We start from the raw sequence: 72,089 nt of genomic DNA, 5'->3' as shown, positions 1-72,089 counted from the left end.
GTGACACGGCTCAAGAGCCGCAAGCAAAACTTAATTTTGGAGAGCTTGAGGAATTTATTTTGTTTATACATTAATTGATTTATTTTAAGATACTATTAATTGCACATGGGATTACGCTAGGGACGGCATATACAAAACTCTATGTGCAGTGAAGGGAAAAAATAATATGAACGCATGTTGGGAATATCATTCCTTTTACATGTGCTTGTTATACTTTTGGTTTTTTTAAAATATTGTTACGCTTTTAATTTGCGAAGTCAAGCCCATGGAAGCGAAGCCCATGGCGTCTAGAACGAATCGAATTGTGCCATTCTTGTTTTTTGCAAGCCTGTTGTCGTCTTGCTTGGGTCCTGGGACGCGCCAGAGGCGCGTCGCCACATTATCCCCTCTCCAGGTGATTTCAGGCATGCATCATTTCCTACGAGCATCCATACTGCTCCGCGACCAGCTGGCATTGTTTTAAGGTTCGGCAATTTCTCTTCGTGTTTTGCTACCCATGCTCACTTGCGCACAATTACTAAACTTGCATCAACATCACAGTTCATCCACAACACCAACTTCCAGCACATCAGCACATTAGCGCTTTCGGTAGATCGGTGCGCAGTTCTGTTACGTGACTGTCAAAACAGATCTTGCTTTCTTTAGCACTGATAACGTACCCCAAAAAAAATCGCATGCCGGCACACACTATATCGGAGCACAATTTCACTGCACACTTGCGCATTTTTGAACACTACTCTGAAAGATAAAATGCCCGGCAATAACGAAATCCGGTAGATACTGTTAACAGTTTGTGTAGATTGGCACTCATGATGCCAACAGTTGAATGGCCCAGATGGCGATCCGAAAAGCGTTCAAGTCCAACCCGCACCTAAGTGCCAAAAAAAAACAGAGCCGGCGTTAACGCGGCGCGAGAGGAGAGGGGAAAGGCAGTCAGAGGACATGCCAGTGGCATCCCCATAGAACCCCATGCGATGCGTCGGGAAACTCGGCAAGAAGAGGGCGAGAGCGAAAAGTGGGGGAAGATAGTGGCAACGAACAATCGACAAGCGTAAGTTCGGGGTGCACGTATTTTCTCAGTCGTTCCCAAAATATTTGTTGGCCCAGAGAGAACAGCTCTGCTTTTTCCGAAAAGCAGTCACCGGCCGTCACGTCTACGGGGTCTACGAGGCAGGCTGCTATGTTGCCGTGGTTTTTTTCGAGTCTGCATACAGTGGGAGTGCTGTGATTGGATTTCTCTATAATACTGTCCAGACTGAGTCGCTCAAGTCGCCCTTATGAAGAAGTCGGTAATCGCCAAAAACGCCGTCGTGTTCAGTCACGGCTCGCGGACCTTTTACAAGGCCATGACGCTTCACACGTTGAATCGTATTACTGTGCGGATCAAGGTGCCTGTGAGAATATGAATGACGCCTCCCAGAAAAGAAGGGGCAGTGTACATAATGGCGCGTCAAGTCCAGTCTCCAATCAAGGCCCTTCAGACGCCTCCGACGATCCCAGTCAAGAACGCCCAGCGGACGGGATCCCACTTCTGAAAACATTCCCGTCCACGCAGCGAGAGTACCAGCTATGTGCGATAGGGTGGGTAAAGCACGCGCGTCAGCGGATTAATCAGAAGCAGAACGAGGTAAGCGATAGAACATTCCGCGCAGCGTGACATCGTCGCTTGTTCATTTCTTCACGTGAATTTGTTTGTTTTATATACTTCTGGCTGCCACATCCAGGGACGTCTTTTGGCGGCGCTCCATAGTGCATCTCGAGTCTGAAAATGCTTAAAATAAACAGTTCTTATCAAACCTGTGTTTTAGTTTCTTCCTTTGTACTTGCACGAGAGCAACTTGCCTTCACAATAACAGTCAAAAAGTACATTTTTTTTAGTGTGTGTGTGTGTTGGGGGGGGGGGGAGGGGGGGGGGGAGGAGAGGGGTTAACACGAAGTGTTCCCCACGACGCCTAGGGAACGTAATTTGGAACGGTTTCTCGACGTTCAATGAACGTCGTCGGTAGTCCGGATGTCGTAAACACACGTATCATAAACGTCGAGGGAGGACGCAGCGACCCACTGGGACGTGCATGTGACGTGTGACAAACGTCATTGGGAACGTTTTCTCAACCTTCTGTGCACCTTTTCTCGCGGACATTTAAAGGTTTCATCGACGTCGAAGGAAGGTAACGTCCGGACCTTCGACGTTGTACGACGTCACGTTCGAGACGTCTTCGACGTTCTTTCGACGTTTTCTTCACGTTTATGTGCTGCCTGAGAAGTACCACGAAAAAACAGTAAAAATAACCCGACAAACCATTTTTAATCGATAATGTGTCCATTCATTGTGTCTGATTAGCAAGGACGATAAAATCATGCATTGGCAACTGATATCGAAAAGGATCACGCCGCTTTTGTATATATATGTATACTATATATATACATATATGTATATATATGTATATAATGGGAATGAGTGAAGATTGACAAATGCAGCCGTAGTAATATAGTGAACGAAGAGGGGAGAAGGTGATTATTGAGTTTATTGCATTAAAGTTAGGAAAAGGGAGAGAGAAAGAGAGCTGGCGAAAAATTCGGCCAGGAGCGGGGATTAACCCACAACCTTCGCCTGTCCGGGGCGACGCCTTAACCGATTAGACCATCCCGGCCACCTGGTTTCGGTGGACTCAATTTCTGACCAGCTCTCTGTGTACTGTTCAGTTTCGAATTCGCTTAACTTGGTAGACGACAACCGTTGCTGATTTAAGGCCCGCGCTATATCCGACATACGGCAGTGACGTGGCACGTCATCTCAGCTTGCAAATATCGGAAAGGGCCCGTCTTCCAAGATATCTAGGGAACCACTCCTCCCCATAGGGACAGGATGCACCGTATATATAATGGGAATGAGTGAAGATTGACAAGGACAGCCGTGGTAATATTGTGAATGAAGAGGGGAGAAGGTGATTATTGAATTTATTGCATTAAAGTTAGGGAAAGGGAAAGAGAGCTGGCGAAAAATTGGGCTGGGAGCGAAAAATTGAACTGGCGAAGGTTGCGGGCTCCGCAACCTTCGCCTGCCCGGGGCCACGCCTTCACCGATTAGACCATACCGGCCACTGGTTTCGCCAGCTCTCTTTTCCTTTCCCTAACATTAATGCAATAAATTCAATAATAACCTTCTCCCCTCTTCGTTCACAATATATATATATATATATATATATATATATATATATATATATATATATATATAACGAAGTGAAAAACTCACGGTGAAAAACAACAAACAGCGGAAGTTCCGCTGTTTGTTGTTTTTCACCATGAGTTTTTCACTTCGCTATATATACGCCTTCGGCCACTTGGCTCTTATGCCACCATGCCCACTATATATATATTGTGTCCCAACTAGCGGCCGGCTCTTATATACATATATATATATATATATATATATAGAGAGAGAGAGAGAGAGAGAGAGGAACGAAAACAGGGAGAGTCTATCATGGGGATTTTGAAGCAGCCAGGTGTTTTGAATTATAATAATTCATTCACGTCATGGGCCACGTGATGTAGCCAAGGTGTGTCAATAATTCGTGTCATATAACCAGTCTTTACGAACAATATGTTATAAAACTCCAAACAACCGTCTAGTACGTTTTCTGCCGTACAAATATCTATCACTCTCTCACTCTCTCTCTCTCTATATATATATATATATATATATATCTCAAAGAATCAGTTTTTCAGGAATATATATATATAGATATATTCCTGAAAAACTTTGACTCTTTGATATATTGGATTAAGTACAGTTTATTCATCTGCATATGTTCGTTTATATCCTCCTCGGAGACCACGTACGATGGTGTGAAGTGCCCGTGTTGTATATTATACAACTTGGCTCTTGATTCACGCAGATGATGATGATACCGTGTCTCTAAAAGCTCATAAACAAAGAATACTACATATACACGGGACGAGACAAAGTGGGAGGATTTCTGGAGCACAAACGAAGCACGTACCACGAGACACCTAGCGTCGTACCGCGTTCCACGCTGCGGAGTGTGTTTCCAGAACACCGCCGATTGGATACATTTCGTTTCTTGCGCATTAATAGGACAGGTAGAGAGCGCCAGAAAATCTAGGTGGAGTGTTGTAGAGGTTAGCACACCCGACCGGACATTGGGAGGCCCAGAGTCACCGTGCCCAGAGTTCAATTCCTGGCTCCGCCGTTTTTTTGGCTTTCGGCGGGCTCCTGAAGAACATTGATTCTTTGATTCGTTTTATTAAGTACGGCTCATTCATCTGCATGTGTTCGTTTATATATATATATATGGGAAGAAAAAAACCCTTGGTGAAAACAGCAATTACGGACGATTTATTCTTCGACGTTGCGGCTGGAGTCCGGGATATTTACGGGCACATTTTCGCTTGTTCCAAACTTATCGTTCTGGAGTAAACTCCATATGGAGTTTTGCGGAAAATCTTAAAACAACATGTGTGAACCATCTGCGTTACTTGCTTAAATTCCTGCCCACAATTGTCCGTAAAACACGCTAAGGGGACCCCAGTACATAAAAGAAGCTCCATAACTGGCCTTCCATCAAGCTTCAATTAAAAAAAAAAGCTAATGAGGGGCAGGAAAGGCCGTGTTAAATTTTGTTGTTCTGGCACGCTCTTGTACAACGAGCTCACAAACGCCAGCTGATCTAGAGACATGAACTTTATGGCATCCTTGTTTCCTTGTTGAGGAAAAGAGAACGAGAAAGTCATTGCGCCAGAGGCCCTTCGGAGTGATTATTCTGCTTTCTGCCTAAACTTTCATAAATAAAAAAGAAAAAAATTAACATTTTTAAATTTTCAAGGGCCAGCGTGGGGCCCCCTGACAGCCTGGGGCTCAGGGCTGCAGCCCTCTTAGCCCGTACCTTAATCCGGCCCTGCGTCTTGTGTTCAACGTCGACGTACATCGACACGATGTCGGCGACGGTCTTGTTTAGGCGTTCCGTCAGCCCATTAGTTTGAGGATGGTACGCTGTGGTTCGCCGGTGATTGGTGTGGCTGAGACGGAGAATCTCTTGCATCAGCTGTGCCATGAACGATGACCAGCGATCTGTAACCAGAACTTCGTGACCACCGTGGGGGAGGACGAATGACTCGATCAAAATCTTGGCGACTTCCACATCAATCTCTTAAGGAAGGGCTTTCGTTTCGGCGTACCGCGTGAGATAATCTGTGGCGACGATTATCCAGCGGTTTCCCGACTTTGATGGTGGAAAGAGGCTAAGTAAATCCATTCGGACCTGCTGAACGGGGGAGCAATGGGATGCAGAAGTTCTGACGGCTTGATCGGTGGTTTCTTGCGTCGCTGACACTCATGGCATGATCGAGTGTAGAGGTGAGCGGTCTTCGGTAGGCTCAGCCAGTAGTACTTCCGAATCCTGGCAAGCGTTCTGCTGTAGCCAGGGTGCCCAGCCGTCGGGTCGTCATGGCAGGCTTGGAAGATTTCTGCCCGAAGACTGGTAGGTATTACTAGTCAGGGGCGGATCCAGACCTCCATTTTAGGGGGGGCGGTTCCTCGGTGTAAAACGGCGGGGGGGGGGGGGGGGAGTGTTTATATTTTTTGTGGAGTTATCGTTTTTACTAAACTCTGATAACATAATGTAGATCTTGAGAGCTTTTGTATCGGTTTACCTGTCGGGGATGAACTCTTTGAATTAAAACCTTTCGGGTGACCACGCTAGAGGTAAGTATCTCGAAAATTGTGGTGACACTATCCTTTCTGAAACTTGGGTTTCAAACCGACACTACGTGAGCAGTCGATTTAGGGCAGCTTAAAGACATTGCCTTGGTAGACATTCTGGTTGGAGCTAGTGCTCAACTGCTGCGGCAACGGGAAGAGCGGCTTAAATCAGCGGAGCGAGTACGTTGCTAACAAGCGACAAAAATGGCCCGGTGGCTTCGACGCTGCTCGCGGCGTCAAAACACTGTTGACGCAGCGAGCGAAACGAACGCTGCCATGCAAGTTCGTCGGTTGTTCGCCGTATATTTGGAATGTCCAGAGCGCAGCACATGCGGCATTGCCAACCCAAACTCGAGTTTTCACGTGTTCTGGATGCAACTCGAGAGAACGAAAGCGAATAATTGTTGAATATTTTTGAAAGCAGGTTGCAGTTCGGCAACTATAACTTTCGAACTTAGACAAGACCTTAAACCAGCAATGGATCCTTTCAAATTATATTCCATTGCATTTCGTCTGGATATTTTCTGTATCAAGGGAACACTTACTTGTTTCTGGGTAGTTAGCTTATTCGTCAGGGTCGAGAGGACAGGTGCAAAGATATGATAGGGCAGAGCGGTTGTAAGGTCGGCGAATCTCAACTGGGCTAAAGGCCGATCACGACTGCAGCATGGATGTTTGGGAGTCGGTGTTCACTCGAACGGGCACAGGCACTGTCTATTTAATTTATGTATAGCCGCATCTTTGAAAGGGCTCGTTTTCCCCAAGTCCGTTCGACACACACATATTCGCTCCTGCAAAGCCGCGCGAAAGCTCTGCCGTCAATCCACAGAAGCCGCGTTAAACTGGAAAAGACGGCGCCAAGGGGAGACAATGGGTAGCGGGCGCCTTTCCTAATATATGTCCCGCCACCCTAAGTTGAAACGGCATTGTACACAAATAAATGCCTACGGCGTCGGCTTGAGGACCCCATGTAAGCAGCCTCCAGCCTTTAGAGTGCTCGTACCGTTTATCTTTCTTTTATTAGCTTCCCGCCACGAGAAGTCGTACCGCAGGCAGTATGAAGCCCATTAGAGGAAACATCTCCCCCTTCTAACGCTCGTCGGCTTCTTCTTTCTGTATTCCGCGCTGCGGCGCTGATCCTCAGTGAGAGATGGAGGCGAGGACGAAAGCGGGATTATGTTTAAGCTAAGGTCGTGGGGAAGTCCGGGGCGTCTTCAGGAGAAGCTCAGACCCAGACTACATTGTACCCAGAGCATTTGCTTCCTCTCTCAGTTGAGAAGAAAAGCAATTGGTCATCTGGTTGTACAAGCTGCACCCCCCCCCCCCTGGAACGTCTCCTCCCGGTACGTCCCCTCCGCACTTGCCTTGGCAATGAGCACACCGTGCCAATAGATACCTTTAGTGAGCCCGTGGGCGACAGCATCTCAAAGCAAGCCAAAAAAGACATGCCAAAAGACAAGCCCAGAACCACGAAGAAACCATCAAACGAAAAGTGATGAAAAGGGGGCCGCTAGAGAGGAAGGATAATACGCTACCTTTGAGGAAGGCTGCTTGAAGTCTGCGTTTGGGAGCTTTCAGGGCACAAATTTTTCGCAGACAATTCCCAGAGAGAGAGAGAGGGAGACAGAAAGAGAGAGAGAGAAAGGGGACTAGATATGTTGAAGGTATTTTCCCCCCGTGCTCGACGTGCCGGCCATGTTTGGAAGCGTGCCTGCAGTCGAGGACCCCGATATTTGGTGCGCCTCCCCACTGCCTCTCCACTTCAAAACTCCTGGCGCAGTCCTTCTCGGGAAGACGTACCGTGACCTTGACGGAGATAAACCCCACTTTGGAAGCGCCCAGCAGACGCGTCCACCCACCGCTGTTTTAATCATTTGTTTCTCGCGTCGATTGCTAACGTTTTTTCTTCGAGCTGACGAAGAACCGGGGGGGGGGGGGCGATCGCCCCCACCGCCCCCCCCCCCCCCCCCTTGGATCCGCCACTGTTACTAGTAGCCATTCTGGGTTGCTGTTCCCGAAGTTCTTTTTGAAGAGAGCACCCCGTTGAATGGCCAAGCTTGACAAGCCTCGGGAGAAAATGCGGGGGACAGCACATCGTTGGCCTTTCCGGTGCTCAATCACAGCACGGAGTTCCCAGCCGTCACGTTGAAGTCCTGCCATTCAACTACCTTGACTGCCCCGAAAAAACCTTCGTCCTCCTCGTCGTCGGTTCTGGCAGGTGGAGACTCGACGGGGACTTTTGACAGACAGTCGGCGTCACTGTGCTTGCGACCAGATTAGTATGTAATGGTTATGTCGAATTCTCGCAGTTGGAGACTCCAACGGGCGAGGAGTTCAGAGGGATATTTTAGGTTCGCGAGCCAGCACAGCGAGTGGTGCTCTATGACCCCGCGGAATGGACAATCATACAAGCACGGGTGAAACTTCGTTATCGCCCAGACCACAGCAAGGCATTCTTTTTCTGTCGTTCAGTAGTTGCACTCCGCTTTAGGCAGCGTAAACAATCACTCGTTCTGTGTCATCCTGCCGTCAGACCAGTACCGCGCCAAGTCCGGTATTACTTACGTCGGTGTGGATTTCCGTTTATGCGAACTGGTCGAAAGGGCTGAGGATCGGTGGTGTCTGGAGTCTTTGCTTGAGCTCCTCGAATGTCCGCTGTTGTTCTTCTCTTCATTAGAACTTCACTGCGTCCTTTGTGAGACGCGTGAGCGGTGCAGACAGCTTGGCGAAATCTTGAACGAAGCGCCGATAGTAGGCACAGAGTCCCAGAAAACTTCTAAAGGCCTTCTTGTTCGATGGCGGTGAAAATGCGGCTACGGCGCGCGTCTTCTCGGGTTCACAGCGAACACCTTCGTTGTTCATGACGTAGCCTAAGAACTTCAGTTCGTCATAGGCAAAACGGCGTTTCGTCGGCTTGAGGGCGACTCCAGCGGTCTTGATCGCTTGTACTATGGTGGCTGGAAGGTGAAGTGTGACGGGCGCCGTATGCGCGCCGTGTGAGAGAGGGGCGCGAGTTGCGATGAAAATCTTCGCCACCGCGAGGGACGCTGCAGTCTGCAGGCGAGTCAGCGGTCTCGGGTGATCTGTTGGTTCGCGGGCGCCGGCGCTCTTCTGAGGCTGCTACAAGTTCTCCTGTTTTGGTTGTTGTGCTGTTTTGGCTGTGAGTAATCACAATATACATTAGGCTAATAATAAATAAGTGCATTAAGATAAGCTCAAAGTAATCAAGAGTCGTCCTAATCTCATTTGGGTCCAATTCAGGTCCACTGGTTTAAAAGTAACTCAAAGGAATAAAAAGAGTAATAATAATGTCAACTGAGTTTATTATAGATCATTTGGAGGTATAATAACAGGAAATAATCAAACGAGTAGCCAAAATGTATATTAGGCGGAATTAAAGTCCATTTGGTCAATAGTAACTCAAAGTAATAAAACAAGTAACTACAATGTCACGAGCGAATAATAAATAATTTTATTAAATCTTAGCCCCAAAAATTATAAAAGTAACTCGAGGTAATCAAAAGACTAATAATAATGTCTGACTGAGCTACAACCGATAAATTAGCGCTATAATTATACAAAGTAAACAAGAGTCACCAAATGTCATTCAGGCCGAATTAAAGTCAATCGAATTAAGAGTAACTCAAAGTAATCAAGAGTAATCATAATGTCAATAACCATCACATAAAAATTCAATTTGCTGAATATTAGCTGAAAGTAATAAAGTTTAATTTGAATTTATGGCCAATGGGTCAAAAGTAACTCGAAGTAATCAAAAGAGGAATAACAATGTCAACAGAGCTTATTATAGATCAATTGCAGCAATAATAGCACGAAGTAATCAAAAGAGTAATCATAAATTGCAAGCTAAAATAAATTCGAGTGCGCCATAGTAACTCCAGGTTTGCAAAAAGAGTAATAAACATATAAATTTTGCCTCGTCAAAAGTGGGACAGTAACTCCAGGTAGTCACAATAGTGATCAAATGATCAGTTGTCCCCCACAAAATCTAAGAGTATAAACAATTATTCTAAGTTACCAAATATGTAAGCAAAACACGACCATACTGAATGCAATTAGTGCCTATACTATATATCGTGGATTACAATGACTGACCCCGGGATTAAAGTGGGTAGCGCAAGGATTAAATTGTGTGGCGCTTGGGTTAAATTGGGTGGTACTGGGATTAAATTGGACGTCGTTTGAATTAGGATGAGCGGGAAAACCTGCAGTTCAGTGTGTGGCATCTCCAGATCAAGCGGCAATCAAACGTTTGTCTGCATGCGCACTTTTCCTGGACATTTTTCGCTAACTTATTGAAATAAAATACTCGGCGCGCTTACTAACTCCTCTTCATGCACTCTTCAGAGAAAGAAAAAGGTCAAAACAAAGGCTGCTTAGAAGCAAGTAGTTTCTTCCTTTGGCTTGTATTCTTGACGCAATATCTGAAACAGTAAATAAAAGTGAGTTCTACATTCTATGCCTTGTTCGTCACATTTTTCTTCTGCTGCACTTTGAAGCATGTGAAGTGTTCACGATTCATAATGTTATCAAGTAAGAAAAAGTCCAATTTCCCCAGTGGAATTTCCCCAGCGCATTTGTTCTAAATGTTAATGAAAAAAAAGTTTTTTCTTTCCTTTCTATTGCGTAACAAGGCGTCAGTAGATTCAGCTCTCAAAGAAAACGTCTGATTGTCTTTTTTTTTTTGCGTATCAACTATTTTACAGTATTCGCAGCAAGGGGAAAATATCGCGCAGTGCTCTATTCCTATGCCCCGCACGCCAGCGCTAACTCGCCTGCTGCGCGCAGCGCCCTCTATTATTTTCATCGCAACTCTGTGCAGCCCTCCGCTCCCGGCCGCCATACTTCCCCTTCCAGCCACCATACTTCTACACTCTAAGAAAAAAGGGAGGAAAAAGGTAGCAACGGCCTGTCTTCCTCCGTTCTACTGACGCGCCCTAAGCGGAAAGGAGAAAAAGGGAGGAACGAAACGTTTTTTTCCTTCTCCAGGCAGACGGGAGAAAGCTTTCGCCCTCCCGACTCATCTTCTTTCAGTTTCGTTTTTCGAGCACGTCGCGCACGTTGTTTAATAAATGTTGTTGAATTGATTGAGCTTCAGCGGCAGCGAAGGTCGCCAGTGATTCCGTCTTCTAGTCCAAACGTGCAGAACATTTCGGTTGCATTGACTTTTATGATCACTAAATTTATCGAACGAGCAGACGAAGCCGCTAGAAACAGCCAAGTTCCGCAGCAGTGCCAGCAGCGCTAAGTACACTGGGTAAGGTGGCCGTCTCCGGATTGCGGGACCCACGTGCAACTACAATAGCGCAACCACGCAGAACTGTGTCGACGTTTTCGACGTTATGGAAATCGCAGGAACTGCATTCAAGACAGGCCCGTTTCGCTGCCAGCCAGCTGCCTGGGTGCCTTCCGTGCTGAGTTCGGTTCTATTTTCCGATGCCGAGTGCCAACCGGCGTTCAACGTGGTTCTGTATTTATGCGTGTCAGTAACATAGGAGCAACATCGTGATGGCAGTGTTGTGGGTTGTCAGCAGAAGACTGGATTTATCGCCGATGTGACCGTGTGTTCGCGTGTCAGTGGTGTAACAACAAGATGAGATGACATAAACTGTCGAGCATTGATGCCGCTGGTCTGGCCGTGATCGGAGGGGGCAGGGTGTCGCAGGTTAACATTCCGCTTTACATTAAAAAGTTTAAGACCACTTGAATTATTAGGTACAATCGATCGACGTGCGGATAGTCATGCTGGAACGCTAGTCTGAACAATAAGTTCTTATCAGTGGCCAATGCGACTGCCGGTTGTCTCCTCCCCGAGAGCGATTGCGCTCTGGGGAAAAGACTGAAGAGCACGAATAATGACGGAAGGTACGGATATTTAAAGTGTGGAATTTTAGCTTTAAAAAAGAATAGTAGGTAAAATCGAAAAAAAGTGAAAGCCGTCTAGAGCTCCCTGTAACGCCGAATTAGATTGCAGCTCTTGAGGAGGAGTAGAGAAGGGTACTGAAGAGGAGTAGGGAAGGAGAGGGAAGGGGGGGGTCATGTGACCTGAGGGGGTCACGTGACCTCGGGGCCATCACGTGACCTTGGGGGGTGTGACGTTACCCCCCCCCCCCCTCCTCCTCGAGGTCGCCGAAGGTACCCGAGGTCCTCCCGAAGGGACCCGAGGTACTCCCGAGGTCCTCGGGGGGGGGGGGGAGGGGGGAAGGGGAGGGGGTCGCGATGACGCCGACGGCGACGGCGATAGCGACGCCGACGCCGCTCAGGCCGGAAATGGGCGCCTAAGAGCTGCGCTCTAAAAAAAGCTACCCTTTATTTTGCTGTTTAAATACATTACGGTTCCTAGAGAAACTGCCCTCCAAGTGGCACGCCGGGATGAACGCTAGAAGTTTTCGAACTCGCTACGGCGTAGCTCCGTATACTTAACGCCTGTCGCAAGTCGCGGCTTTAACTGCATTCAAGTAGGTCGATAAGCGGTTTCTCAGCCCGTGAAGCATCACTTCCAGCGGAGTGAATATCCGCTCTACAGAGATTACTTCAAGACGGCAAATGCAGCCGTGCGTGAACAGCACAAATTGAAAAACGAACACTACAACAGAAATATAAACTACGACGTGCCGTGCGGGGAAGCAAACTCATGGCTTCGAACCGCATTGGAGCGGCGTGATATATTGGCTTTCAAATAATTATACGGCATGATGGAGCGTTTATTTTTAAATAAGAGATTCATTCCCAGAGCCATTCGAGATACTCTTAGGGGTATGCCATTGCAGGAAAAAAATCAACATGCTGGGAATATTTTTTTATTACATAGGTGGTCACCAAGAAAATCATACGCTCAAAACAACCAGTATAAAATTCGGAAGCGCAGAGCTAGGAAGTAGTGATCGGGTTAGTGTGATGTTGTATTAATGTTGGTATGTGCCCTGTATGTGTATGCGCTCAGTGTATGTTCAACTGATGCTCGCAGGATCCGTAATGTATCTACATGTGTGTATGATAAAGGTTCCCGAAGATCCCGAACCGCAATGGTGGCGTGAGAAAATGAAAATATTTTTTGTAGAACAGGAATTGAACGTAACTAGCGTCACCTGGATGGATGGATGGATGAATGAATGCGGCTGAGCCCTTTGGATCGGGCGGTAGCTTATGCCACCTAGCCATTTTGTTTTACCATTTAAGCTTAAAATATTTAAATGTGAAATCTATATTCACTCCGCACTGCAAAGAAAGTGGGGCTATAAAACCCCCTTGCCATCAGTTAATAAGAAAATACCTAGTTTTCCCTCGCTTTCTGCCACCATTCACTTAATCTTTGCTTGGTAACCTCTACAGTCTGGAAATCCCCTCTCCCTTCGCTGCCTCTAAAACCCCATGACTTTATAAAATCCATGTTGTCTTCGGTAGGCATAGGCTGAAGCCCTTTACAGTAGATTATGAAGTGGTCAGCCATCTTGTCCTCCTCTCCACAAGCAGTGCACACTGTATCCATTTCCTGGTACCTCGCTCTGTATGTTCTGGTTCGCAGAACACCCGTCCTCGCCTCAAAAAAACAATGAGCTTCCCTAGAATTGTCATAAATGCTTTCTTTGGCAATAACTGTTTTGTTTAATCCATAGCTTTCCAGAGCCGTCTTTGTCTGCATTCCGTCTAGCCACCGATCTCTTTCTGTGGCCTTAACTTTCTTCTTAGCTGAGACCTGCTCTTCCGTATCTCCACAATAGCCTAAAAACTTTTCTCTTAATTTCCTAGTGCGCTGTCTCCACTTTGTGTCCATGCTCCTCATGTATAAATAGCTGAATACCTTTCGTGCCCATTGGTCCCCATCCATTTGCCTCAACCGATCCTCAAATTCTATCTTGCTCACCGCTTCCCTGCTCTCAAAAGACGCCCATCCCATGTCTCCTTGTACTCCCTGGTTTGGCGTTTTGCAATGTGCCCCCAAAGCCAGCCGACCTACTCCGCGCTGTTTTATTTCTAGTCTTGCATGCACTTCGGATTTCATGCATAGTACTGCGTTTCCAAGTTAAGCCAGGGACCATGACCCCTTTCCAAATATCTCTCACCACCTCATACCTGTTGTAATTCCAAAGTGCTTTATTTTTCATTACAGCTGCATTTCCGTTGCCCTTACCTATTATATACTTTTCATGCTCACTGAGATATTCTGCACCGTCACATATCCATACTCCTAGATACTTGTATTTACTAGCTCTCTCAACTGTAATATTCTGTATTTTCAGCCTCTCAACTTCATCATTGTTAAAAATCATGACTGCTGATTTTTCACTACTGAATTCTAAACCTAATTCCTCTCCTTCCTTACCACAGATGCTCATTAATTCCTGCAACTCTGTCCTGTTGTTAGCCTTTAGTACAATATCATCCGCATACATCAATAACGGTAAGGATTGCTGAATTTTTTGGCCTAGCTTACTGTACGAAAGGTCGAATCCAAGCCCACTCTTCTCTAGTCTATCCTCCAATCCTCTCAGATACAACATAAACAGCAAAGGCGATAACGGGCACCCCTGCCTAAGGCCTCGTCTTATCTCTATTTTCCCAGTCGCCTTTCCTTCCCATGTTATAATCACCTTTTTATCTTTGTAAATGTTCCTTAATATGGCTGTTATTCCTTCATCTAGGTTTAAGCTCTCCCCTATGTACCACAGGTTCCTTTGGTTCACATTGTCATAGGCACCCTTGATATCCAGAAATGCCAGCCAGAGCTCTTTGTTTTGTTTCTGTGCGATTTCTATACACTGTGCTAGAGAAAATATATTGTCCTCCAACCTTTTTTGTTTCCGAAACCCGTTCTGTAACTCGCCCAGTATGCCCTCGCAATCTACCCAATCCTCCAGTCTGTTCTTTATAATCTGCATTACCAACCTGTAAATAACTGGTGTCACGGTTATGGGACGATAATTCCTAATATCAGACTTATCTCCCTTTCCCTTATATATCATACTCATCCTACTAAGCCTCCATTCATCTGGAATATTTCCTTTTGTTATCGTAGTGCTCACTACCTCCCTTAGTTTTGCCTTAGATTTAGGACCTAAATTCTTCACCAGCTTGATTGGGATCCCATCTGTGCCTGTCGATGTGCCACTAGGTCCTCTTCGTTCCGCCTTTTCCCATTCTCTTTGTCCAAAATCCGCGATGTCACAAGCTGGACTGCTACTTCCTTCGGTTCTCCTATCATCCACATGTACCCGTTCCCGAAATTTCTCCTCCATCACTGCTCCTATATATCGTATCGCATCATCTCCCTCTAATTGATCTCCCTGATGCGAGAGTATGAACCTCTGTCTGGCTTGCGTCGTTTCACCGACTGAGTTCAAGTGCTCCCAAAACTTTTTAGCTGCGTTTTTATCTTTCTTGCTTACATTACTCATCCATTCCCCACCCTTTCTCTGAATTTTCCCATTGATCAAACTGGATGCCTCTCGGCGACATGTTATAAAAGTGTCCCATTTTCTCTTTACTTCCGTTTCTGAATCCCCTGCGCTTGGAATACCTGTGTTCTCTAGAGGCTTCTTGACGTTTTTGTATCGCTTGCTTCACTTCTTTGTCCCACCAGCTTTTTGGCCTATGTCCTTGCTTCCCCTTTCGTTTGCTCTGAACTCTGTCTAGTTCCAGAGCAAAAAAGCCTGGTTAGGCTCTCATAGGTCCAATCTGTATACTGTTGCCCTGAAACTGCTTCCTCTATTCTCTTAGCAACTATTTCCAACTCTTTGTCACTGCAGATGATTTGCTTTGAATTATGTTGTCTAGTTTCAGCATTTACTTCTCTGGCAAAATTCAGCTTAATACGCTTGTGATCACTACCAAGACTTTTGGAACCTTCTTCATATATTTTCATTACTTGTAACTTACCATGTATGTTGTGTGACATGAGTACATAATCTATACTTGAATGTAGATTGCCAGTTTCCCACGTTATGTGCCCGTCGCACTTCTGACTGGTATTACATAAAACTAAGTCATGTTTTCTACCAGTTCTAGTAATATGCTTCCAGTTGAGTCCGTATACCCATCCAGACCCTCGATAGGGGCATTCATGTCTCCCATAATAATTATTTCAGAACCTTCCCCTAGCTCACTAATGTCTCTTGATATGCAATCAATCATTTTTCTGTTTTCCTCTTTAGCACCTGTCCCTGTCCATAAGTGAACAACTCCAAGGACTGTTGATTCCCCAGCGACTTTTCCTTTCAGCCACAAATGTTCAGCGCACTCCTTTCGAATCCTTTGAAAGTTCATATTCTTCCTAATAAATGCTCCAATTCCACCTCCCTTCCTCGTTCCCCCCATTCTGTTGCATTTTTCCCACACATAGCCAGGGTTGCAAGGTGGCTGCTCCATGTCTCTGAGATGTGTTTCCACAAACCCATACACCATTAAATCCTCCTTTCTTAGTTACTCCTCTACCTCTTCCCATTTTAACCTATTTCTACCACCCTGCATGTTAATATACCCAATGTCTGATTGTGCTGTTTGTTTATACCTGTTCTTACGTTTTCTCCTCTTTTTAACCCTGGGTGCCTCTCCTGACTTTGTTGGGTTTTCAGTTACTTCAGTACCCCCAGGGCCCTCGGTCCCCCCCAAAAAGCAGTCACCGTGCGGCCCATCCTATCCCCCACCCTGTAACCCGTGGCCTCACTGCGGTCAATGCCATCTGCAAAAGGGCGGGAGCCAGCCTCGTACACTTCCCTGTTTACTTCCATTACGTCGTACCGAAGCTGTCGACTCATACCCTTAATTACTCTGTTGGCTTCGACAACCCACCTCTCCCTTGCCCCGGACTGCCCCCAAACTTCTGGAATGGTGCACACAACCACGTGCACATTCTCAGACACGTCCCTCAGCTTACGCATTCCCACGTTTAGCTGCTTTCCAAGGTTCTGGCTCCTACCCTTGAGCACATCATTAAGCCCCGCATGAACTATTACTAGGTTCCTTCCCTCCCGGTTATCCCACACCCCCTCACGTGCTGCGGTCATAGCATCCACCAATCACTTCCCTGGCTGGACCTCTACGGTTTCCCTCTGGTCCCCCTTCACCCTGTTATCCACACCCCTCTTAACCCGTGCTACGTTAGAGCTCCCCACTACCAGTACCCTAGATCCCCCTGATACCTGCGCGCCTTTGTCCTGCGACTTATCTCCTGTCACCGGACTGCCCGACGCCTGCTGCTCGAAGGCGCCATTGAGCTGAGTGTCACTCAGCTCTCCAGCGTCGTCGAGCCCGCCTGCCAACAGGCTGGACTCCCGACCACCAGTGACCCCAGCCTGCAGACTGGCGGTTCGTCCCGCTAGAACTGACACTTCCTCCTTTCTTCCCTCGCTACTCTCACTCGCTCGAATTACCCCTTCCAGGCGCTCTACCCTACTGTCACACTCCCTCTTACGCTCCTCTAAACCCGCCTTCCATACTTCCCCCAGCTCTTCCGCCTGCTTCTCGAGGCCAACCCGCTGCTCCCTCTCATGAGTAAGCTGCCTAGTCAAATCGTCAACCTGGGCCTCGAGACCCACCCGCTTCTCTCCTTCTACCTTAAGCTGGGCCTCAATCTCCCGAACTCTACCCTCCCATTCCCCAGTTACCTGCTGAAACTTCACACAAAGCCGACACTCGAAACTCATCCCCGCCGCCTCCTCCAGACTCCCGAAACCCGTCTCCTCGAGGTAACACCACCTCCCACACCCCTCGCACTGCACCAGCTCGTCCCCACCCTTGTCATGCCGACCGAAATCTAGACCCATGTCCAGACCGGGAACAAACCGTCCCTTCCCGCCAAAAATTCAAACAAAGCCTACTTTGCGAAACTAACTTCAACTGCTGCTGTTCAAACCGGTTCAAACCTAATACTGCTACCGCATAGTCACATCCAATCAACTCTCAAAAAAGAGAGAAAAAAGAACAAAAACTGGCACTTACCTTCGGATGCTCGAGGAGAACCAGAAAACACGTCCGCTCACCGCCCAGCCGCCGACCGAAGGCACTGCCTAGCTCTGCTGGCAGTGCCATCTGGTGGCAAGCGATTTAATTTTCTTTCACGCAACGCGATAATTTCCGTTTACCGTGGAACAGCGGCTTCAAGTTTGTTCAATTGAGAGCGGCACTTGGTTTCGCGGACTGGTTCACCATTCCTCCGTGATGTGCGGCTGACGAATGAGTTGTGGCTCGAGAAATAGCAGAGGTACGACGTAAAGTGCGCGGAGTCACCGGGTATCGGTTGTCTCCGTTTAACATCGCAGTGCTGTTGACGAGACGACTGAGGAAATGCGTTTGAAAAGCAGGTTTCTTTACCCGCGGGAGAAGCTGGCTTCGAAAATAAACACAGTTAGCGGACAGCTCGTTTTACAATTTTATTTGCTGCTCCTCTCGTCTCGTACAAGAGAGGTAGCCTTCTCGTTAAGCCTAATTGAGCTTGATTTGCTCAATTCGGGGCCGCCATATTGAGAAGCAGGCGACGGAGGAACTTTGCTCGCTTGTTTCAGGGACGAAAGTTTCTCCCTTTCTAGAGAAACATAGGTTACAAGACCGTTCCTCCCCCTTAGGGAGGACTACCGATACCCTTTTTTCTAAGAGTGAACGCCCGGATTTCTTATTTTGCGCATCCCATGCGTGTGCTGAAGTTCAAGGTATTACTGGTGCCTACTGTATTTAAAGGCGTGTATGAAGGATACGAATTTTTACGCGTTTTTATCACCCCAGAAAAGTGATTAGTGTTAGCATTCCTTGAACGATCGCAACGTCTATGTGATTATAAAATGATATATCCATATTGCTATATCTTTGCTAAGATTACATCGTCTTTTGCAATCGTAGAAAAGGCGTGTGGCGAGATTTGTACTATAAGTAAAGTCGTGTTTTAAAGTAGTGATCGTCTAAGACGGCGTACTGCATATTTTACAGCAGAACTGTAAGGGCTAGTTTCCCCAGGATCGTCTCCCCCGCAAAGAAATGAAGACACCGAACTCTGGACACCTACCGCCATCTATGAGCGACGGCGGCAAGCCACGTATCTGGTTGCCGCCGTCGCTAGTCGATGGTGGCAGCCTTTCCACTCTAGCTTGCCGACTTGCGGCCGGTCATTACTTTCCATTGTACAGCTCCGCTGGTGTTCCTTCTGAAAAGGCTGAAAGTTTTTTTGTTTCTTTTCGTTTTTCATCCACACTGCCCTGCCAGCCTATCCTGACAAAAAATGACCGCATCTCGACGTGGTGAATGATGTCGATTGAGGCGAAGCTCTGCTGGTGCTGATGATACTGATTTTGCTCATAGGTAGCGCTGATGGTGCTGATTTTTTTTTTATTGCTCATTGGTAGTGCTGATCTCCGGGTTGCGTTTCGACTTCATTATTACTGCTTTAGGGTCGGTGAAATGCAGAGCCAGTGGTTCTTCTTGCGGGTCAGCTTGGATCCGCTAGAAGCCGTGGGAACGCATCTCCACCACTTAAGTCAATGGTCCATGCAAGAGAATGTGTAGTATGGGAACGTGGTTATATACGCATTTCAGCTTTTGACCGCAGCGTCCTTTTGTCTATAAACGTTGAGCCAATGCATGCAAAGTTTAACGCGATTATATACGCATTTGACCGCAACGCCCTTTCCTGTTGAGCGGCTACATGCAACGTTTCATCCATGACATCCCCAGCTCTTGAATTACTTCCACATCTCAGAGCCACCAATTCGTCCCGCAGTCGTGGCCGAGTGGCTAAGGCGATGGACTAGAAATCCATTGGGGTCTCCCCGCACATTTTCGAATCCTCTCGACTACGCAAACATTATTTTTAGAGCGCAGCTCTTAGGGGCCCGTTCCCGGCTTGAGCGGCGTCGGCGTCGGCGTAGGTGTCGGCGTAACCAAGGTCACCCCAAGGTCACGCGGCCCCCAAGGTCATGTAACCCCCAGAGGTCACGTGACCCCTCCCCCAGGGTCATGTGACCCCCAAGGTCACGTGACACCCAAAGTCACGTGACCCCCGAGGTCACGTGACCCCCCCCCCCCCCCCCGAAGTCACGTGACACCCCCTCGAGGTCACGTGACCTCCCCGATGACGTCATCGTCGCTGATGACCTCACCGGCATCCGCATCGTCATCGTTATCATAACTGATGACGTCATCAGTGACGTCACTGATGACCTCACCGGCATCCGCATCGTCATCGTCATCATCACGGATGACATCATCAGTGATGTCACTGATGACGTCATCGAAATCCGCATCGTCATCGTCATCATCGCTGATGACGTGATCGGAGTCCGCATCGTCATCGTCACTGATGACGTCATCGGCATCTTCACGTGACCCCCCCAAGGTCACGTGACCCCCTAGGTCACTTCACCCCCCCCAGTACCCTTCCCTCCTCCTCCTCAAGAGCTGCGCTCTAATTCGGGGTTACAGGGAGTTGTAAACGGCTTTCACTTTTTGTTTTGTGAGCTGGGACGCCGGACAAGGCTATACCCTAAGGGGCTTGGGCCCCTAATAAAAGTTAATAAAGCTTGAGCCCATAGAAAACTTTGCCCATATTCTGGTACGCCAGTGAGTGACAGCGCGTCCGCTTCTTAAGAGATACCGTGGAAACGCCTGACGGCGGCGGAGAAGTGACTGCCGTGCACGCTGACGACCTGCGGCGCTTCTTACCGGCGTAGGGGACCAGTCCCATGCTGTCGCTGTAGCGCAACATATCTCATTCAATTTCGCTCGGCTGCGATGTGTCCATGGCTATCACGGTGATGAGAGGCACCGATTCAGAAAATATATCTGTGGCATCGGCGCCATCAGCGCAGTAAAACCCTGTGGTAAAACCTGTCGGCACACCGCCAGCTCGCTGCTAACCTGGATGATGCTCCCGTTCTCCTACTACCGAGAAAACTTCCGGTTCCGGTGCCAGGGTACGTCACGAACGTCAAAATTACGCCGCGGCTTGTTTTGCGGTGAGTTCGAAAGGACGAAAAAATCAATGCTTCAATCATTTTTCGTGTCGAAGCTAATAAACCGAAACGAAAACCGGTGCCTGCTCGGCGTTCAGTGAACGTTGAAGGTTTAATGTAAAAGGCATTTCGCAAAAGTAAAAAGGTCATTTCATGGTCCCTTTAAGCATCCTTCGTCCTGCTTTGCTTAGGGCCGGCCACGCCCGGCGTTCCAAGAGAAAGTTGTTGGAGCAGTCATTCCACTCTTCTCGCGCGCTGGAGCATTACGTCCACATTTTCAACAAAAACGGAGATGCGCTCGTCGGAAGCATCTGTTCGATCGTCGACCGATCCCCCAACGAACCCATCCGCCTCTTCAGGATTGTGCAGAAATGCGCGCTGGACATCATCGCAGGCAGGGCCGTACCCAGAAAAAAATTTCGGGGGGGGTTTTCGGGGACAACGGCGGCCATTTTGAAAGTGTCTATTGTCTTATTTTTGCCTATGAATCATGTGCATCGGTGGTATATAATGGAGAGTTGCAGCAAACCGGAGAACCGGTCCCGGTTTGGTATCCGGTAGCCGACCGCCGCCACTGCGCGTGCGCAGAGGTGGAGATTAAAATCGGCTGGCTGCAAGTGCACCGACCAGGGCCGTACCCAGAAAAAAATTTCGGGGGGGGGTCAGAACCCCCTATCCCCCCCCCTGGTTACGGCCCTGATCGCAGGTGAGTATTGATTTAATATTTCTACTATTTTTGAAACCAAAAGATTTCGTTACCCAATTATTCCAACACGTATAATCGATACCTCTGCGGTTTACCTTATAGGGGTTTTTACATTACATATTCATGTGACGTCATATTGTTTGTCGTTCTTCACAGCGCATGCTCAGAATTGAAGCTCTCATTTATATTTGCTAAGAAGAAATTAGCTCATTGGAAGGGGTACACGATTATACATATTCAACGTGCCTTCCGCCAAAAAAAAAAGTTGTTACTCTTGGCAGGCGGTAAATGTGCGGTAATTATGACCATGCGCTGTAAGAAAAAAAAAAAAAACGACTAACAAAAATCAATATTGCGTCCCGTGAATTCCGCGATTGAAGCCCGACTCCAGAAATATGAAGGCACCTCAGGGAAATCCGATGGTCTGGCCTACTTTGGGTGACGCCCATGAAACAGCCTATGCGACTTCCTGGCTCACAGAGGCACCGGCCCAAGCTTGACTGTATTGTCAAATATATGTCCGTAGATGAACTCAGTCTCCGCAGTGTTTAAGACATGAAATTATTGTTTAAATGGAAGCCCCTAGCCGCAGACATTTGTCCCTTCATCCGTCCTGCCTGAGTTCCCCCGTTAAATTTAGCGGGGAAATTCACGTCGCGTGACATCCAATCACGTGACATCAGAAGGTCATGGTGTAGAGTTCTGGTGTCGCAATATATCATGACGTCATGGGAAGTCATGTCACAAGATGCCGATTTCCCCGAAACATTTAGTGAGGAGAGGAATAAATATTATAGTCTTCACTCCAGGAAACGACGGCCTAATGTCACCTAAACAAATTTAAACAATCGCTCTTTAAATACTTCATTGGATGAGCTATAGGACTTTCAAGATAAAAGTCGCTAATATTTTGTCTCCAAAAACAAAGAAAGGCCGGCACGTAATTGAGGGACACTTAGAGCTTGACTGTATCGTCCAATAAATATTCGCGAGATGCGCTCAGTTCCCACAATGTTTGAAGCATTTTATCTGATTTGTGTTTAATTCCAGAATTTTTTTCGTTGGTCCATTTGCTTCTGAATTTCCCCGTTAAATATAGCGGGGAAATTGACGTCCTGTGACATCCGGTATGTGAGAGTCACAAAAATGTGTAAAGAAAAATAGGCAAATGGCAATACAAAAAAAAAAGCAGACTCTTTTGACTCTAAGTAACAAATTTACAATGGGACACTGACCAGGAAATTAACATTTGAAACTTTGTGATCAGCGTTTCACCGCGAATGCATCCCCTGGCGAAGAGGCGTTTTCGTCCTTTTCGTTCGCCAAACGTCCTTCACTCCCTACAACAATTTAACTGCAGTAAATATATATATATATATATATATATATATATATATATATATATATATATATATATATATATATATATATATATATATATATATATATATATATAATGAGAACGAAGAGGGGAGAAGGTGATTATTGAATTTATTGCATTAAAGTTAGGGAAAGGGAAAGGGAAAGAGAGCTGGCGAAAAATTGGGCCAGGAGCGGGGATTGAACCCGCAACCTTCGCCTGACCGGGGCGACGCCTTAACCGATTAGACCATCCTGGCCACTGGTTTCGGCGGACTCAATTTCTGACCAGCTCTCTGTGTACTGTTTAGTTTCGAATTCGCTTAACTGGGTAGACGACAACCGTTGCTGATTTAAGGCCCGCGCTATTTCCGACATGCGGCAGTGACGTGGCACGTCATCTCAGCTTGCAAATGTCGGAAAGGGCCCGTCTTCCAGGATATCTAGGGAACCACTCCTCCCCATAGGGACAGGCTGCACCGTATATATAATGGGATTGAGTGAAGATTGACAAGTGCAGCCGTAGTAATAATGAGAACGAAGAGGGGAGAAGGTGATTATTGAATTTATTGCATTAAAGTTAGGGAAAGGGAAAGGGAAAGAGAGCTGGCGAAAAATTGGGCCAGGAGCGGGGATTGAACCCGCAACCTTCGCCTGACCGGGGCGACGCCTTAACCGATTAGACCATCCTGGCCACTGGTTTCGGCGGACTCAATTTCTGACCAGCTCTCTGTGTACTGTTTAGTTTCGAATTCGCTTAACTGGGTAGACGACAACCGTTGCTGATTTAAGGCCCGCGCTATTTCCGACATGCGGCAGTGACGTGGCACGTCATCTCAGCTTGCAAATGTCGGAAAGGGCCCGTCTTCCAGGATATCTAGGGAACCACTCCTCCCCATAGGGACAGGCTGCACCGTATATATAATGGGATTGAGTGAAGATTGACAAGTGCAGCCGTAGTAATAATGAGAACGAAGAGGGGAGAAGGTGATTATTGAATTTATTGCATTAAAGTTAGGGAAAGGGAAAGGGAAAGAGAGCTGGCGAAAAATTGGGCCAGGAGCGGGGATTGAACCCGCAACCTTCGCCTGACCGGGGCGACGCCTTAACCGATTAGACCATCCTGGCCACTGGTTTCGGCGGACTCAATTTCTGACCAGCTCTCTGTGTACTGTTTAGTTTCGAATTCGCTTAACTGGGTAGACGACAACCGTTGCTGATTTAAGGCCCGCGCTATTTCCGACATGCGGCAGTGACGTGGCACGTCATCTCAGCTTGCAAATGTCGGAAAGGGCCCGTCTTCCAGGATATCTAGGGAACCACTCCTCCCCATAGGGACAGGCTGCACCGTATATATAATGGGATTGAGTGAAGATTGACAAGTGCAGCCGTAGTAATAATGAGAACGAAGAGGGGAGAAGGTGATTATTGAATTTATTGCATTAAAGTTAGGGAAAGGGAAAGGGAAAGAGAGCTGGCGAAAAATTGGGCCAGGAGCGGGGATTGAACCCGCAACCTTCGCCTGACCGGGGCGACGCCTTAACCGATTAGACCATCCTGGCCACTGGTTTCGGCGGACTCAATTTCTGACCAGCTCTCTGTGTACTGTTTAGTTTCGAATTCGCTTAACTGGGTAGACGACAACCGTTGCTGATTTAAGGCCCGCGCTATTTCCGACATGCGGCAGTGACGTGGCACGTCATCTCAGCTTGCAAATGTCGGAAAGGGCCCGTCTTCCAGGATATCTAGGGAACCACTCCTCCCCATAGGGACAGGCTGCACCGTATATATAATGGGATTGAGTGAAGATTGACAAGTGCAGCCGTAGTAATAATGAGAACGAAGAGGGGAGAAGGTGATTATTGAATTTATTGCATTAAAGTTAGGGAAAGGGAAAGGGAAAGAGAGCTGGCGAAAAATTGGGCCAGGAGCGGGGATTGAACCCGCAACCTTCGCCTGACCGGGGCGACGCCTTAACCGATTAGACCATCCTGGCCACTGGTTTCGGCGGACTCAATTTCTGACCAGCTCTCTGTGTACTGTTTAGTTTCGAATTCGCTTAACTGGGTAGACGACAACCGTTGCTGATTTAAGGCCCGCGCTATTTCCGACATGCGGCAGTGACGTGGCACGTCATCTCAGCTTGCAAATGTCGGAAAGGGCCCGTCTTCCAGGATATCTAGGGAACCACTCCTCCCCATAGGGACAGGCTGCACCGTATATATAATGGGATTGAGTGAAGATTGACAAGTGCAGCCGTAGTAATAATGAGAACGAAGAGGGGAGAAGGTGATTATTGAATTTATTGCATTAAAGTTAGGGAAAGGGAAAGGGAAAGAGAGCTGGCGAAAAATTGGGCCAGGAGCGGGGATTGAACCCGCAACCTTCGCCTGACCGGGGCGACGCCTTAACCGATTAGACCATCCTGGCCACTGGTTTCGGCGGACTCAATTTCTGACCAGCTCTCTGTGTACTGTTTAGTTTCGAATTCGCTTAACTGGGTAGACGACAACCGTTGCTGATTTAAGGCCCGCGCTATTTCCGACATGCGGCAGTGACGTGGCACGTCATCTCAGCTTGCAAATGTCGGAAAGGGCCCGTCTTCCAGGATATCTAGGGAACCACTCCTCCCCATAGGGACAGGCTGCACCGTATATATAATGGGATTGAGTGAAGATTGACAAGTGCAGCCGTAGTAATAATGAGAACGAAGAGGGGAGAAGGTGATTATTGAATTTATTGCATTAAAGTTAGGGAAAGGGAAAGGGAAAGAGAGCTGGCGAAAAATTGGGCCAGGAGCGGGGATTGAACCCGCAACCTTCGCCTGACCGGGGCGACGCCTTAACCGATTAGACCATCCTGGCCACTGGAATTCGAAAGCGAATTCGAAACTAAACAGTACACAGAGAGCTGGTCAGAAATTGAGTCCGCCGAAACCAGTGGCCAGGATGGTCTAATCGGTTAAGGCGTCGCCCCGGTCAGGCGAAGGTTGCGGGTTCAATCCCCGCTCCTGGCCCAATTTTTCGCCAGCTCTCTTTCCCTTTCCCTTTCCCTAACTTTAATGCAATAAATTCAATAATCACCTTCTCCCCTCTTCGTTCTCATTATTACTACGGCTGCACTTGTCAATCTTCACTCAATCCCATTATATATACGGTGCAGCCTGTCCCTATGGGGAGGAGTGGTTCCCTAGATATCCTGGAAGACGGGCCCTTTCCGACATTTGCAAGCTGAGATGACGTGCCACGTCACTGCCGCATGTCGGAAATAGCGCGGGCCTTAAATCAGCAACGGTTGTCGTCTACCCAGTTAAGCGAATTCGAAACTAAACAGTACACAGAGAGCTGGTCAGAAATTGAGTCCGCCGAAACCAGTGGCCAGGATGGTCTAATCGGTTAAGGCGTCGCCCCGGTCAGGCGAAGGTTGCGGGTTCAATCCCCGCTCCTGGCCCAATTTTTCGCCAGCTCTCTTTCCCTTTCCCTTTCCCTAACTTTAATGCAATAAATTCAATAATCACCTTCTCCCCTCTTCGTTCTCATTATTACTACGGCTGCACTTGTCAATCTTCACTCAATCCCATTATATATACGGTGCAGCCTGTCCCTATGGGGAGGAGTGGTTCCCTAGATATCCTGGAAGACGGGCCCTTTCCGACATTTGCAAGCTGAGATGACGTGCCACGTCACTGCCGCATGTCGGAAATAGCGCGGGCCTTAAATCAGCAACGGTTGTCGTCTACCCAGTTAAGCGAATTCGAAACTAAACAGTACACAGAGAGCTGGTCAGAAATTGAGTCCGCCGAAACCAGTGGCCAGGATGGTCTAATCGGTTAAGGCGTCGCCCCGGTCAGGCGAAGGTTGCGGGTTCAATCCCCGCTCCTGGCCCAATTTTTCGCCAGCTCTCTTTCCCTTTCCCTTTCCCTAACTTTAATGCAATAAATTCAATAATCACCTTCTCCCCTCTTCGTTCTCATTATTACTACGGCTGCACTTGTCAATCTTCACTCAATCCCATTATATATACGGTGCAGCCTGTCCCTATGGGGAGGAGTGGTTCCCTAGATATCCTGGAAGACGGGCCCTTTCCGACATTTGCAAGCTGAGATGACGTGCCACGTCACTGCCGCATGTCGGAAATAGCGCGGGCCTTAAATCAGCAACGGTTGTCGTCTACCCAGTTAAGCGAATTCGAAACTAAACAGTACACAGAGAGCTGGTCAGAAATTGAGTCCGCCGAAACCAGTGGCCAGGATGGTCTAATCGGTTAAGGCGTCGCCCCGGTCAGGCGAAGGTTGCGGGTTCAATCCCCGCTCCTGGCCCAATTTTTCGCCAGCTCTCTTTCCCTTTCCCTTTCCCTAACTTTAATGCAATAAATTCAATAATCACCTTCTCCCCTCTTCGTTCTCATTATTACTACGGCTGCACTTGTCAATCTTCACTCAATCCCATTATATATACGGTGCAGCCTGTCCCTATGGGGAGGAGTGGTTCCCTAGATATCCTGGAAGACGGGCCCTTTCCGACATTTGCAAGCTGAGATGACGTGCCACGTCACTGCCGCATGTCGGAAATAGCGCGGGCCTTAAATCAGCAACGGTTGTCGTCTACCCAGTTAAGCGAATTCGAAACTAAACAGTACACAGAGAGCTGGTCAGAAATTGAGTCCGCCGAAACCAGTGGCCAGGATGGTCTAATCGGTTAAGGCGTCGCCCCGGTCAGGCGAAGGTTGCGGGTTCAATCCCCGCTCCTGGCCCAATTTTTCGCCAGCTCTCTTTCCCTTTCCCTTTCCCTAACTTTAATGCAATAAATTCAATAATCACCTTCTCCCCTCTTCGTTCTCATTATTACTACGGCTGCACTTGTCAATCTTCACTCAATCCCATTATATATATATATATATATATATATATATATATATATATATATATATATATTCGACATTACATTTTCGTCGTCACAGTTCATATTTCTCATGCGTTCCGTAGTTACGTTGAACAGAAACCGTGTTTGCAGAAGTCACAATGGAAACAAATCTGCACCTCCAAAAAGACAAAGATCTGAAGTTGAGGACGTCATTCAATAGGTAAGAGCACAACCATGCTTAAAAAAAGGCCTGAAGCTTTAATGTTTGTTTTTATTAGCACTAGACTTTAAATTAATACAAAAACGAAGCTATGTGATATATATAGTTCATAATCGTTCTGTTTTAATTGTACTGGAAGGGGTATGTGTAAGAATCAAGCCAACATACTCATGCTCTGAAGTTAAAATAACCTTCCTAGACATATCTTTTTTTTTTTGTTGTGCTGTTCAAACCAAAAACAGGGATTACATGCGGGTAGATGTAAACTTCTTAAACATGACTAGAGAAAATATTTTCTGTTCGTCTATTTAATATTCTAATTAAATAAAAACGAAGTATTAGCCGGATCAATTATCAAGCACATCGCGCTCTGACTCATCCCCGACAGACGCTGTTAACAGATATTTCATTTTTACCGGTTAGGATGCAGGACAACGCTATTAAGATTTATTTCGAAATTCTTGCTTCACTGCATCTTTCAACCCACTAATTCAGCGAAGAAACAAATTACTTCTTTCACAATCCCGCCTTTAAGATAGATTTCTATTGCATTTTCTGAAGTCAATTGCCCAAACATTCTTGCCCGTTGAGGTTGGAAGTATGAAACTTCAAAAGATCTCGTGAGAAATCTATACTTAAGTCACCACGATATTTTGTTTAGTAAATGCTCGAAAACTAGAAAAAAAAACTCAAATATAAGAAACAGGTGTCTTAATTGTGGATACCTATAGTTGTCAAGTTTGCTCGGGTAGTTATTTGCTACATACTGTCATACCAAACGACAACCAATACAAAGAATACGCTTTAATCTCCTAAATAATAAAAAAAGCATACTTTTTGGAACATATCAGATACGTTTTTTAGGAATGCGGAGCGCACGTTCGTCGGCTCCTTTTGCAGGGGTTGTGGTGACGTCAGAAAGAAGCTGAGCTCTGATTGGCTCTGATTGAAGGATAGTGGGTAGACCTGAACGCGAGCTGCTTTGAGGTCTACCCACAATCCTTCAGACAGAGCAAATCGTAGCTCGGCGGTTTGACATCACCAGAACCCCTGCAAAAGTAGCAGACGAACTTTCGCTCCGCATTAAATAAAACGTCGCTTTCACCCATCACCCACCTTTTAGAATCATGAATTTGACGGCCGTGAGAAGCGTGTCGCCATGGGTTTGGATTCAGTCCATCTACGAGCCGTCAAGGATGACATTCGCCAAATGGAGCTGATCACTAAATATGTAAGAAAAATGTAAAAAAAAAGGGACTTATTATACTTTTTTTACCTTACGATGGAGGAGCGCAGTAGACGCAACGAGCCATCTCAGCTGTGAATGCGGAAGATTGGAGTGGCGTGTCGCTCCGATCTTCCGGAGGGTCACGTGAATCTCACACAACTTGGCTTACGCGGAAAGCAAGTCGTCTGCTTGTTGCGCAGGTGATGTAAGGGGGACGCTGAGCTCCGATCGGCTCTGATTGAAGGACAGTGAGTGGACCTCAAAGCAAGCTGCCTCGAGGTATACCCACTATCCTTCATTCAGAACCAATCGGAGCTCGGCGTTCTGACGTCACCAAAATTCTTGCAAAAGAAGCAGACCAACTTGTGTCCCGCATTGGCTCCGATGGCTCGTAGCGTCCGCTACGGCCTATCGTAAATAAACGGAGTGCAGAAAATTGAGCGATGACACTGTAGTAGATGATGAACTTCAAGTCATCGGCAGACTGTAGTTGTGTGCGGGTACGAACCGAGGACAGGAGGAGACCTGAACACACGGAGGCGACAGAACGTCAAGCTCTGGTTGGAATGATTAGTGGGTAGACGTAAAGCTGTCTCTACTGTCTCTACTCGCTCTTCGAACGCGTTCGAACGCCGAACGCCGGGGTTTGGCGCTCAAGAGCGTTTCGTAGAGTGGGTATCAAGAAAACGGCAGCTACCTTTGCTTCTACCTACTGATTTTTCCAACAAAAGCAGGGTGTTTAGAATTTCCTGCGCACTCTCACCTTCTCCTCTCGCTCCGTTTCTCCCAGTGCAACGAGACGTTTTTATTGCAAAAAAAAAAAAAAAAAAGAAAGCTAATTGCTTTAATTCTGTTTATAAGAGCCAGGAAAATGTCGAGGTCCTTGTTCGTTAGAGTTCGCACTAGTGTGACGTTCAATTTATGATAATATAAAATTCGTCTGACAGTTTTAATTAGGTCGTACCTTATCCAGAGTTTACCTAAATACACTATAAATAATCATTACATTTTGTTGAAAGTTAAAGAAGGTAAGCATTTATATATTTTATTATTTTTGGCAAGAAAACCGCATTACAGAACTCAAGGTATCGTTCAGTGTTTCTTCGCGGAAAAAGAATAACACCTACCTAGGACAAAAGAAAAGTACTGGATACATCGTACCGACGATTCGTGGTCTTTGTCAATCGAGCAGTTTTTCCGCCTGTTTTTACCTCCTTTCGTCATTATTTCACATCAAGGTCTTACAAGAGCAAAACTACAAACAAGAGGAAAGCCAGACTGTGCCGGTGTCAAACTCGAAAAAAGACAAAATCAATTCCGTCCAAAACAAGACCCTTCTTATGAAAGTACTGCTCAAGCAGCATTTTTTAAACAGCAGCTACACTTTGGACCGATGTAAGAAGAAACATCCAAACTATCGTGGCCGCAGTAAGTCACCGCCGGAGTTCTACCTACGAATTTTCGAACGAATGCTATTCAAACCTGCTAACCAAACCTTTGGGACAGGTGGGTTCTAGACTTCGTTTCCATTTGCGATTATAAGCAGCAAATCAAGCATAAAATACAACGTCATGGTGCTTGTTCTTTGTTTATAGGGTTGATATCACCGGCTATCCAATCACCCCCCCAAAAAAAATAGAGAACAGGATCGCGGCGCATATACTGTACGTGATTGGTATAGCAGGTGACATAGCAAAGGCAGAAAAACGACGAGGACCATGACGATGCAGTTTTGGCGCTGCTCGGTTGACTACCGTCGATTCGCATAGCGTCAGCTCCGGTTTGAGCTAGAGCGGATGCGTCTCACAAGGATTCTCCGACAACATGAAATAACTTATGGTCTTTCTAGGCAAACGACACCACCACGACGAGCATATGCTGGACGTTAAGTCTACGCGGGCGGCATCCCGAGGTACAGCGAAAAGTTAACGAGGAGCTGCACGAAATATTCTGAGGGACCAAAGACCACGAAATCACAACGTGCCATCTTCGACGAATGGAATGCCTGGACTGTTGCTCGAAGGTATTACACCCCTGCCGCTTTTTTCCTTTTCTTTTTGGGGGGGGGGGGGGGGGGGGGGGGCATTTGTGTTATGGTTTTATACTTCAGCGCCACATTGAAAGTGACGCTTTCGGAAAATCTCGTTTACAAGCATCTAAGTTTTATAGGAATCTCTTCGATTGTACCCTTCCTTCCCTTCGGTCGCCAGAGTGCTGGATCAAGAGCTAGTCTTGGGTAAGTAGTGTATCGGTATATGCAAATATCTGTAAAACTTGCATAATCTATAGGCCAAGGCTAACTGTACTTACATAATATCAGGGTCAGAAGAAAGAAAATTCCGCCGAAATTGCTGTTGTCGCTACGATGATTCCCGGAGAGGTTCTTTAGCATTTAGCACGAAGGTTCCAACTCAGCGAAGGATGGGAATGTTTGTGCCACGGCCGCTCAATACCCTTCTCTCCCGCTCCCACATCGCGTCCTTGGAAGCGTGCGAGAAGACTCTTTTCCTCTTACGTAAGAGGAAAAATGGACGTAACTAGGCTACGAACGGAGCGAAACATCACGGCGGGGACCGCGCAACGCTCAGTCCAGTACAAACCACGACCTTTCATAGGAAAGGTAGCTGCATGCACAGGGCTTGAACACTTAAAGAATGCCGGGTGCTCTTACAAAAATTGTTGCAGCAAAAAAAAAAAAAAAAAAAAAGATACGCACCCAAAGAAAAACAACAGGGTGTATTTTAGATAAATCACGATCAAGGGCTACCGCATTCAATTTTAGGTTTCATTTTCTGCTCAGTTTTAATGCCTATGCGATACTCGCACCTGGCTACATACTCCCCTTCTGTTTTTTTTTTGTTTTTTTTTCTAGATGGCCACCGGATGCCTAAAAGTGTCGGATGCCTAAAAGTGTCCTCCCCTTTTCTCGAAGCACTTACGTTGCTTCAGTCATATTTGAGTAATCGTAAGCAGTTTGTCTATTTAAATGGCTTTTCATCTAATACAAAGTCTGTTTTCTCCGGTGTATCTCAGGGGAGTATCGTGGGACCTTTGCTATTTAACATTTATATTAATGATATTGTTAACATAGATTCTCTTGCTAAATTTGTTATATATGCAGACGATACAACCCTTTTATTTTCGGCTAACACTAGTGATGAACTTATCAACTGCGCAAATGATACTTTAACAGGGTTGCAAAATTGGACATCCGACAACGGGCTTAAAATTAATAGTAGTAAAACCAAAGCAATTTTCTTTCGAACCAAAAATAAAAGCGTTCTTATAACGAAAAGTCTCGTAATAAATTTGAATGTTATAGAGATAGTGGAAAATTTCAAAAGTCTTGGCGTTATTTTTAACCAGTATTTGTCTTGGGACGACCATGTAAGCTATATACTTCCTCGATTGTCCAGGGTCATCGGATTAGTCTCACGAAACCGTTTTATTTTACCAAACAACGTTAAACTACTTATTTATCAAACTCTATTTGCATCCCACTTAAACTACTGCCACCTGGTATGGGGTACAACCACCAGTTCAAATCTTCAAAAAATACATCTATTACAAAAAAAATTGTTCGCCTCATTGCTAATGTTTCTTATATTTCAAGCTCCAAGGGCTTGTTTGAAAAATATAATTTGTTGCGTGTTTTCGATATGAATACATATAAACTTATGGTCCGTTTTAGGGTAGAAAAAAAAAAAGAAACGTGGATATTTTGGCCAAACTTTCTCAACTAAGGGAACATGTCGCCTCCTATCCAACTCGTTCGGCGGCACGTTGGGCTGTGCCTCTTTGCCATAACAACTATTCCATGCAGTATCTAAAGTATATGCTACCTACTTTACTAAATTTCCTCTTAAACAAAAACGTTGATATAATGTCTGTCACAATGCAAGATTTATTTTCTTATTTGAATTGAATATATTACTTTTCTGCGATAGGTTATAATCTATTTTTGTATACAATGTTGATATTTTTGCTGTTGCTTTTTATTTCTAATCTATCATGTGGAACTGTAAGAGAGCAGGGGGCTTCGTCAAGCTGTTAAAGAGCTTTTCCCCTCTGTTTCCTCCATTCCTGTATCGAATGGGAAATAAACTTCCTGTATCGAATGGGAAATAAACTTCGTTATTATTATTATAATACTGTAGACATCTTCAGCCTACATAGAAACCCAACGTTTATAATAATAATAATGTTTATTTTCCACCATAAGATGGTGGCGATCAGGGAAAAAAGCTGTCAGGTACAGCTTGACGGGTCCCTGACCGCCTACAGAAAGCAGCAACAGAGCCGGAAAAAACGATATTCAAGAGGAGAAAAGAAAAAAAAAAAATTGTACAATGATTGTCGCTATCACACATTTTAAAACAAATTTTAGATTTCTTTTCCCCTTTTTTACATTGAGGCAGGACAGACAGCAGAGATAAAAATTATGCAAAAACTAGTTACAAAGATCACAAAGAAAGAAAGGCAACTACCTTCAGCTGCTAGAGAAAAAAGATGATTTTACTTCTCTTAGGGATAACTTATCCCAATCTATACTTTTAGTCTTATACGAATTGAGTAAATTGGGGAGAGTGTATTTAAGCATTTGTTTGCCATAGTTTGTTCTTGGTGTAGCCACCTCCCAACATTCAGCACCTCGGGTAGGGTAATTATGAACATTTTTTGATAAATTTCCAAGATCTGTTAAAAAAGTTGAGTCTTTAAGTTGCTCTACTTTAAGGCTAGTGCTAAGCCTGTAATCATATAATGCATGCGCGTTTAATACGCGAAATTTTTGAAATAAGCCAGCTGTGTGAAAATCATACGAGACGGCAGCTATAGCCCTCAGTGCTTTTTTTTGCAATACATGTAACTTTTCTAGGTTTGTTAAAGTTGTTGTTCCCCAAACTAAATGGCAATAATTTAAGTGAGAATAAAATAGAGAATTATATATTAATAATTTAACGCTTGTTGGTAAAATATAACGATGTCGATTTAACATGCCCACAGTTTGGGATAGCTTTGGAATAAGAGAGTTTATATGACTTTCCCACGACATATTTTCAGAAAACGTGACACCTAAGAGTTTAAAACAATTCACAATCTCGATTTTGGTTGAATTCAAAACTATCTCCTTGGTAATGGTAACGAGTTTATTTTTAGGACGAAAAAGCACGGCTTTGGTTTTATTTACATTTATTTGTAATGCGTTGTATTCACTCCACGTTTGTAACCTAGACAGGGCCAGATTTGCCATATCGAATAATAGGTCAGGATCATCTGCAGAAAACAGTATGCTCGTGTCATCAGCATAGTTTACAAATTTTGCGCTTACATTAATATTGACTATATCATTCACGTACATGTTAAAGAGGAAGGGGCCCAATATACTACCCTGTGGTACACCAGAAGGAATAGGTTTTATAGTGGAAGAATTCCCATTGATATAAACATATTGTGCTCGATGCTTCAGATAAGATCTTATCAGCTGTAAAGCGTGCCCTCGAATTCCATAATTATCTAATTTAGATAGTAAAATTTTATGATTGAGGCAGTCAAACGCCTTGGTGAAATCTATAAAGACTCCAAGAACCATATTTTTGTTTTCAAAGCTTTGTAAAATAAATTCTTTTAAAACAAGTAAGGCAGATTCTGTCGACTTGTGTTTTATAAATCCATACTGTGATGGAGTTATCAAGTTATACTTATTTGAAAATTTAGTCAAACGTGTATGAATAACCTTTTCGAGCGCCTTGGAAAACACTGGTAATATTGAAATTGGCCTGTAGTTTCCCATTTCATTTACATTTCCTTTTTTATGCAATACTGAAACTTTGGCAATTTGCATTCGCTTAGGAAAAATTCCAGTAGATAAAGAGGTATTAAATATATGAGTTATTACAGGTGCTAACAGATGAATAACATGTTTTACCGGTCTTATCTGGATGCCATCGACGTCACAACTAGAACTATTTTTAAGCTGAAGAAACACGCTTATAATTTCTGGTTCGACGACGGGATCTAAAAATATCGAATCACTGTTCCGTTTATCATTTAAAACCAAAGGAGTTTCGGTTTCAGTAGTACCCAGAATATTTACAAAATGTTCGTTAAAAGCATTTGCCAGTGAACATCCAGTAAGTTCAGTACCATTGCACAGAATCTTTTCAATTGAACTGAAGGGGCGATTACGATAAAGAAGATAATTTAGTTGCTTCCACATGATGTCAGTGCGTCCTTGTGTGGCCTTGAACAAATCAAAATGATAACGCGTTCTGGCGCGCTTTAGTTCTTTTGTCAGGTTGTTGCGATAGTTTTTAAATACTTTAAGGTCCTTCTGGTCCTTGGATTTTATAAATCTACCATATAAAGCGTTTTTTATCTTAATTTTACAGAGTAAATCCCTCGTTATCCAAGGCTTCTTTATGCGCTTGTTTGTTTTAATAGAAGTGAAAGGAAAATATGTCTTATAAAGTCCAAGAAATAACTCTATAAAAGTGTTATAAGCCCCGTCAGCACTATCCTCACACAGTACCCGGCTCCAATTTGTATTTGAAACAGCGGTCTGAAAAGCGTTGAGTCGATCTAAAGTTATTTTTTGTACTAATGTCCGCTCTGTCCTACAATTGTTTTTCGGGAAACTTTTGAGAGAAATGAATATTGGGAGGTGGTCACTCAGATCGCAAACAATGACGCCAGCTTTTATATAATCGACTGAGCTGTTTGAAATAAACAAATCAATTAATGTTTCAGATTGGAGAGTAACACGTGTAGGTCTATTAATAACATTTGCACAACCATATGTCCTGATTAGCGAATCTAAACTTTTTTTAGCTACGGTTTCCGCGCTCATATCAATATTAAAGTCCCCACCACAAATTACATTACATTTTTCTTCATTAACAAAAACCAAAAAAGACTCGAAAAATTTTAAAAACGATTCAATGTTGCCGTTTGGTGGTCGGTACACCACAGCAAAGATATTCTGGTTATTGCGTATACACATCATTTCGTAATCTTGAGTGATGCAACTATAATCACCTATTACTTCACCAGAAACACTTTTTGTCAAAATGGCTAAGCCACCACCACGTTTCTCTTTACGATTTATGTAAAAAGAGTGGTATGTAGGGAGTTGTAGTACGTCAGTCTCTTCAGTGTACCAGGTTTCTGTAAGCATGATGACATCGAAAGAAAAACCAAATTGATCGAAAAGTAGCTCAAGATCTACAGCTTTGCTTTTCGCAGACCGAACATTTAAATGGAAACAGGTCATGTGTGAAATATAATCCGCACCAAGATAGGTTATCAAGTCTTGCGGAAGAACGAACGCGTCAATTGCCATAAAAAAACAAAAAGAACAGAGGATATTATCATCGACCGCCCTAAGATAGAAATTCGCGTATAAGATCCTGCAAAAATGTCCGTCTTTATCATCGTTAAAGTGACTTTTGAAGATAACGCCGTCGCAATAGCCGTACCCAGATTGTTTTTCTGCCACGCGGCAAGTAAACTTTTGGGTTTCATTTTGCAAGAACTAATAAAACAAAGATATTTAGCGCTGGTAGTTCCTATTTAATTTTTTCAAGATCGCCTTCATGCTCAATCCGAATGGTCGGTGCGCCTTCTTGTTTTCTCACGTATGAACAACCTTCCTTGTGCCAAATAAACTTGTAGCTGAGGTGCTTCGCCTTTGTTCTAACATCGTAGAACAACTTTCGGTTCGACGCCGTCATGTTTTCTTGCAGGTACACGTTGCCATCATCGGCTTCCGACCTTAACTTTTGCTTGTTTTGAAGCCATGCATTTCGCTCATTTCTGTTCACAAAGCGCACAATCACCATAGGCGTCTTCTTTGTCCTAGTTGGAACGCGGTGGATTGCCTCTACGCTATCTTTCGTTAGGGGCGGAACTTCTATCTGATCCGCGATTTTGTTAAGCTTTTCGAGCAAATTTTCATTGGTAGTTTCTACAAGACCGTGCACTTCAAGATTATTCCTTCGCCCGTATTGTTCCAATTTGTTTAGTTCTTTTTTTAGTTGGGTAGTTTCGTCAGTTTTCCGTTCTTGTTCTAGTTGATTCACCTTTTTCCTCAGTTCTTTTATTTCGCTGTCATGCTCTTTCATTTTTCTTAAGACTTCATCGTAGTTGTCGGACATTGCTTGCACCGATTTCTCAATGTCCATCACAGTTTGTTTCATGCCCACCAGCTCATCCACTTGTTGCTTTAGTGGCGCGAGTATTGTTAACATACCCATTATACGGGTCAGTTGCTGTTGAACATCTGGCGATTCATTTTTTGACTGTTCATCTTCCAGAGCGCTGCGAGTTCTTGCTCTAGCACTCAGACACGTTTGGCATTTCCAAGTCTCTTTGAACCCTGGCTTTTTTCCCCGGAGGGACTTTTCGGTTACGCCTGCACAGGTACCAATATGGTAGCGAAAGCGACATTCGCTACACTCCAAAACACCGTCATCATCGTCGATTTGCCCCTTACAATGGAAGCAGAAATCATCATCGTCTTTGTGTTTAGCCATCTCAGTAACACTTTTCGGAAAGCAGTCAGCGACAGGGATTTCAAGACACAAGTTGAAAAAAAGGGGTACTTTTCCTACCTGCAGAATCAGATGATTATCGTCTCGCCCGAGAGCCCTGTCGCTGACTGCTATCCGTCAATCCTGCGCAGCTCCTTTTGTAGCTTCTAGTGGCTTGGTGTCGCTTCAGCCGCTGCTGTCGCTTGCCCCGAAGCCCGTTGCTTGCGCCCGTTGACTTGCCCTTATCTTCGATGAAACGCGGTGTTGGCTGGGGCGTGTCGTTTCCGCGCAGTTTTCGTCTGGCGGGTAGCAGGGCCTGCAGAATCAGATGATTATCGTCTCGCCCGAGAGCCCTGTCGCTGACTGCTATCCGTCAATCCTGCGCAGCTCCTTTTGTAGCTTCTAGTGGCTTGGTGTCGCTTCAGCCGCTGCTGTCGCTTGCCCCGAAGCCCGTTGCTTGCGCCCGTTGACTTGCCCTTATCTTCGATGAAACGCGGTGTTGGCTGGGGCGTGTCGTTTCCGCGCAGTTTTCGTCTGGCGGGTAGCAGGGCCTGCAGAATCAGATGATTATCGTCTCGCCCGAGAGCCCTGTCGCTGACTGCTTCGAGGATCCCGAGAAGTTTATTCCAGAACGATTCATGGCAGAAGAGAATAAAACTCTGCGACCATTCAGCTACATACCGTCCTCGGGAGGCGCCATGAGTCGCTTAGGCATGCGATTTTTTCGTCTTCTTTGTTTTATTACAGTGCAGCTCTTAGGCGCCCGTTTCCGGCTTGAGCGGCGTCGCCGTCGCCGTCGCCGTCGGCGTGACCGCGCGGTGCATTATGGTTGAATTTTCTCGAAGGAACCCGAGGTCCTCCCGAAGAACCTCGGGTTCCTTCGGGAGGACCTCGAAGGACCTCGGGTTCCTTCGGGAGAACCTCGGAGGACCTCCAGTTCCTTCGGGAGGACCTCGGGAGGACCTCGGGCTCCTTCGGGAAGACCTCAGGTTCCTTCGGGAGGACCTCGGGAGGACCTCATGAACCTTCGGTGACCCCAGGTAGGTCACGTGACCCCCCGAACTCACGTGACCCCTCGAGGTCACGTGAGCCCCGAGGTCACGTGACCCCTCCCCAGGTCATGTGACGCCTCCCCCAGGTCACGTGACCCCCAAGGTCACCCCAAGGTCACGTGACCCTTTAGGTCACGTGACCCCCAAAGGTCACGTGACCCCTCGAGGTCATGTGGCCCCTCCCAAGGTCACCTGAAGTTCACGTGACCCCCACATGACCCCCCAAGGTCACGTGACCTCCCCCCCTCCGAAGTCACGCGACACCCTCCCCCGAGGTCACGTGAGCCCCTCCCGCCGAGGTCAGGTGACCTCCCGGCGTATATTAAAGAATGAGGGGAGGAGAAGGAGGAGGAGGAGGGGTCTAGCTCCCCTCAGTACCCTTCCCTCCTCCTCCTCAAGAGCTGCGCTCCAATTCGGCATTACAGGGAGCTGTAAACGGCTTTCACTTTTATTTTTATTATTACTAAAAACTATTATTTTTAAGCATATAGGTTTCAATCATCAGAACACTCGGTTGTCTCGTCGCTGGAACCGTTTCACTGGTCTTTTTCGAACTTGCTGCAGTCCTGAGTCACGTTGCATGTCTAGTTCCATCGTTTGGTCAATGATGCATTCCGAACTATAGGACCCAGAAATAATACAAAAAAATTGTGAACTAGGTTAATTACATAAATAATGTACGTATGTTTAACTGAAATCATATTCAGTCAAGATAGAAAAATATTATTTCTTTTAAATATTGTTTTCAGGATTCCCAATTTCTATTAACGAGCTTACTACCAACTATATTCTCAATTAAATACAAGAACCCTAATACCGTACACGGAGTTTTACCTTAATAAAATAGTGTCTGTACACATTGCCTTAATTTTTTTAATGCCATGTCTTTGCGAAGTTTACAAAAAAGTAAAGAAAAATCTTGGTATCCTAGATTTGAGAAAGTAGGCAGCGCGCGCGTGGCCTAACGGTTATTGCGCCTGCCTCCCACGCGAAAAGTCAGGGTTCGATTCCTGGGGGCCACGTATCCTCTGTCATTCCTGCAATATCGTGTTCTGGAAAGTTCGAGAATCCTGTTGCTTGTTCGACGTCCGAATGTTCTACGCGTCGAACCTTCTACGCCGATTATTCCAGAAGCCCACGGGTGTACATAAGGGGCTTCGCATGGCGAGCCGCAGTCAATTTCGCCGCATCGTTCAACTCTGCTCTTTCGCCGACTTCGACGCCCGCGACGCTCTGCTCGCGGGCATCGAAGTCGGCGATGCCCGCGAGCAGACTTCGATGCTCACTTCTGTTTCTTTTTTTATTTTTGGGCACAAGTTCGCCCTCATTAAACGTTTAAGTTACCCCAGTTATCCTTTGTTTCCTTGTTTGTTCCTTCGTGACATTTTGAAGGAGGTGCGGGTACCGCATGTCCATGCAGGGTTCTCCTTCAAGCCCGATTCCCGGCTCGTTGAGAAGACCACTCAGCGCGGAACCTGAAACTCGGAGCAGCCTCCGCACCAAGGGAGAGGATCCTGAGTACCGTTTGCTGCTGGACAAGCCCAAGCCGAAGAAGACGACGATGGCCAACCAGTCGCAGAACCCCGCCGCTCCTGCCGTCGTCTACCTACCCGTCGCTCCTCGGACACCGGCTCCCTTCCACGGCGAAAACCACGAAGACATCGACGACTGGGTCCAACAGTACGAACGAGTGGCCCGTCATAACGGGTGGACACCAGAACAGTGTCTACAGAATGCGTACTTCGCCTTGGAAGCAACCGCACGGAACTGGTTCGAGAACTACAAAGCATCGATCACCTCCTGGGACCAACTCAAAGCTGAGTTGCGAAGAACATTCACGAACCAACAACGAAGAGAACGCGCGGAAGTGCTTCTTCAAGCGAGGATCCAAGGCCCTAATGAGAGCGTCGTTAGCTTCGTGGAAGATGTCCTGCGACTCAGCATCCGCGCCGATCCTCAAACACCCGAAGCAAAGAAGCTCAGAGTCTTGATGCGCGGCGTGAAGGAGAATATTTTCGGTGGCCTTGTGCGAGCCCCGCCTATCACAGTCTAAGGGTTCATCACGGAGGCAACAAACATTGAACGTGCCCTTGAAGCACGGGCCTCCCATTACCAGCAACTTCCCGGCGTCGCGGCCCTCTTGACTTCCAGCTGCAACACCCCGGATCTCCACGAGATTATCCGGGACGTCGTGCGGGAGGAAATCAGGAAGCTGCTACCTGCTGCCCCAAGCCCGGCTACGCCCTCAGCCGCCGAGATTGTCCGGGAAGAACTTCAGCAGGGACGAGCTCTTGCAACGGGTGCAGTCATGCCAGTCAAATCTACTCGCTCGCCGCTTGCGCGGCCTTCGCAGTTATTCTATGCAAGGGTGATAATCTGTCGTATTAAACACAAGTACAGCTCCAGAAAAATTAGTACAAAATTACTCCGGCTAGGCTCTGTCACCTCCGGCACACGTAACCTTCATTTGCATCAGGAGTGACGGACGGCACCGGGCGAATGGAGAACACTAAAGGCCCGTTCACACTCTTGCGACCGACTTTGACCGAGAGAGACCAGACCGGTTTTTAAGCCTTTTGCGACTTCTTAGGACCGGATGCTATGCAGCGGAGCTGGTCCTAAGAAGTCGCAAGAAGCTTAAAAACCGGTCTGGTCTCTCTCGGTCTAACTCGGTCGCAAGAGTGTGACCGGGCCTTTATTTTGATGTTCCTGAGAACGCGACGGGTACAGGCGGCAACGTCGACAACATGCACCAGCACGGACGCCGCCCAGCCGCCGAGCACCCGGCCACACACACGTCAAACGACCTACATTTCAAAATGCAGTCAGCGGCATCCAAAGAACACGTGTTGTTTACGTCAAAATAACTAAGTCGTAAAAATAAAAGCTGTTATTTTGACGTCCGCGACGCCATTGGCCACGCCCCCTCAGTTTCAAATCGGTGCCGAAAATACGCAGCCACACAATCACAGACACCAGCCGACGGCCATGATCCCCGCTGATGGTGTTTACCGGATCGGCTGGAAATCAGATCGATCAGATCGCGGAATGCAAGTCTTGAAAAGTTCTACAGCCTAACGATATTTCATAGCCATAAATCGGTATATCTACGACCAATGTATAACTTTTTTTTCACCCTGCAGCTAAATTATAACGCGTCTTATTTTTGTGGGATACGAAGCAACGGCTTGTTTTACTCCGCGCGCACGTGAGAGCTGTCAACGCTGCTGCTCCAAGGTCATGGAATATGTTCCCGCCGTTCTCCTTCCGCGCGACGAACGAAAAAAACCAGGGGCCCGAATCTGGACACTTGGCGGAAAAGTCGGCGAGAAATTCAGCGGCTCTGATTGGCCGGCGCCAAGGTCAAGTGTGGCGTTGGCCAATCGCGGCCGCCAGATTTCTCGCCGTTGTTTTCGCCAAGCGTCCAGCTTAGGGCCCCAGGACGGCTCCGTCCCCTCCGTCGTAGTGAGCTGACGTCACGTACTGGGAGAGGAGGATATGGAGAGGCCTTGAAGTAGTCTAGGTGGTGCTGTTACGGCGCGACTTGACACCCAACGTTACTCTCAGAATGGTTTGACACCGTCGTGCCACATGACACTTTGATATCACATTTCATCCTGACGTCAAGTTACCCAGCGTGGCTTGACGCACGTCACGTGGTGAGGTGCTCCCGTGTCTCGTAGTGGAATCAAACTACGTGACCATAAGACCGATACTGGCGTCCCGCTAGATTTAGCAGCACGTTAGCCCGCTAAATTTAGCTGACGTCGGCTCGCTATACGGCGACAGCGAATCCAAGGAAATATCAACGTCGCTTCAGTTAAAAGACATTATTAATTTAAATAATAAACAATCTTTATAATGGCAAACGTCTTACCACCGATCTTTTTTTTTTTTTTGCCAAATAGTATTTTCTATGTTTCGAGTTTACGTTAAGTGCAAGATATTGACAAACCCTGAACCAGATAATCCGTTACAAGTAACGAAATTACTTGTAATCCCTTACATTTATCAGTAATTTAGTAACGGAATAATTACATATTTTCTAGAGTAATTTTAAAGTAATTCTTTTACAATTTTGACGTAACGGATTCCTTGTAATCCGTTACAATTTTTTTTTTGTCAGAACAATCCCCCCTCCCAATCTAAATAAAGGTTTTTTTTTTTTTTTTTTTTTTTTTGTAAAGTCGAGCGCAGTGACACTGTCACGCGAATCGACCAGCGCAAAGGTAGGCTTGGCACTCTTCAGTTCCGCAAAGCCTTTTTTTGCAACACCAAGCCCCTGAATCTATCTTTTTTTTTTTAGACCCTAACATCAATGTCAAAAAATCCAAATAAACAAATCTACAAAAAAAAAAAAAAAACATAAAGTGGGGGCAAGGTATTTCCGCTTTTTTTTAGTCCCTTTGTTTTTTCTTTGCGATCGAAAACGGGGAAAGGAGGACACCAAGTGATTGTGCGTCTCATCGAGAAGCTCGAGTCGGTAAGTGCATTGAAAAGAATTAACAATGTCCTTTTCGGTTATAGTGACTACGACCACTTTCATAATGTCACAACACGAGACAACGCTCCGTTTACCCTACCCTTTTTGTGAGTCAACTTTTGGCGAGCACTTAGAAAATGGTAATGGTCTTCCTTTCTTCTTCTTCCTGTTTTGCCCCAGCATGACGCATCTTATCTCAAGCCGGTATTTTTACAAATAAAACATAATGGTGGCTGACGTAGACTTTATATTCTGGGCTTGAGGAGAAAGTGAAATTCATGAGTGGGGCCATAGCGCGGCTTACTTAGTACTCTACCCTTCGCTGCCCGTGGAATCAGCGGACGTCTATCTGGAGAACACCGGAGTAAACTGCAGTCGGTCCGTGCTCCGTGCGTTTTTGAACGGCACCAAGAAAGGTACACACGGCAAACGGGCGTTTACATTTCCTTGATTTAACTGACGTTCTAATAATTGTTGTTATGAGTGTCCTTCTTGTTCTTTTATTACTTATATTTATATACTGGAAACTTTTTTTATTCACCAACGCCTCAAGAGAGGCTCGAACTGTTCAGAACCAAAGGAAGAAGAATATCAAGCCAAACCTTATTTATTATTTAATTATCGCCTTACTGTTACAACTATGTTTTGCCACAGCTTCGCGATTTAGACAATGGAGAATTTTAGTAAATCGGTCCGATGACTCCGATAACAATACCTGATACTTCGCCGCAGTCTTTGCATATGCATCATATCGTTATCGGGTACCGTTATCGCGGGTATCGGAGGTATCGGAAGGATCTACTAAATCTCTCGAATAGCAGGCCACGGCCGCAACGACGAAGCTTTGCTCTACATTCGAGGTAAATAGTGCTTCCCTTGCTTCGCTGAAAAAGCTCAATGCAGAGCATGAAGCATTCGTGAGGAACAATATGGCCCTCCCATCCAGTGCCTTAGTTCAAAGGGTGTTCAGCGTAGCAGTCGACATATTGAGTAAGAAATAACGCAAAATGTCTGAGAAGACTTTCGAGAGTCAGCTGTTGCTCAAAATACTCAATCAAGGTCATTAAATGGAACAGGTGGCAACAATAAGAACTTGAATAACTCTCTTCCATTTGTTTCTTACTTGAGGACAATAATGTTAAAAGTAACGCCACAAAAGTAACGGATTACTTTTTGGGGTAACGGTCAGTTACTTTCATGGAAGGGTAAGTGTAATTGTAATAAATTACAATTTTGCCTCGAGTAATTGTAAATGTAATTCCTTACTATTTTTCAGTAATGTGTACAAGTCTGCCCTGAACGATCAGAAAAGCAATTCTGCAGAATCTAAGACCGTTTTTTCCGGGTTGGTGCTTTTATATGGGGCCCTTTCGTCCACGACCATTTCGCCAGGAACTGTTTTCTCCTTCTCCCGGCGAAGAGAGCATGCATCCACTAGAAAGGAAAGGTGATGTCATCATTCAAACGCATCCAGAAAAAAATATAATCAATTTTGGCAATGCAGAGGTTTCACGCCAGATATGTTTCCAACGTGTGAAGCATGCTAATGATACGCTGAAATAAAAAGAAAAAATTATAACCGGCTTATTTGGGACTCATATCTTAAAATAAATCTTAAAAAAAACTTTTTTTTTGTACAATATTAAACCCGTTAGACGCAATTTAGGTACAGTAGGCGGAGGTCGCAGCCCGCTAAGCTTCGCCCCGTGCTTACAACGCGCTCACATCTCTCATCAACTGGAGAGCTGATTGACTTGTGAAAGGTTGGTTGTAGAATTGTATCTTTGTGCCGTAATAGTATTTTAATCGACAATGGCTCTGCTGCTTCGATTCCGGCGTGAAATGCAGTATCCGCGTTTCATCGCCAGTAAATATGTACACTGCCAGGAAACTTTCTCCCTTCTCGGCATACCGTTGTTAGATGATTCAGTGAAGCAATCATTCGCTTGCCTTTCATCATGTAATCCAACTGCTTAGGCACCCACCGACATGAAACCTTCCGGTACCCTAACGATCCGTGAACGATATCGTAAACACTCCCATACGAAATGCCAAACTCTCGGGAAATTTCCTTGAGGTGCACACGCCGATCCGCTTTCACCATTGCATCCACGCGGGAAGTGTCTTTAGTCAGAGAGGAATGCGGTCTTCGCGAAAGCTCATTGTCATACAAGTCTTCGCGGCTTTTTGCGAACTCACAACACCACCACCTCACACTTCTCCAAAGCGAGACACCTTTCCCCATACGTAGGCTGCATTTTCCTGTGAATTTCGATTGGCATTCGTCCCTTGCTTCATAGAAAACAAATCCAACTTCGTTGCTCGAACTATGGTGCCTGGAGCGCGTCTCCGACTTGTGTGTTTAACGTCCTATCCCGCCCATACATCAAAAGTGGTCCGAAAGTGGTAACAAATGACGTCACAGAAGCCGGAGTGTCATGCTGTTGCATGTTGCGATCCTGGCGGTTGGTCGTAGAAATGCTGGCGAAAACCACAGGCTGACGCGAGTGCCGCTGTCGTCACGGCGTTCCAGGCGTGCCATCTTCCAGCTGCTTTAGCTTCCGTGCACTGCCGCATTGGAGAGTGACCTGCAGCAGAACAGGCGTCTGCCACACCGACCACAGCAATTGGGACGCCGCCAGGTTCGCGACCGGTGACAGCATGACACTTCTGTGACGTCATCAGGCGGAAATCAAGGGACCACTTTTTCGGACCCGGCAAACACACCAGTCGGAGACGCGTTCCAGGCACCGTACTCGAACGCCGTGGACGTCTGAAGCGCAGCCGCCATTTTCAACAACTGACAGTAGCGCCGTGCCGCGGTGCTACCGGCAGATAAAATCGGACCGGTCCAAGAAAGGTCCACAGCTGCGAATGGATATGTTGACTTCTCATTTACAACCGCAATTTCGCTAAAACAAAAATAGGGACAAAGACTTTCTGATTTCGCCTCGAACATTTAAAATGCATTCATGGCTTGCAAGCACCTCAAACCACTAAAATAGTTCTGACAGAGGAGCATCGGTCATCGTTGATTCACAGATATAAACTAATTAAATCGGGTGGCAATTGGATTAAAATAGTGGCTTTGGGATTCAATTGGTGATAACTTGGATTAAATTTATTTGCGCGAGGATTAAATTGATGACCACTGGGATTAAATTGGACCACACTTGATTAAATTCAGCAACGCTCGGATTAATAAAGCTGTCACTTGGATTATTATGATCGGGAGAACTTAAAAACGAAAAGCCGTACCACTGCCAAAACCGAGAGCCCGTGCCTGGAGACGCTCTTTCACGCGCTGTAGAGTGAAACGGAAGAAAAGAAAAAAAAAGCTCGAGGTACACTTAAGCACGTCTTAAAAGTTGTGAATGCGAAATGCATGCAAAGCGCTCGTCCGCTGGCATTTTCGTCTGCTGCGTACTTTTCGTCGCCGGTCAGCGCGTGTGCTCCCCTGGGCACGCTGACCTTGGGCGGTCCGTGTTAACGGCGCGCTGATGGACACGCAGCGCCATGCGGTGAGCGATCGTGGAAACTCACGAGCGCAGCGGCCAATGGGAGCCCCGTCGACGCGCGTCAGCCCATGGAACCGAAGGCGAAATCCATCAGCTTTACTTCGCTCCTTTGGGATCGGGGAAACTAGGTGCCGTTTGCGCGCTTCAAACTAATGACGTCAGCTCGCTCCATGGGACAGTTGATGCTTTCGCATTAAAAATAAAACGTCGCAAGTAAAATGGTGCTTGTTACAACATTCGTGCTGCTATGTCTAGTCCTTTGAAGCATTATTTAACAGCTAGTTGACAGTATGGGGCAAATAAACTCTCTGCCATGCAATAAAAGCTCATGAGCTGTTTCAGACAAGTGGAAAATAGAGAAACGCATTCTCTTTTAGTTGAATAGGACAATAGTCAAAGAGACGAAGAAATGATTTTTCCACTTCTCCCTCCTTAGCTTTCCTCTTCAACTCAAGAGCGAAATGAGATATCACGTGGTCGGGAAGTGGTTGGGCACCGGTACGATGACACCAAGCTTGCACCATCCTTCTTATGCACGACATGAAACGTGTCATTCGCAAGCGATGATGAGTGCCATCACAGCACTTATTGGACACGAAAGCCAATTCAAACATTAGTCGACGGATTGACTGTTGACAAGCACATACGTCCGTGTGACGCAGTGCTCGTGTCCAACGCGGCTCCCTCTCTCGGCTGGGAGAGCTTCTGTTTCCGGTAGAAAGCCTACCTTACGTCACGGCCACGTGATTTCACAAGTTGGTGGCCGACTTCAGTCGAGTCTTGGAGAAAGCAGACCTGAGAAAGAACGAATACGGATTCCTGCTCCGGGTCATTTAAGATTAATTGTGGTCTTCAATTGGAAAAGGCTGGAAAATCATTCTATGGTCCCTCTAACCTCCTATTATTTGCAGTGCAACGAAATAGAATGAAACATTAACATGTGCTACGAATGCTTTCGTTCATAGTCTTAAAAAAATTTGTTTGCTACAAAGGGTGCTTCAAAACGATTAAATCAAATCACATTACTTAAAACGTTACCATAAAACATTGATCAAATCAACCAGAAAGTAATAATTTTATGCCAGAAAATTATGTCGAAAACAAGATTTACGCTAATGTCTCAGCTTGATTCATGCTTCTCCCAAAAGTATAACCAATGAAATTAGTAGTGCAACTTATGGTATGCACTTGGACTGTCTAAGTCAAAGCGGTGTTTGAGTTCTGAGGTATGTTGGTCACAGGGTATGTCGGTCAGAGGTGGCTTTTGGCAGTCATATAACCTTATGGCTGCCAAAAGCCACATGCTGAAGAACGCTTTTCAGTTCCCGCAGCAAAACTGATTCTAACCCGTTATCGCTGGCGTTCGTTTAAAAGGTAAATTAACGATTCAAATAAAAATATTTCAACACATTATCCTTTTTTTTTTTTTAGTAGGGAGATGATTGAGCGAGGCACATAGTTGGGCTAGTTGGGGGTACATACTGTTTGGTGGGAACAGCGCTGTTCCCACCAAACAGATGATTGAGCGTGGTTTGTTGTTGCCCCCAACACCACTTTTTGTTGTACTTGGTGGTGGTGGGTTTGCTACTGTTTTTGACGAGCAGTTGGTTTTAGGAACTGTATTATCTAGGTATGTGCGGTAAAATAATCCCTATAAAACGGAATCATTACACGATATATCTGGAGGTTTTTGACGTCATCAGGAGGCGGATGCTTCATTATTGCGGCACCTTATCCTCGTTTGAGCGTGGTTGAGTGTCATCGAAAACCGTTCCACTTTAGTTTATCTTGAATGACGTCGCCGGAACATTTTTAATGAGTGTGAGGCACACGCATAAAACACAACGTGACGTCGTTCGCAACTCGATGGTAGACAATACGCGAGTTCAGGAACGCTTCCGGGTTCTTAATCGCGCGCGGAGACCACCATTAACTAGTAAAGTATGGGCACAAATATGACGGCGGTGATTTCCTCGTCCGTCACGAAACAAATATATGGCGGGCAAAGCTTCCTACAATTCCCAATATTACAACATGTGCCACCGAAAACCTCTAGGATACGCATAATGCCTACATCGAGATATCGGAAAAATTTACCTTGTTGCCCGTACGCTCACTTTACTCCTTTTGTTGTCCCTGTTGTTTGTCTGGGAGAGTATAATAGTTACAAGCAGCTCAAGTCTCGCGAGGAAGACGCAATCATTTAGGTTGTGAAGCCGGGTTGTTCGGTTCCATCGGACAATGGCTGTACGCTTGCTGTCGACGTCCTCGTACTTGTTCTCGCTGTTCGCAGGAAACGTGCCATGGATTTTAGGACTGTTTCTGTGTGTCTTATTAGCCGTTCCGTTCGTTCGGTGGTTTCGAGTATGGAAGGCACTAAGGCCCTTACCAGGACCGTGGGACACCGTGCCCTTCTGGTTCCTTTTCGACAACCTCAGGGCCCGAAAGCACAGAGCATACAAGTACCGTACGGCATGTGAGTATATAGGTTGTAGCTGGTCCCTGATTTGATACCAGAACCAGGCGGATTCCTTCCAGCGCGAACCAGTCACCTAGCTGTGTTTGGATATTTGTGTTGGTCCCCTTGTCCTCCTTGTTCCTCTTATCGTTTAATATGTCCTGCATGCTTGCACCTTTGCATTAATTCCATTAACATCACATACTTTTTTCTTTTTTTTTTTTACGTGTGTGCTCTTCTGTTGCGTGCGTTCTCTTTTTCGTTGTTGAGTGAGAGTACGGGATCTTAAAAATCGTACATAAAAAAAAAAAGTTCGCAGTTCATGTGCCCTAAAAACGGAAACATTTAGAATAGCTCGGAGCACGTATCGAAAGCTCGCACTGCAGAACTCAGGTATCTTGGCCTCAGTCCTCACCCCTGCCCGTTTCAATACGGATGATTATCTTACAGGCGAGAGATTATGCATGACTACTGCGTGATTCACGTTAAAGATTCCAGGCTATCAGTCACACTGCACTGGTTATATTTCTGACCTACACCCGGGATATGAAACGCCGGTAGGGTATGACTAACTCCCCGTTGTCTAAACAGACACAGAATACAATTGTTACTATGGTATCCATAATGAAATGAGGATTCAAAGACGAGCATTGCCTGATTCACAGTGCAATGCTGACTTGGAATAGTTGATCAAGCTCAGTCAAAAAATGGAAAAATAATAAAAGCTAGAAAATAGGCTCCCAACACAATGTGACGTACATTATAATATAATGTTAAAGGATGTCCTGTGTAATAGTGGCCTTTACACAAATTTGACCTCCCATTTTACCGTAACGGATTTTATTATATCTTACCTGTTCCTTTCTTGTTTACAAAAACACGTACAACACAAATCTACAGATACAAGCTCAAAGTCATGGAGGCAGCTCCAACTGGAGATCACCCGAGAGGAAGAGAGTGAGGCAAAGCTCTCCTTGTGTTTTCCACTGCATGCCCCAAGTAGCATTCGTTCGGCTCAATTTCATGTATTCATACAGCAAGGGCCTCCTCTTTATTTGATCCATACACGCATCCCAAAACTTTGTTAATGATCGCTTCCGCTAACCAACTAAAATCATTAAACTACTGTATCACTGTCGCTGATAGATTATTTTTCAGCGTGCGTAAGGTGCATTTCCATTGGCCTCTTAGTTCATTCCCATTCCTGAACATGCTGTTAATTTGTGATAACACATTTTATACCATATTTGTCAAGCGAGAAGGAAAATCACATTGCACGCGCACGTGAACACAGAATTCTGCACAACCATTGAACAGCACAACGTCGTTACGTTAATTCTTACTGACCTAGCCTTTATGTCTGTTTTTGTTTTCTTTTCTAGGGATATTCAGCACATTTTGCAGTTTGTGGAAGCAGTACCCGAACCAAATCTTCAAGGTCTATATTGGAATGACTCCCATAGTCTTTGTGCACACCCCTGAAGCAGTAGAGGTAATTTTTTTTTATTATATGTTGTTTGCCTGTGTAGTTCAACATTTTCTCAACGTTCATTGAACCTATTCTACAGGCATTACTGACAAGCACCGTCAACCATAACAAGCCGTTCCTGTATCATTTCGTCGCACCGTGGTTGGGACCAGACAACCTTTTGTTGGCGTGAGTAAAATTACAATTACATTGATTAATTGAAAAGATATTCGTAAAATTCACAGAGAGAAAAACCTGAGAGTCAACGCATTCCTTTCCAATCAATATTACGGTAAAACCACAATTATAAACTTCGACCAACTTGGAACGCACTGGGTTTATGCAACGCTTTGGTTTTTAGATGCTAGTTCACCGAAAGAATAACATGGATAAAACGCTATATGCTAACCGAGAGCACCACAAAATATATCTAATAGATCACTTTGTCTTGTATCGCTGGTCTCTATTTTTGCAAAGGAATATTGTGAATTTGTTCAAAGCAAGGGCAAAGTGCAGGTTTGTTAGTTCTCTGCCGGCTTAGTTCAAAGCAATGCGACTTGGGAAGGAAAAACAAAGAAAAAACGGTCAGCACTGCAGACATACTTTCTTTGTGTAACGGCTTGCTTTCCTTTTTTTTCTTTCTTTCTTTTTGTGCGTATTGAACCACGGCTGTTTTATCAGGTTGATCTTCAAACCTCAGTTTAACAAGAAATTGTAACAGGACATTCAAGTAGTGATCGAGTACATTGAATTTCGGTTTTCCTTCGTCAATTCAAGTATTGTTTTATTTACGGTTCCAGACAACGTCGACACCTCAAATGAAAAATTAGCGCCTCAGCAGCAGTTAACTTATCATTCTAAAAAAAAGCCACGAAGAATGGCAGAGATGAAAAAGTACTGAAGCACGGGCGCAGGTGCCTCAGTATTATACCTCGACAAAACTCAATCATGAGAGCACTCATTCACATCACTCACCCTCACCGGTCAGGCGTGAGGTGAGCGCGAGTGAGTCCGTAAGCCTCCAAAACTCATGCGTTTGAGATTGAGTGAGGGTGTGAGTTTGGTGAGTTCATGAGTTCGGTGAGTTGGGTGAATTCATGAGTTCGGTGAGTTCACGATTTCGGTGAGTTCATGAGTTCGGTGAGTCCATGAGTTCGGTGAGTTCATGAGTTCGGTGAATTCATGAGTTCGGTGAATTCATGAGTTCGGTGAATTTATGAGTTCGTTGAATTCATGACTTCGGTGAGCTCATCAGTTCGGTGAGGGGTGGGAGTTAATGAGGCCGGTGAGTTTATCAGTTTGGAGAGGCATCGAGTCCCTGAGGTGTCATGGGTTGGGTGAATGTTTGCGGAGTGACATCGAAAAAGGGCGGATCATGTGACATTTCCGTACATTTGCGGGGAAGTTGAGTCGATGGTCGCTTCGCAATGGCGCTGTTAGATCGCACGGCTGGTTCTCTACTAGTGATGAAAAAGCAGGATAAGCTGCTAACGAATTCATCTGCGCTCTTCGGCTCCGGTTCGATTTGCGGAGGCTTTGCGTGGTCTTTTGCATCTGGTCGCTGCTTCGTGGTGGGGTGACGATAGAGGAAGCAGGGCTCTGCCCTCCTCTCCCACTCCCGTGTAGACTGTAGACTGCGAGGCACCCATATACGCGCGGCGATTTCTTGTTTCGGGAAGGAGAAAAACGGGCGCTACGCCCGTTCGCCCAAAGGAATAGTTTCTATTCCGAGTGCACCTGTCCTAGACACGGTCGCTCATTCCGAATCCAATGTTAAAATGAAATCCTGCTGGAAACTGTCGCGATTCGCCTGTATACTTGTTTGTTTAAAATGTTGCTTGGAGTTTGTAAGAAAAAAGTACGCATACACGTCTTTGAATGTTGACTGTCATAGAACAATTGCAGAAGATAACTCTTCAGAATACCTCCAAATAGATGTACAATGAAATATTATTTTTATTTTATTTTAATATTGGTGTTGACAAGTACTTGACCTTCCTAACTTGCTAAACGAATTTTTTTTTTTTTTTTCAAACTCGACGTCTTGTTTGTAGTGTACCATTTCGTTATGCCAGGAAAATTATTTTTCTCCAAAAAATTAGAAGCGGATTTTTTTGTCATTGTTTTAGCACGGAATTTACCCAAAGTAAGAATGAATAACAAGAATATCCGACACCCCTTTACATGTAAGAGAGGGGGCCATTCAACTCAAAATACGGGCTGCGCCCGAAGACGTTTTGTGTGCCGGAGAAAGGATTTTCTTACTAGCTCCACTTGTGTAAGATATTAGTTAGGATTTTTATATATTATTATTTATCAACCTGCAAAGCTCACGACGGTGGACGTCCCGGTCATTTACAGGAGTGCTCTTTTTCTTTTCTTAGCAACAATATATTTATACGATTAAATAACTGGAGAGAAGGGGTAAGACTCACCCCCTAAATAATTAAAATGTATTCGACATTCCCGCATGCGTGTGCGTACATGGAAGGACCCTTCCCCGCTCGAAGAGATTAAGCGCCTAAATGTTTTGTATCGAACAAAATCAATCTTGAAAAATTGTATACCATATAATTGAGTTGCATAACCTTGCCCTAACCCTCCTCAAATATCGTGTGCATATTCGAATATGCTCTCAGTATTCAGAATGGAAGTAATTTAAATATCGAAGGTAAAGTAGTTTCCACTTACACCAATAGGTCGTAGTTTATTCATATAAAATTGGTGAATACAAAACAAAAATTCCCGTCCATCAAAAATTAATAAGTTATTTTCAGGAAACACAACTTTTTGCATCTAGTTTGTAAATTTTTGTGCTCAGCATATTGACAAGTTCCAATACAAACACATATCGTCTGAGCAACAAGAATACCGAAGGCGTCTGACACCGATAACGATTTTGCCAGAATCCATAAACGATAACATTCTACGAGGCACAGAGTCGGCCGATTAGAACGTTCCATGTTTAATTGGTATGGGCGGTGCAACACAAAATAAGAGACGCGGTAAATAAACAATAAATACAGTAATATGGTACGCACAAAGCTGTTCAATCGTACATTCTCCAAGAAAAAAAAATCAACTAGGCGGTTATTTTAGGCAAAATAATTTGTGTGAACGGAGATAAATCTAAAGATAGGCCGCACCGAGATAGTTGTACTCGACAACGAATTGCTGAGCCAACCGTCTTACCCTTCAGGAGAAATTCGCAATAGCCTATGCAGAAACGAAACATACACACACACGTTGGTGCATGTTTAATTATTTATAATTCACACCTGAATAAACAACGCTGCAGATCTTACCGCCATACTTACATGAAGTTGTCGCAATCGCTTGAAATGAACAGCGCACACGGTAAAAAAATATACTTCATGAGACTCGAGATGACGCGCCCCTGTTTCCTAAGGCTCGTGCTAAAGCATTCCGTAGGGATCCACCTATGGATCGCCCTTTAATTTTGTATTTCATATTGCCAATGTATTCCTGTTCAGAAGCAAACAATGCGCCCTAAGTGTTTTTCGTACGGTGCATTCCTCTAAAACCAACACTATTCACAATGGATGGATGGGCGAATCCGGCTGAGCCCTTACGCCACCTAGCCCACTCCAGAGGAGAAGACGCCACCAAGCGGAAAAGACGCGAAACGAAAAGGAGAACCACCGCCTTCCCAACAGGGCAAAGAAAACTGGCGCGGTCTGGCAGTCGAAAGGTGAAACAAAGGAAAGCGGATTAAATGCACTCCGGTGGAGTTCAGAATCATTCGTTTCACAAAGGCAGCACGCTTTTGCACTTCATTGCACCTTGGATCCACGAACGATCCAGCGGAGGTGCCACCAGACAAAGGTGATAAGAAGCTTATAATGCCGGTCACTGTAATACCTTACTCACATGCCCGGCCTAAAAAAAAAAAGAAGGATCCCACAACATAGGTTCCATTGCCGTCGGCGATTCAGGCCGGGCTACTGAGTCGAGAGACCATGCCACGTGGGAAGAAGCCCGAACTGATTGACCGTAGTCCACAAAGGAACCCTCAGCTAACGGTACATTTGTGATCGTGTGAACGGAGTATAAATGTAACCTCGTTTTATCGTTCGAACAGAACCGGTGAGCCCTGGCGCTTCAAGAGAAAGCTGTTGACGCCAGCGTTTCATTTTCGTGTCCTGGACAACTACATGCGCATTTTCAACGAGAACGGCGACTTGCTGGTGAGGCACATCTGCTCGCTCGTCGATGAGGCGCCCAATGAGCCCATACGCCTCTTCAAGATAACGCAGAAGTGCGCCATGGACATCATTGGAGGTGAGCACGGGGCATGCGGGAAACAACGGATGTTCACTGACACATTAAGAAACACAGGGCGCGACTTGCTACGTTCACGCGCGTTATGGTCCTCTGTTCGCTGTTTTTATTGGCTACCGCAATCCTATACTGACTGTGGAGCCGTAATGATATGCGTGGGTGAAGCCCTGCGTTTCCTCAGCTGTTAGTGAGCGTTTTGACAGAACCGTTCTGTTATCTGGAATGCGCCGTCCCTAAGCTGTTGCATGTTAAAGGGAAGCTGAAAGGGGCACTGACACCCCAAAGGTCGCATTTTATTTTACTGTCTAAAACGATGCAAATTGTAGTCATAGAAACGCAAAAAATACCGAAACGCAAAAAAAAAAAAAAAATCCACGTGCGCCCGCGTCTTTTTATTTTTGGCGTTTTTCTCTCCCCCTCCTTACCTCCTCGCTGCTTTTGATTTGTGACGTCAAATATCATAAAATCTAGAAGCCATGTATGTGAAATTTCTATAATCTAACGACGGCAATCGTGAAACATGGTTTTTTTTTTTTTTTAACGCAATTCTGAATGCACTAAAGGCCCTTCTTTTTGAAATAACACAAATCGGAGTACGGTATGAAGGCGTCCTCCTGGATCTTTATCCTCCCTCAGAACACATGAATGCGCTCGACGCATGTAGCAGAGGTTGGTCGGTGAGTTGGGGAATTGAACGAAGTGCTCTTTTTTAGGTGCCCGACGACCTCACAGACTTCGAAAAGAAAATCGTTACAGGATCAAAACAACTGGGTTTGGTGTCTGTGTAACGTATAGTTTCGGTTGTGACTCCGCCGGGGCATCCTTTCACGCAGAACCGGCGAGACGTCAAGCCTTGACTGCTCGCAGCGATAGGCGGCACGGCACGCACGGAGAAAACCGGTTGTTCCCGGTACGCTGGCGAACACGACACTTCGGGTCGCGGCGGCAACGGCGGTTCGGAGCAGAGGCGTGACACTCGACTCGCAGGAGAGCTCAATATTTGACGTCACAGCACTGGCGCGGATCCCGCAGGAACTTCAAATTCCGCATTTTAATTTTTATTTTATTTTTATTTTACAATAACTGAATTTTTAAGTTTCATATTTTGAGGGTAATATCCAGGTATCGTTTTCAATCGTTTAGAATAATAAAAAAATCTATCTTTTTGACGTGTCAGTGCCCCTTGCAGCACGTTTTCAGAAATCTGAGTTAGGAGTAGACTTCTATCCTAGACTAGACCCCCCCCCACACCCAAACAAAACCCTGGCTACGTTCCTGGATAGCACCTTACTGTTCAGACCAGCGTTCCAACATGACTATCCGCATGTCGATCGATTGCACCTAATCCCTCAAGTGGTCTTAAACTTTTTAATGTAAAGCGGAATGTCAACCTTCGACACCCTGCCCCTTCCGATCACGGCCCGACCAGCGGCATCAATGCCGGACGGTTTAAGTCATCTCATCTTATTGTTACACCACTGATACGCAAACACACGGTCACCTCGGCGATAATTCCAGCCTTCTGTTGACAACCCACAACACTGCCATCACGATGTTGCTGCTATGTTGCTGACACGCACAAATACAGTACCACGTTGAACGCCGGTTGGCACTCGGCATCGGAAAACAGAACCGAAATCGGCACGGAAGGCACCCGGCAGTAAACCCTGTCGGTCTTGGACGCAGTCCTTGCGATTTCCACAACGTCGAAAACGTCGACAAAGTTCCGCGCGGTTTCGCTACTGTAGTTCCGCGCACGGAGGTTCCGCGTGAGTCCTGCAAACCGGAGACGGCCATCTTACGCAGCGTACTTAGCGCTGCTGGCACTGCTACGGAACTTTGCTGTTTCTAGCGGCTTCCTTTGCTCGTTTGATAAAATTAGTGATAAAACGTCAATGCAACCGAAATGTTCTGCACGTTTGGACTAGAAGACGGAATTACAGGCGGCCTTTGCTGCCGCTGAAGCTCAATCAACTCAACAATATTTATTAAACAACGTGCGCGACGTGCTCTAAAAACGAAACCGAAAGAAGAGGACTCGAGAGGGCGAGAGCTTTCTCCCGTCTGCCTGGAAAAGAAGAAAAACGTTTCGTTCCTCCCTTCTTCTCGTGTCCGCTTGGGGGCGCGTCAGTAAAAGGGAGGAAGACGCGCCGTTGGTACTTTTTTCCTCCATTTTTTTTAGAGTGTAGCTGAGGAGGCTGTCCAAGCGCGAGCGGCTAGCCTTGACTACCTTGACTGGAGTACTCGCTGCACGAGCGCTCGTGCAGCTGCCGAGGCTTAATCCAAAGAAACTATACTTCGTCTCACCTTAGCATGGACCATTTTTAGCCGCGCGTGCCAAAAGCCCGAGCTAGTTGCTTTGGATGAAGCCTCGGCGACTGCACGAGCGCTCTAGCAGCGAGTGCTCCAGTCAAGGCAGTCGAAGCTAGCCGCTCGCGCTTGCACAGCCTTCGCAGTTAGTCCGTGCTAAGGTAAGATGAAGTATAGCTCGCGATTTTAGCATGCACGGCTAACAATAGCCCATGCTAAAATGAGAAGAAGTACTTGCTGGTATCTCGAACTGTTCTGCCTGAGCTTATTGCTCGGGCGAATCCCGTGCCACTCAAACACATTCCGCAGCTGCGGCGTCATCAGCGCCTGCGCACTACAGTACTTCGCTTTCTTTGGTTCAACGCACAATATTAAACACACTAAAAAGAATTCCAGACGCCTGCTTTCCCACCGATCATGTAATTAGTCAACTGCTCGAATCTAAGAAGCGGAGCATGTCGACCAGATGAGCAGATGCTGAAAACTGCGCTACTCACAAGTAAATGCGATCTGCGCAGTAACATCGAGCATGTGATCACGTCGTGTTCATTGTTCCGGCTCAAATTGCCCTGGGACAGTTTTTTTTAAGGCGAAAGCCTTACTTGCCCCATTGAACGACACATCGGAGTAAATGGACATAAAAATGCGACTGAGCGGAACGCGCCGCTCAATCGTTTGCTCAAGGACGATCCTCGTCCTGACTGTTGTCCTAGAAGGCGTCCTAGACCTCCAGGACGATCTCACTTGTCACTGTACGAGAAAAACAAGCGGCGTCGGCGTAGTTGTGCCGAAAGATGGCCATGAGATTAACGGCGCCAAAAGTGCGTCGTCAGAGAGCGCGCTGTCTTCGGAGGTTCGCTAACACCAATTAAGATCGGGGCTTGGGCTTTCGCCTTCAAGTCGTCTTAGGGATAACATAAGAGACCCGGTAAATTGTTATTTTATTTTGATGACTATAGTTCAGGACGACGTGCCGGACTAAAGAAGCACGTTTCGGAATCTATCTCCATTCAAATAAACCTTACAACGCAAGTGTTGCTTATTTTACTATTTTTTTTTAGGAAAGTATTTTTTTTTTTTTTTTACATTTCCGCATTTAAAGAAAACTTTTTTTTTTTTTTTTTTTGTGTTTAGGACCCATTTCAGAAAACGCTTCTATTTCGGGTCCAGGTGCCGAGATATCGGAATCGCTCCCAACTCAAATCGAGTTAGCGACTACACAGGTGCGAAATAAATAATCAAACGGCTGAAATCGGCTGTGCGGTCTTTGGCAACCGTCCTAATTTTTTAAACTTTCAAGCAGAGTGGCACGGCGGACCGGCCAGGAGCCCAAAACGCTCGGGTTTTGATGTCGCTTCCGTCTCGTAACTTCTACCACAGCACAGAAGACAGCAGGTACAATATTTACGCTCGCCGAAAGCGTCAAAAGGGCTTCACGTGCGGTTCACCGGAAAACGTACTCACGTGGGCCGGCTGGTGCAGGAAACGCAGCTCCAACTTTGATCTCTGACACGGCGTGGCGCCACCTTCGCAGAGGGCTTGCTGCGTATTCATGTAAACGTTGCCGCGTCGGCTTCATTCGAAAGACGATTGTTGTCGATGCGCTGAAGTCGCATTCATGTAAATGCGGCTTATTACAATCACCGAGAGTTTAAGAAACGCAGGAAGTGACTTTGGCTCTACTGGCAAATGCTGATTATATAGCGCCTGTCCTGTTTACTTCTTGTCCTTGTTTCTGTTGCGCTATTTTATATGTTTTACTAAGATGAACCAACTAGCACAACAACGTACCTTACTGATTATATCACTTTCTACATAGCGATATTAACAAGCCCGGAATTCGCCTTGTCCTGCATTTTATTACATGTCAGCGACTATAGAAGTTTTTAGTCTTTTGATGTCATTGGCTGACATAGCAGACTGGTGTAACATTTTTGTCTTGTCTTTTCCCGGTTAATTGTTGTTTTTATCTTTCAGAAGTTACGATGGGAGCCAAACTGCAGCTGCAGGAAAACAAGAATCTCTTCTTCATGAAATCTTTCAATCGGTGCGAGTAGCCCTTCAGCCATGCATTTGTTCTCTTAGTTCTCCACGGAAAGAGATTCGCCTTTCGATGGATCGGAGTGGAAGCGCACCAAACCATCCAAGCCAAATCACCGCTCTGAAGTATCACGTGATTACGCGCCCCCCGAATTGCTGCACCCCTTACAAAGGTCACGTGGTACACGCAGGGCGGTTGATAGGCTTCCCTGGCCTGTAGCGCCTCCTGTGGTTAACAGGAGTTTGAAACAGGGTATATGAAGTTTCTGCTCTACGGAACTTGCTTCTAAATACTAAAAAGAGCGCTCTTTTTTTTTTCGTTTTTAGGGCTATGTTTCTTCTTTCCGTCAGATCTGGCACACCATGGCTCTGGATTCAAAAGATATACGAGATTTCGCGCGAGGGAAAAATGTTCAGGGCGGACCTTGGAAAAATGAGGGAACTCACTTACTCAGTAAGAAACTTTGACTTCTGTTACTTTTATTAAGATCACCAAGAAAAACGAACGTGTTGTTGGCTTAGGTGTAACAGTTCTCTAATACTTCTCTGTTAGTTCACCTGTAGTCCACAAGTGCAACTTCAGACGTAGCTTAAGCCAAATCAATAGTATTTAATAAAAAAAAGAAAATTCTGTTTGGACATTTTTTCGCTAGTCAGCACTTTGTAGACGAAAAAGACAAATACAGTTGAGATTACTTTACCTAATACGGATTTTGATATTATATGTGAGAAGATCTGAGGTATGACACATGTCTGTAGCGTGACATCTAGTTTAGGATTATTAAATTACATATACTCCTAGTACCTCTGGTAAAAAAAAGAGTGTGTGTTAAAATCGTTCGTAGAAAAAAAAAGCAAATAAGTATTTTAACACAATAATTAAACTGATATTTTTGCACCCGCAATTGCGCATCATGAGTGGTCAGTACAGCTTGCATAGGGGCACTTGAATGTTTACATCATGGTTTTTTCTAAAAAAAGGTTATGCGGAGGCGAAAAGAGAAACTGCAGTCCACTGAAATCATCCAAAAATCTGGATCTGAAGAGGAGGAATTCAATTCAGGAGGAGAGACGACACTGATGAACAGGCTCCTGCAAAAACATATCCAAGACAGCAGTTACACGTTGAGTGACGTCAGAAATGACATCGACACAATCATAGCCGCCGTAAGTAAGCACTACAAGCTCGTCTTGTTCTTCTAAAGCTTGCAACGATTGTAATATGCAGTCAAATAGGCTTCCCAATTGAGGAGCATCCGCCATGGAGTAATCTGATGGCTTGTTGGCTCCCTGAGTGCGAGTTACGTCTTGTCGACAACACGGTACCCTTGCCGTTTCAGGGTAACGACACAACCACGACATGCATGTGTTGGACACTGCACTATCTCGGACTTTACTCCGAGGTCCAGGCAAAAGTGCACCGGGAACTCGATGAAGTATTTGGGAACGACCGAGACGGCGAAATCACAGCAATTCATCTAGCGCAGCTGAAGTATTTGGAGTGTTGTCTAAAGGTTTGAGCGATTCCTTTTTTGGTTTATTGATTTGCACCTTGCTCTTTTGTCACACAAGCAGTCGGATATCATAGTTTCGTTTCAATGACAATTGCAATCACAACTTTCAGGAGGCCCTGCGGTTATATCCGTCGTTTCCTATGATCGGAAGGGTGCTTGATGAAGAACTCGAAATTGGTAAGCAAACTAAGCACCTGAAGGCAATGCAAAGTCGATTCAGAGTGCCACGTTCTAATTTCTCTAGGTCATGCCGTCTTTTTCCCCTCAAAACTTCCGGTCTTCATAACGAAACAGATGCTGATGCATTGGAGAGTGAGGCAGAATATCGTCCTCGCCTCTTCATCGCGCGCATGCACGGGCCGCAGAACGAGGTGTTGGCTGGATGCGTCGCATCTTTATGATGCCACGCAAAAGAAAAGACAGGACTGGCAAGAAGGAATTTAAATAAAAACGACGACAGCAACTAAGATTGTCGCAGGAAGTTTGAAAGCAATTATCTAATTTTAGTTAATTAGTTAATAATTCGATTAGCATTGCCTGTTATGGTTGTTCTGCTGAGTCCCGTAGAAAGGAAGTTAAGACGGTCTTCATAAAAACTGCTTCCTCTTTCTAAAACTTTTGTTTCAATTAAAACGAAACACCCTATGTATTTAAACTTGAGGAAGAAAACGAGAAAAGACAGACCGTTTTCTTCCTCAAGTTTAATTATCCCTACAAACCCGCTCGTTCTGTCCTTACCCAATGTATATCTACGCAATTGTTATTGTCACAGGTGGTGACCAAAAAAAGAATAAACAGGAACAAATAAACGTTTAATGCGGCGAAATTGTGCCAACAATAAAAGGGTACAAAAGATAATAACAGAGCGTCGCGGACGTCGAAGTCGGCGTAACAGCAGAGTCGCACGCTGGGGCGAGACTGACTCCGCTCGCCTTGCGGGGTCCCTTATGTACCCTCGTAGGTTTCTGGATCATTCGGTGTAGAACTTTCGGTGCGTAGTACATTCGGAACTTGATCAGACGAGAATGTTCTCGACCTTACGAGAAGGCCAAGTTGAAATAATAAATAAAAGGACAGTCCGCTGACTGCAAACGAACCTACACCTTCCGAGTTACAGTCAAGCGCGGTAACCACTCGGCCACACAGGCACTTGCTCGCCGACGCGCGTGGCAATACCAAATGGCGCAGCCAACATACTAGCCAGAGTGCATGTAATTACGTTGTCTTCTTTTTAATAAATAAATTTCATACATTCACTTTCCATCCTTTCTTTTCTTTCTTTCTTTTTGCAGAGGGTCACGTTATACCAAAAGGTGTGATGTGCTTCATAGCTATTTATAGCCTTCACAGAAACCCGAAGTATTTTAAAGACCCTGAGAAGTTCATGCCTGAGAGGTTCCTTTCTGACGAGATCAGGACACGACACCCGTTCAGCTACATTCCTTTCTCTGGAGGCTCCAAGAACTGCATCGGTACGGAAACGCTTCTGTCCATCTGCTTGGTCGAAGCTGCCTCGTCGGCACTTGGTCATATTGTTGGACTTAGTCCAAAATTGGTAAAATAATCAACAATAACATTAAAATTATCAGGAATGAAAAGGGGAGGGGGGGGGGTTGATGTGTCTATAAAAACGAAAAACAAACGTATGATTAGACGAAGCGGTGCCTTTTAACTAAAACGGAAAGGTGTCGCCCGCCCTGCGATTGCGACAAAAGGGCGAGTGACTCAATTCTTTTGTGCTTCTTTTATCATTTTTAAGTATAAAAAAATAAAATGTTTTATTATTTATTTATTTATTTTACCCTCAGGGTCAGAGGCGTTACAGACGGGAGTGGGTTAAAAAAACAAAATGGAAACATCCACAACAGCAAAACGGCAGGAGGATTATAGTTGTGTGAAGCAATACATGTTAGTCAAGGCATTTCTAAAACTCTTATTGTCCACGATTTCGGCAACATCCATGGGAAGGTGTTTCCAATACAAAGAGGCGCTGGGGATAAAGGAATGATGATATGCGTTAGTACAGCAGAATGGAATGCCAACTTTGAATCTATGATCGTTCCGTGCTGAGAGATAATGGGGTTGTGTAAGTAGCCTTTGCTTGAGATGAATTATAATGATATATTTTGTGGAACAAACACAAGCAAACCATTTCCTTTGTGCGCTGCTATGTTTAAAATATACGTGCTTCTGTAGGCGCTAATGTGCGACCACTGGCTATGATAGCTGAGTGATCCGGCCACTAGTCAATCCCATAGTCACTGACAACTTAAGAAACACAGCGTGTGGATTATTATGTTCACGTTTCTTTCTGCGTGATTTGCTTTTCGGCGTTCTTATCGTCTAATGCCGCAAGCTCATTGGTTGCGGAGCGATAATGCGATGCTCGGAATTCGACACGCCTTGTGCTTATTTATCTAACCTAACCTAACCTAACCTAACCCAGTCCAACCTAACCTAATCCAACCCAGTCTAACCTAACCAGCACCATCTTATTTATTGGGCTAAAGTAAAACCTGTCACTCCTGTAGTCTTGCAAGTTTGGCTTTAGATGAATCAGAAGCTCGTTTGTTTCTTCACCTCGTCTTTGTTGTTTCAGCTGTTGTTATCGTGTATAACGTTAACCAACTCGCCCAACTTACTACGTTAGTAAAGTAGTTCACCTCATTATTGTTTATTGCACTTTTAAACATGATTAAATGTGGGACTGTGTTGCCCGAATGTTCAACCCCCGTTTGTTTATTTTCAGGCCAAAAATTTGCCATGTTGGAGATGAAGCTGCTGATGGCGAAGGTGCTTCGCGAGTGCAGAATTGTATCTTCGGAACCGTTAGAGAACCTCGATGTGGCCTACGAAGTTATTGTGAAGGATATTGGAGGTAACAAAGTATGGGTACAAAGGCGAACGGAAATACACTCACCCGAGCGATGAACGCCCAGTCACCTTAAAATACCATCCTTCGCCAACAGTCAAAACATTTCTTTTCCGGAATACCTTTTTATTTTTAAATAAAAACCTCCACACTTATAATTTACAAGTGATTCTTGATCAACAGCTTTTCTTCTATCACCCCCTCCCCTTTTTTCGTTTTCCTACGCCATTGTATATATCGTCCTGTTAACACTTTCTTCAAGCATAACATCCTTCATTAGATGAACCCAAATGAAGCAATCAGTCTTAGAAATATCAGTTTGTAGCGCGACCATGCGAAAATCAAATTTTTATAAGGGATGATTTATGTCACGTGTCCATCTGCAAACGTCGGCAAAAAGATACAAATCGGAGATGACTGAGTTACTAAATCAGTGAACGTTAAGATACATACATGACGTTGCGGAATTCCTGTGATATCAAGGGGATATCATTTTTTATTCGTCGTGCTTCATCAAATATCTGCCTAAAATACAGTGTGTTTCACCAACGACGGAAAATATATTTTAGAGAAAATAAACTATATTAAAACACACACACACGAACACAGGTATATACAAATATATATAATCGGGTCTATCGTGGAGCTCTTGAAGGAGCCAGGCGTTTTGAATTAGCATAATCCATTGACGTCATGCACCACCTGATGTAGCCGAGGTGTTCCAATATTTTGTCTCATTTACTCAGTCTTGAGATAAGGTTTGTCTCAGGCCAAAACGTCGACGAACTTTGTAACTAATATATGTTATAAAACTCTAAAGAACTGCCTCAAGTACATTTTTCTACGGCATATATATATATATATATATATATATATATATATATATATATATATATATATATATATATATATATATATATACAGGGTGGTTCAAGTCACCAGGCTCGATCTAAATTGGACCTTAAAATTCGACGCTTGCACGTAGTAATCTAAACTTTTCGTCAAAGGTGTGTTATACAGGTCGGTTTTTTCTTGCAAAATTGCAAAGCGTAGTTCTGTTTTAGTAAAAAATAGAGCCAAAAAACTTGCCAGGGCCTACGGCGGGCAGCGAAGCAGACGACCAAGTCCAGTAGCAGGGTTTGTTTGGCGTTCGCATTGATAGATGGCGTCAAGAGCAGCGTCTGAAGGTGCAGCCGACCAGCGAAAGATAGCAGGCGATACGCAGACGAAATCCGTTGGCAGCAAAAGCGCACCTGTTATGCAGACGCGTTTTTTTTAGAGCGCAGCTCTTAGGGGCCCGTTCCCGGCTTGAGCGGCGTCGGCGTCGCCGTCGGCGTCGGCGTAACCAAGCTCATCCCAAGGTCACGTGGCCCCCAAGGTCATCCCAGGGTCACGTGACCCCCAAGGTCACCCCAAGGTCACGTGACACCCAAAGTCACGTGACCCCCCTGAAGTCACGTGACCCCCCGAGGTCACGTGACCCCCCCGAAGTCACGTGACACCCTCAGGTCACGTGACCACCCCCAGAGTCACGTGACCCCCGCCGAGGTCACGTGACCTCCCCGATGACGTCATCGATGACGTCGCCGGCATCCGCATCGTCATCGTCATCATCACTGATGACGTCATTAGTGACGTCACTGATGACGTCATCAGTGATGATGACGATGACGATGCGGATGCCGGTGACGTCACTGATGACGTCATCAGTGATGATCACGATGACGATGCGGATTCCGGTGACGTCATCAGTGACGTCACTGATGACGTCATCAGTGATGATGACGATGACGATGCGGATGCCGGTGACGTCATCAGTGACGATGACGTCATCGGGGAGGTCACGTGACCTCGGCGGGGGTCACGTGACCTGGGGGTGTCACGTGACTTCGGGGGGGGGGGCATCCGCATCGTCACCATCACAGATGACGTCATCAGTGACGTCACTGATGACGTCACCGACATCCGCATCGTCATCGTCATCATCGCTGATGACGCCATCGGAGTCCGCATCGTCATCGTCACTGATGACGTCATCAGTGACGTCACTGATGACATCATCGGCATGGTCACGTGACTCCCCAAGGTCACGTGACCCCCCCCCAGGTCACTTCACCCCCCAGTACCCTTCCCTCCTCCTCCTCAAGAGCTGCGCTCTAATTCGGTGTTACAGGGAGTTGTAAACGGCTTTCACTTTTTTAGAGCGCAGCTCTTAGGGGCCCGTTTCCGGCTTGAGCGGCGTCGCCGTCGGCGTTGCCGTCGCCGTCGGCGTTGGCGTCGCCAACGGCGACGCCGTCGCCGTTGGCGTCGCCGTCGGCGTCGGCGTCGGCGTCGGCGTAACCGCGCGGTGCATCATGGGAAAGGTCCCATAATGCACCGCGCGAGCCCCCACCGGGGTCACGTGACCTCGTGGGGGTCACGTGACCCCGGTGCATCATGGGAAATGTCCCATAATGCACCGCGCGAGCCCCCCACCGGGGTCACGTGACCTCGTGGGGGGCACGTGACCCCCCGAGGTCACGTGACCCCCGCGAAGTCACGTGACTCCCCTGAGGTCACGTGACCCCCGCCGATGTCGCGTGACCCCCAATGACGTCATCGTCACTGATGACGTCACCGGCATCCACATCGTCATCGTCATCATCACTGATGACGTCATCATCACTGATGACGTCACCGGCATCCACATCGTCATCGTCATCATCACTGATGACGTCACCGGCATCCACATCGTCATCGTCATCATCACTGATGACGTCACCGGCATCCGCATCGTCATCGTCATCATCACTGATGACGTTACCGACATTCGCATCGTCATCGTCATCATCACTGATGACGTCATCAGTGACGTCACTGATGTCGTCACCGGCATCCACATCGTCATCGTCATCGTCACTGATGACGTCACCGGCATCCGCATCGTCATCGTCATCATCACTGATGACGTCACCGGCATCCGCATCGTCATCGTCATCATCACTGATGACGTTACCGACATCCGCATCGTCATCGTCATCATCACTGATGACGTCATCAGCGACGTCACTGATGACGTCACCGACATTCGCATCGTCATCGTCATCATCACTGGTGAAGTCATCAGTGACGTCACTAATGACGTCATCGGCACCCGCATCGTCATCGTCACTGATGACGTCATCAGTGACGTCAGTGATGACATCATCGGCATTGGGGTCACGTGACCCCCAAGGTCACGTGACCCCCCTGGTTAGTTTAACCCCCCCCCCCCCCAGTGCCCTTCCCTCCTCCTCCTCAAGAGCTGCGCTCTAATTCGGCGTTACAGGGAGTTGTAAGCAGCTTTCACTTTTTACTTTAAGTTTGTCTTTTATTGTTCGCATTTATTTTTTAAACATTTCAAAAAGATTATATTTATTTTAATACACCATGGTAACCGCGAGCCGTCGCAATTAGGAGGTAGCGCCATCTATCAATACGAACGCCAAACACATCCCGCTACTGGACCCCGGCAAGTTTCTTGGCCTTGTTTTTGACAGAAATCGAACTACACTTTGTAATTTTACAAGAAAAAAACCGACCTGTGAATTACACCTTTGACGAAAAGTTTAGATGGCTACTTGCAGGCGTCGATTTTTATGGTCCATTTTAGATCGAGCCTGGTGACTTGAAGCACCCTGTATATATGTATATATATATACGGTCATTTTTGTTTTGAAGAACGGTATCACCCGTGGCAAAATTTGTGTTGAGCCTAAAGTGACCATTAGCAGATTAATTACCTGAAATTGACTAATTAACGTTAAGGATATTCGCCTTAGACAAAATTTTAGGATTGTAAATTTTTACCCATTGTAAAAATATGTCATTTCTGATGTTAGAACTCCGACAACGTAATTGCGTTTTGCGCTATTTATTCTCTTGGAACATTAAGCCCCATACAAAGTAAAATACCAAAACCAGGGTGCAAGACATCTCGCGAAGAGCAACCTGGAAGCCTATTGAAACTTCCTCATGGAGAAAATCTAGGGCCCGTTTTGGCCGATTTGAACGTCTCGCTCTTTCGCAAGCAGGAGACGACGGTGGCCCTTTCGCGGTCGTCGTTTGTTGAATGAGATATAAGACAGCTCGCGACAGTCAACAGAGCAACGCTGACGGTGACGTACCTTGTTGACAACCACCGAGGACGGCGGCGTCAAGGTGTCGGATGACGATATTTTGGCGGTAAACAAGAGTAGTTCTGACGGCAGAAGAAACCCAACACCGCGTGGTGGAGCGCTAGAAGCGTCGGTCTGCGTGACACAGAAATCCGCGAGCAGAAACACAACGCGAAGAGAATGGCGTCGCTTCAGGTAGGGCCGTAAGCCAGCGAGCAAATCTCCACAGCCGGCGTCCGTGTAGGCGTGAAAAAATGACACGTCTATACGCAAGCCTCGAGCCGCCCACCCACCTCCTACCCCCCCCCCCCCTCCCCGCCTCCTACCCCCATCTTTTTCTAACGCGTAAAACCAGAAGAAAATAATGTTTGAAAAGAAGCCGCGGCAAGTCTAGTTGCCAAAGAAGCTCGCAGTTTGAGGCGCCTCAAAAAAGGGCAATGGCAAGTCCCGGATTCGCCCCACGGTTTTACTCCGTGAGGAAACAACTATACGCCAACCCCTGGAAGCGAGGTTGGCCTCCGTAACGGGCAACCAAAAGGCTACCAAAATGCCCGCGGATGTGACGTCAGTGCAAGCCATGTATTGTCAACACCGACAAAATGGATGACACGTGCAGTGATATATTTTGATTCCTGGTCTGTACCGGAACCACTATCAAAAGTACGGCAGGTTTATTGTAAAAAATGAAGCTAGACTTCGTTACATTTTAGTATGGACTATTGTCAGTCGCGCATGCTAAAAGCGCGAGCTAGTTGAGTTGCTATGCATGAAGCATCGGTGGCTACAGAAGGGCTCGTACAGCGAATGCTCCAGTCAAGGCAGTCGAGTCTAGCCGCTTGCGCTTGGACAGCCGTCGCAGTTAGTCCATACAAAGGTGAGACGAAGTATAGGTGCCGCCGGTACAAAAACGACCCAAACGTTTTTGTATTGTTTCATTCGAAGAGTTCATGAAAAGAAAAGAAATAGCTTTTTTTAAACAGTCATCTCGGGACACGCGTAACAAAAAATTCATTTCACGCGGGAAAAAAAAACTTTTAGAGCAATACTGACGGCACGAGACGCCATTTTCCACTTGTTTTCTCGACCCTTCCACGTCCTTTCCACTTCCTTTTCACGTCCTTTCCACTTGTTTTCTCTATCGTCATTTCGGGCGCGTGGAGGCGAGGTGGATCGGCTTCGCCTTCACGTTGGGGTGGAAAGAGCGTTTTACCATCTCGTAGAGCAAATGGCCACTCCGTGACGTAAAAACTTTGTGCGCAGGATTTCAAATAGATCCCTCGCCGTCAATATTGCTCTGAATTTCTTTTCATGTAAAATATCTTTTTGATACGCGTGTCCCAATTAGACCGCTTAAGAAAGAAACGTTTTTCGGGGGCTCTTTAAATAGAATTCCTACCTTCTACGCATCAAATGTTCCTCAAACATAATGTTTCTGCCATGTGTGAGACGAAAGAAAAAGAGCACCACGTGACTTGGCTTGCGATACGACGGGAAAGCCTCAGCTAATTCGGTAATACCCACGGTATTCCTCACACGCGCGAAACAACGTGTAACGCTTGGAACAAAAGCGAGAGTGGGAATTTCCATTGTTCGCCTCACGAAAAAGGACAAAAAATAAATAAAATCTAGGAATGTCTACGTACAGCCTTTTATGTCCAAGAAAATTGCATAACGTGCCGTCAAACGTTTCGCTAGAAAAGCAACTCCGGTTCTTTTTTTTTTTTTTTTACATTTTTGGTTTGTTTTTTTGCTACCAATTTGATCTTAAATTGTTCAAAAACAAATAATGCGTCCTTAATAAATGAAAATCTGGAAAAATATATATGTTGGCAGAAAGTGTGTGACGGGAACAAAACTGCGAATTAAAACGATGGAAACGTTTTTGTCCTTGAGTTTTGGGCTTCAAACGGGCGGAAGGTAGGTCTTGCGATTTTTGCAGCTTTCACGAGTCGCACATTTCGGGGTCTCTGAATGATCATATAATCTTTTTCGCAATAATTATAGCTTTATTTGCGGCGTTAAAATTTAAAATAGAAGGGCTAAAGTTCTCGAAAAGTGTGAATTTTATTTTATTTATGAAATAAATCTTTTTGAATATTGTATCTTTGACACCAACAGGTCGAGGGTAGAAAATTGGGCAAGTTGGGGATTCATAATTATTAAAAAAGCGCAACAAGACAACGGACACAGATGGAGACACAGACACAGCGCTACTTACAACTGAACTTTATTTCCGTCGCAGTTCGGTATGTATTACCAGCAACACCACAAACAAGTTAGGAAAGATGTACACAGATACACATCGTGAAAGTCATAAAAAAGCTAAAAGTCCTGCATCACTCTTCGGCACCCACCCACAACTTATGAACCGATCTTGCCATTCGGGTCTCCGCACTCAGAACCCTTGAAGAGGGCTATAATTAGTCTCCGCTTCGGTAACGCTCTAAAGAAGTCATGCACTCACAAGATCAACGAAAGTTTTAAAAATCAGGTGTCAACACTCAAGTCCACGGGGCATCCAGTGTCCCTTCGATCAGCCGTGGCAGAGAACACTCTCAAGACGTTAAAGAATAAAAATAGGCAGGGAACGGAAGTGCAGAGGACGAAAAACGAGAATCTAGTGGTCATATCATGCCTGCATAAACTGCCCCATAACCTTAAAAGAGAAGGCTTGCACGCAGGGGTTAACGTTGTTTTTTCAGCACTTGTCAAGTTGTCTAGTTTATGTAACACGGTAAACTCCACTTTGAACGTCACAAGCAGACCCGGCTGCACGAAAAAGCAAAAAACTTGCTTTGTTGAGTGTACAGAAAAGGTTGTCTACCCCGGCCCATTATCATTATCGTGCGGGCGTCATTAAGTGGGGCAGACTGGTCTTTGGCTCAATGAAAGATTGAGGGAACACCGGTACAACGTAGATGCCGTCATATCAGGATACCTCGGTGTGCATTGCAGGGATTGTGGTTGTACTCTAATTTTCACAGACTGTGCTGTATTAAAAAGAAAAACAAAAACAAAGCCACACGGGAAATACTTGAGGCTCGAGAAATTGCTAGATTAGGGCTCCAATGTGTCAGCGCACCCTCTTTATCTTTGTCCGATAAAGAATTCCGGTTACTTGACCAAAGATGACTAGTTTGGGGGGGGGGGGGGGTGCCGATGAATGATGCAGGACGTTTAGCCTTTTCGTTATTTTTACGACGTGTATTTGTATATCGTTCCTGACTTGTCTGTGTTATTGCCGGTAATACATACCGAGCTGCAACGGAAATACAGTTGAGTTGTAAGTAGCGCTGTGTCCATATCTCCTTCCGTGTCCGTCGTCTTTTTGCGCTTTTTAATTATTAAAAATAGGTCAAGTTTTTATGAAGCTAGCTTCTGATGTACAATAATTTAAGGATAATTTAAGGCATAAGAAACGTAAAATGAAAGATTAGAGTTAAGCCTCTTTAAAATTATTACATTTGCGTTCATTTAAATATAGTTTATATAGAAGAAACAGCACGCTAAACTTGAGAAGGAAAGTTAGAAGTTTAATATTCAACGTTATTTTAAAAAAAAGGATTTTTTTTTTACATAAAATGATTTTATACAAAAAGTTTTGTAGGCTGCTAAAGAGGCAATATAATCCAAAAAGCGCCACCAGAGAACCCCTCTCCATGGCGGCGCAGCGCACGCAGCGGCCCGGCCGCTGGCAAGAGGGAGCAGCCGGCCGCAGAGCCCGCTCGGGCAAACTCCGGAGAGGCTGCACGGCCGAGCTCAGTGCGGCTCGACCACTTCACGACAGCGCGCGCTCGGCCGTCGGCCGCTACCTCGGCAGTAGCGAAACGGCCAGCGTCAACACGTTGCTGATCTTGGATCTGGACTTGAGCGAGCCAGCAGACTGCTGCTTGTTGCACAACCACCTAGGCGTCGTCACTTCCGTCATCAGCTGGCTCAAGCGGTAGCATAACGTCAAGCATCGTGGTCCTTTGCGACCATGCACCAGCTGGAATGGTGTAACAACAGTTGTCTCCGCTTAATATCGCAGTGCTGGTGAAGAGAACACTGAGTTACTGAAGTTTCGAAACGGAAGTTTCTTTGCCTGCGGGGGGAGCTGGCTTTGGAAATAAATGCAGTTCGCGAAAAGCTCGTGTTAAGCTTTTATTTGCTGCTCCTCTCGCCCCGTAAAATAGACCTAGCCTCGTCACTCAGCCTTAAGATCTCTCGCCCCGTAAAATAGACCTAGCCTCGTCACTCAGTCACTCAGCCAATGTAGAGCCTAGCGGGAGTCAGGAGAATATTTGTATGTGTCCTTGCAAGGATGTCCGTTCGCGGCGCAGCATCGAAGTTAAGTATAGGGCCAAGGTTGGCGTTG

At 45.8% G+C, this 72,089-nt stretch overlaps 2 protein-coding genes across 2 annotated transcripts; one reads left to right on the top strand and one right to left on the bottom strand.

The window, feature by feature from the left end:
- Positions 1–36,616: 36,616 nt before the first annotated feature.
- Positions 36,617–37,582, bottom strand: LOC120849543. Its single transcript, XM_040221782.1, has one exon. It carries the CDS (start codon positions 37,580–37,582, stop codon positions 36,617–36,619), a length of 966 nt encoding a protein of 321 aa, XP_040077716.1.
- An 11,291-nt stretch (positions 37,583–48,873) lies between these two features.
- Positions 48,874–63,655, top strand: LOC115317043 (cytochrome P450 4V2). The gene is made up of 11 exons (XM_029976588.4): positions 48,874–49,108; positions 50,473–50,582; positions 50,659–50,747; positions 54,661–54,860; positions 59,148–59,217; positions 59,538–59,664; positions 60,192–60,377; positions 60,551–60,724; positions 60,835–60,901; positions 62,017–62,196; positions 63,474–63,655. The coding sequence occupies exons 1-11, from the start codon at positions 48,874–48,876 to the stop codon at positions 63,653–63,655; spliced, it is 1,620 nt and encodes a 539-aa protein (XP_029832448.2).
- Positions 63,656–72,089: the final 8,434 nt, after the last annotated feature.

Source organism: Ixodes scapularis, unplaced genomic scaffold, assembly GCF_016920785.2.
Source record: "Ixodes scapularis isolate PalLabHiFi unplaced genomic scaffold, ASM1692078v2 PGA_scaffold3__209_contigs__length_174095766, whole genome shotgun sequence".
In the NCBI taxonomy this organism is placed as follows: domain Eukaryota; kingdom Metazoa; phylum Arthropoda; class Arachnida; order Ixodida; family Ixodidae; genus Ixodes; species Ixodes scapularis.
Note: the sequence above shows the minus strand (reverse complement) of the source record. Positions and strands in the feature narration are given on the sequence as shown.

Excerpts from the sequence above, each read along its gene's own strand:
- LOC120849543 (XM_040221782.1), bottom strand. The coding sequence starts at position 37,582 with ATGGCTAAACACAAAGACGATGATGATTTCTGCTTCCATTGTAAGGGG.
- LOC115317043 (XM_029976588.4), top strand. The coding sequence starts at position 48,874 with ATGGCTGTACGCTTGCTGTCGACGTCCTCGTACTTGTTCTCGCTGTTC. Across the intron at positions 59,218-59,537 it reads TTCATGAAATCTTTCAATCG|GGCTATGTTTCTTCTTTCCG; the intron begins GTGCGAGTAGCC and ends TTTCGTTTTTAG. Across the intron at positions 60,725-60,834 it reads ATTTGGAGTGTTGTCTAAAG|GAGGCCCTGCGGTTATATCC; the intron begins GTTTGAGCGATT and ends CACAACTTTCAG.